This window comes from Chlamydotis macqueenii, chromosome 3 (assembly GCF_036417535.1).
Source record: "Chlamydotis macqueenii isolate bChlMac1 chromosome 3, bChlMac1.mat, whole genome shotgun sequence".
NCBI lineage: Eukaryota > Metazoa > Chordata > Aves > Otidiformes > Otididae > Chlamydotis > Chlamydotis macqueenii.
Genome location: NC_141558.1, coordinates 113,921,712 through 113,991,110, shown reverse-complemented (window position 1 = coordinate 113,991,110; position 69,399 = coordinate 113,921,712). Strand labels below are relative to the sequence as shown.

Sequence of the window (69,399 nt, the reverse complement as noted above, 5' to 3'; positions counted from 1 at the left end):
TGCCTATGTATGTATTGCAAAGGTTTTAAGGCTTAAATAATTAGCGAGCAAGCATAAGAGGGATTCCACCTTATCTTACATCACTATTGCAGCTCTACTGAAGCAAACAGGCCTATCAATTTTGCCCTTTTAGGAAGGGAATAGGAAAATAAAAATCTGGCTTCATGGCTGATTGCCTTTTAGTTCAGTATAGCTTTTCATCTGTACCTCTCTAATCCTATAACACCTTCAAAATAATCACTTACTTTCACAGTGGTATTACCTCCTCATCTACTGGCTACAAATAAGATTTAAGTACTTTAGCAGGTATCAAGAACTTCATAGATTGTAAAATCTACATACTACTATTTTTTCAAGGTTTAAGTAGTGACTTGAACTCTCCCAAGCAATATCCATTAGTCCAGTATTTGTTCTATCAAGGAAGATTTCTGTGCCACCTGTAAGAGTAGGTGTACATGCATCTGTACTGTAGGCAACAGCTTTATTCACCCTTGCAGCTCAGCACTTGAACTGCCTTTTCTATATGATGGCACTTCAGTGCCTTCCAGGGTTGGCAGGAATAATAACTGAGTTGTTCCAAGCTGCTCAGAGGTGAAATAATAAATTCCAACTCCCACTTCAGTAGATGGTTTTATAGTTCCGGGCTTTGTTCATGAACTGAGCTGCATCCAGACACATCACAAGGAAGTGGGAGGGGAAATTCTGTTTTCTATAACTCCATACAAGCATTTCCATTTTCAGTTCCCACTAAACACTACCTTTTTTTTTAAGATTAAAATTTTATATGAAGAACTAATTTAAGCCTAGATACCATATCTCAATTAGATTTATGTCGGTCAAATCCCAAATCAACGTGTTGTCAGTGTACAACATACCGTACACCTAATTAGTAAATTCTGAAAAGAAAAATCCACTTGTATTAAAGATATCATTTCTGACTCAGGAAGTAACTCACCTGCAGACTTCTGAAAGTCAGGAAAGTGTAGGAGAGGAAATATCACTGTGTGCTTTTCCTGTTCTTATATTCTTTCCTTGAACGTAGATTTTCAGCCACTCTAAACCAGTACATGGGACTAGATGGTCCTTCGATCTCACTGTCAGGCCAAATCTATGTTCTGCTGACAGTCCTGTAATTGACTTCAGCACCACATATCTTTTTATTAGGATATTTGGAAGAGACTTGATTATACAGCTTCAGAGAAATCCATACTTGCTTAAAGGAGTCTTGGAGGGAAATCTTACTTTTAAAACCAGTCAATAGTTTCACTGCCATCTCCCACCTCCTGCCTCCCCCTAATTTATTGCTGGCAATAAATGTCTGCAATATTTCCCTGCCTGCAGTTATTAGTCGCAAACACCCTTTAGAAGAATCATAAATATTACTCACAAGGATCCACACAGGCTTTTTGGCAGCGCCTTACAGCTGTAGTTCAGCTACCCCGAGTGCTGGGGAGTCTCTTCTGCTCAATCTTAACTAAAGAGATTTTATACAACTTTCCACAGATTAATAACAATATATTATTTTTAAAAATCACAGCAGTTAGATATGCTTTCTGTCTGTGAGCTGCAGCCTCCAATTGGCTAAAGCCTCCAAAAACAAGCACTTACGCAAGAGAAATGTGATTACTTAACAAGGGCCTTTTATAACAGCCAGAGCAACGCATGCTTCCAGCTTGCTGACAGACAAAAAGGTAATAACTGCGTGCTCTCAGGCTCCCTCCTGCTTCATCCTTTCTGATCTCTGCCACGAGAAGGGAAGCTGAGCACTCCAGCACAAAATATTGCAACTCAAAGTCATAGCTCCCACACTCCTGTGTGGGAGAGGGGACATTTGCAGGGATGGCTGCAGAAATGGCCTGGATTTGGGGTTTGGGAAAGCTGGATATGTTACCTAGGAAGGTCTGGATCCTGTGAACAGCTACAGATCTTCCTATAGCCCCAGAGGGAATTAAGAGCTGAGCTCCTCTCAGGACTTTGTAGTCAGTGGGCATCTCATGGCATTAAACATTGTGTAGATACAAGTAACTTCTCTTGCACAGCAAGCACATGTATAGTGATCCTGCACTTCACATCTATTCCTTGCAGTGCAACGCATACTCCATCAAAAATCCCCCAACATGGACTATAAGTAATGCCTGGAACTGATGGACTCTAGAAACACCAGGGAAAACCTTTCTGACATCAGAACCAGAAAGGAAGGACTGGTGAGAAGATACCCCCCAAACCTGAAGTGCCAAATGGACTCTTCCAATTTTTTTTTTTTTTTAAGAGATTGGTTTCAAGCATGTTGGACAAGTAAATTTTTGTTTGCAGTTATAGAAAAAGGCTATAGAGCAAGCCACATTAGCTGATCAGTCTTCACCTGCATCTCTGCCTGCTAGGACCAGAGTCTTACCACATCTGCTTCTTTCCCCTCAAATTTAAGCTATCATAGCCAATTTAAAATATGCTTCAGCATCAAAATATAAATTTCTTTGTGCAACTACAGTGCCTGCCAAGCAGGCTGTCTCACTGGGGATTTTCCATGTCAAATATAAAGGCAGTGAATAAACTAGCACCTGTCCTCACCCAGCCTATCATGGGGCTGGGAATTAACCCTGCTGGGGCTTCCCTGGCCTTTGGGACAGGGGCACAAAGCTGACATGGACATTGATTTGCCAGCTGTGTGGAAGGGCAGGGCATCCAGCCAGCACTGCTGTTGCCTACCTTATCAGCATTAATCTGAGCTCCACCCTTTGAAGGTATTCTGATGAGGAAACCAGTGGCTTAAGTATGACTATTTCCTATCAGCTAGATGATACATTATACTCTCCACAGTGATCACAAACAAGAACTGCTCAAACATAACCTGTTCCTGCAGGAAAACTAAGGCCTGGCATTAGCGTCTCTCTCCTTTTTCCACTTTGCGTATTCCCCTCAGACGCCTACACAGTGACTCTCCCCATATCCTAGAAACCACCTTCAAGTTTATAAGCACTGTTACAGCAAGTATGGGCTGAAATACAAGCAGAACTATTCTGTACATCATACGGCCCTCTCTTCCTAGTATATTAAAATACACAATGCACTTTTTCCACACTGGACCATGTCTTATTTATGGTCCACTTTATATAAATATGCATACATGTGTTTTCACTCATCAGATAGCCCAAATAACCTCAGCGTGATGTCAGACATTACACTTTCATCCAACAAATGGGCAGTCTGAATTTCTTTACTTAATACAGACAACTTTCTTACACACAGCTGTTAGGCAAAGCTGATCAGCCAGGTCCACAATGATCTAAATTCAGGGCAAGATCTGCATGCAGGGAACATTGGCCAAATGGGAGAAGCAATATACACTTTGCTGTCCCATGTTCTTGTGGATTATTTCATAATGCATCTGTCTTGTTGCAGACGAGTAGAAGCAGTACCACCACGGTGCTACTGACATCAAGAACAGCAGTGGCCTTGTCCTCTTGCCACAATAAGCCAGGCTTCTGCTTTAGGCCCACATTCTGGGTTTCAAAAGTTGTGGGGTTTTTTTCCAGACTAAATTGCAACCTAGACCTTGGATAAAATATTCAGAATTATTTTACCACACAACTCTACAGAAATACCCTAAAGTATGTTTGTAAAGTACAGATGAATGTACTTAGTGCTTATAGATGTGTTAAAACTGAACAGCTCTTGCTTCACTGGGCCTCACAGCACTGCCAAAAGTGGGAATGCTCAGTACAGCTACAACTCTAAGGTACCAGTGTTAAACTCAAACCAAGCGTTTATGGAAAGGCCCTACCTTTGTAGTGTATCTTCACTGAAAGACCTTTTAGACTTGTCTTCCACGTAGGTTTCAGTTGAATATCCTTGCTGGCCTGTTGAGGAAGAAAAGTTAAATTGTCAGATGAGTGACAAATGCAGTCACATGCATTTCAGACAAGAAATGGCTGTTAATATTTGTGTGTGCAAAGAGAGGCATGAACATGGATTGTATGCCTCAAAATCAAGATACTCAGCAACAATGCTGAATGAAGTCACTGGAACCAATTCCACAACACAGCTGCTGTTCAATACTTTTCAAGACAAGCTGCTTTGTCTTGAAAATACAAGATTGTATTTTCAAGACAAAAGTTTGTCTTCACCTGGGTCATGATAGAGGGAAGACAGTGTCCAGCTAACAGTTATTTTCCCATGATGGCAGTTTTCCACTGATAAGCAGAGGAATATACACACTCTTCCTGTATTATCAAAAGTCTTTAAGGAAGGGGCCTGTCTTTAGAGCCCTCATTTGTAACTTCCCAGAGGGGGGAAAAAAAGTAGCTTTTCAAGAAGGAGAGGCTATCTGCCATGCCTATCCCCCCATGCATGCTCCCTGCATCACCAGTCTGTTCCACCAGCACCAGTGCACCTCAGACACCCGTTCACATGCAATAGCAGGACTGGTTACAATGGGGCTACAGCTCTGTTGTCACTCCCCCATGCACTAGAAAGCAGTGTAAGCATTTACAAGGTGCTGAGCTAGCACAAGCAGACTTTGTCCTGGAATTAAAGCCCTGCTGACAAGAGGAAGATTTTTTTTTTAAAACATGAATCCTCCTGCTAGTAGCCAAAATAAGACTTTATGAGCACAGACAGTTGGAGTCCCAGCACAGAAAGCAGAAGCCAATTGCTTTCTACCTAGAGGTACCACTGTGGAGGCTCTGCCCTCAAAATAAACTCATTTTGCACTGTGCAGGAACTGAGACAAGTTCCTCTCTGGGCAGCCCACCCACTTAACGGCACACACTGTCATTAGCGGGGGAAACTCCAGAAAGCAAGGCACCAGAAAAGCCATTTATCAAGCACTTTTCCTCACCAAGGAAGAATCTAATGTCATCTAGGACAGAGGTGTTTCTCTCTTATCTGGAGACCAGCACAAATAGTTCAACAAAAACTAGTGTCAGGGTAGTGGTGATATTTGCTTCCAGCCAAAACAAACTCAAAACAAATACCCTACGAAAAGGAGAAGCTCTCAACATCAAAGGATGCGCACAGGCAAGGAAGAGCTGACCAGAAAATCAGCTCTGCATGATTCACAACTGCAGATGGTGAGAGATAACCAATACAACTCCTTTTCCCAGGTGCAGCCACCAGTAGGGAACCCCAGATCAAATCAGAAACTCTCCTTCCCCTGACCCACATGGAACTGCAAGGCAGCAGTCATAGCTACCCTGCGCAACTCCCCAGCAAGGCAGGAGCTCAGCAATTCTGGACCAGACCACGAAAGCCTTTTGTCTCCATCAGCAGTGATGAGGGGTTTAAATCCAAAATGCATTCTACACATTCAGAGCTCAAGTTTAATCTTTACAGCAACTAACTTTAACTCCAGCCTTTCCTAATGTGCCAAATTGGCACCCAAGAGCCAGCGACCTCATTGGAAATAATTTTCAGGCCAAGTTCGGTCAATGTTGAGAACCAAATATACTAATTGTCTAACAACAGCTCAAGCATCCTAATCCTGCAGGGGGGTTAATCTGGGAGCCTTCAGTGCTGGGGATTAGCCTTTCTGTGCTGCTAGAAGGGATGGGATTTGACCAGGCACACTAGGATGGGCACACAGTGAAGAGGATCTGTGTTAGCAATCCCCTTTGGGTATTTTAAGAAGGAAAATAATCTGCTTTTTGTTGTTGGAGAACAGAACAGATCCACCCTTTGGCAACAGGAAAATCTCTCTAGGTTTGAGGGCGCAAGAATAGTAACAGGAATCCACTACCAACTTATTTTTCAACCAGACTAAGGCAGCTGCCATGCTAAAATTCATTAACTGATCTCTACTAAATTTTTTCTTTGAATTCTAGATTTAAGGACATTGTTGTAAACATGTCCATGTAAGACATTTAAGTAACTCAAAACTATCCCCTAACCCACTCTTGAGAGAAAGAAGGAAAAAAGAGAATGCATTTCTGCCTTTAAGCTAAGCTTCATAAGAAAAACAGAAAATATTTCCCCCAGATGTTCTCACTTACTGGTTAAGCACTAGTAAGTTTGCCTTCTTCAAGGGCAGCCGAAGAATCCACAGAAGTGTCTGGCAGGCAGCATCCACTGCGTCAGACCAGGAGCAACAGCAGCAGGCAGTACTTTCTGGAGCTGGCAGGCAAAGTAGAAGGAGGAGAAACTAGAAACTCACCCCTGGGACCCACACCTTCAAACAGGCCAACTGTGAAGAGATGACAAAGACAGTAGAGTTAAGCAGGGATAGACAAGGACACATTTAGAAGATGAACATACCAGCTATAGAGGTTTTTTTAATTCATTCCATCACACAGAACTACTGCTGCTCACAGGACCCCTGCCACGTCCTCTTCTGGGTCACAACCAACAGCAGCCATTCAGTACTTTGTTTTGCTAGCATCACTTCTGTATCCTTGCTGATTTTAAGAATACAGACATATTAACCTCTTGGTTAACTTTTCTCTGCCCTCACCACTATCCCCTTGATATGCAAATGCTCCACAAGATTTTTTCTCCCCACAACTCCATGAGAAAGAGTAAGGGGCACCCAAGAAAGGTCCCTTGCACCGACAGCAGCACTGCAGATAGTGATATCTATACCCACTGAGGTCTTGTATAGCCCACATGGCCATGTAGCACAGTCAGGAGCAGAGAGGGACAGGATAGGAAGGGAGAAAAGGCACCTGGATTGCAGTCAGAGCACAAGTTTTTCTGACTTTTGGGAGAGCAGAGATCTGCCTTCATTTTATAGCTGCAGCATCCAGGTCAGCAAGAACTTCTCATGCAGAAAGCCTGCTTTGTAACTTGGGTGGCCCAATTTTCTTTATAGCATTTTTGTGGCACTTTATATGTTTGAATGTAGTAGTGTCACCTAGAAATCATTATAATATTCCTCACCAACTTGCACATGCTCAGTTTTTTCAGTTGAGGGTTGTCTGGTGGTTCAGGAAGTCAAAGTGCCCCTACCTCGAATCTGCTGGTTGAGCTTTCCTTCAAGTCTCTATATATGGTCTTGAGAACAGGTCACAGTGTTCCTTGATTTTCTTTATTTTCAAAGTCCTGGCTCAGGGCCTGTTTTACACTCCATCCTCAAGGCTTACCTTTGTTCTACCACCCCTCTTAATTACCCCAGATATACTAGACTAACTTTTAACAAAGAGAAGAATAAATTTTCCTGACAATCCTAAAACTATCCATTCCCTCTAAGGATTAATAGATTACGTATGAAGTCTAGCCTATGTGACTACAGTGACATAGGTAGCAAAAACTGCCTATTATTTCTGTCATTTTCAAAAAATCATACTGTTCTCCAATTATATTGCTGAATCATTCTATGTCATGTAACAGCATTCAATGCATCTCCCAAACAAGCAACATGCATCTCAAGCTAAGCATCTAGAAATTTATAAAAACACAGCAAACATTTTGATTGCAGTAGCTTTCCTACAAGAGGGCAGCATGAAGCTTAAACAGACAACTAACTTCATGCCAAAGTCAGGCACTCAACTGCTGCAAATTGAATACTCCTTTAAGATAGCAATTTTGCAATCTAGATTTTTTTTTTTTTAAATGCAACTGAAATTTATATAAAATGCCATCACATGGATATAGATTGCCTCCTACATGAATCATTAGCAGAACTGGAACATTTAGTTCCATCACTACGGGAAATTAGTGGAACAAAACTCTTTGTAAGACCTTACAGACAGGGAAGGCAATTTTTATTAATAAGAATCCAATACATTAATTCTACCCACTCCCACTCTCCCATCAACATACTCACACATGGAGCTGTACGCATTGATCTGGCCACGATCACCCGTGTGAAGCAAGGAGCACAGGGGATAACACCACCATGGCCTCACTGTATCTCCTGGGCTCCTCCTGACTGTTAACTACAAACTGATTTTTAGATGCGCCTTTTATACCCTTTAGCAGAGGGATACATTGATCTTGTGCCTCACTGTCTTGCCTCACCCTACAAGAGTTTCAAGTAAAATTGAGTCTTTTGTTATCCTTATCTGGGTATTTCAACAGCTCCAGTACTGCTGGTCATCATCTTATCCTCTTATCTCCAAGGCTTCTGTTTGTTTTTTTTGTCCTCTGGTTATCTGGTTATTTGCACCAAACATGTGGGGTGGCTCTGCAGCAATGAGTACATGACACTTTAATGCTTCATCTGCTGTTTTTCTGCATTCCTGTTTACACCAGTATTAGTATTTCTGTTAAGAACCTCTGCATCAGGCAGGTCTTAACCACATGAGATCCTGGCATAGCTAATACATGTTGAAGGCTGTTAACTTTCTGTGGACCAGGGCAGGGGACAACCTTGGCAACAAATTACACAGCTTTTGGTTGGCCATACAGATATCAGGAGATTGAAGATTTCTGTATATAGTGGCAAATTTTAGACAGCAGACCCTCTAACTGGTTCTGTTGTGTATATGTTACCATACAAGCTTCATCCATTCTCTTCCCCACATCCCTAATCCTTGCTTGTACATCTGCTTGGCTGTCTCAATTATCATTCCATATGATTGCCCCATCCCCTTCCTCTTAGAGGAAATACCTTTTCTAAAGTTTGTTTCTGCCAACCTCTATCCTCTCCTTTCCCACAACAAAGATGTGTATAAGGATTTTCACAGACCTATAACTGAACAAAGTTATTTGGTTTATTTTCAAAGGCAGAAAAGCACACCCTTTGCTCCAGGTTCATCTTCCAGTCAAATTTCCAGGTTGCCTTTCTGAACATGGAAGTGTTAAAATAATCAAACAGCTGCTTCCTTCAGAAATTTAAGACAACACATCAGTTCCCCCCAAACTTACTGAAAAACAGCAAGACCTTTTGTACTGTAACTTCTCAGAAAAAAAAGCTAAGCCTGAGGCAAGCAAGAAACAATGGAAAACTGCAGCAACAAGGGAAAACTGCAACCAAAAAGAAATTTCGGTGAAGTCAGAAGTGAAGAAATAGAGCTCTAACAGGAAGCATAAGTAATCCGTAACTGCAAACAATTTGTAATTTTTGTCTCCAGTAAATGCATTTATTAATGAAGAGACATACGCACACCCACACATCTAGATCCTCACAGTGCACTTTGCACGCTCTCCAGGGTCATGCAATAGACTAGTTTTTCCTCATTCAAGCTGGAGCACAGCCATGGAAAGCCAGCTGGAGACAGTGCCTTTACGTCTCAAGGAAGTGAAATGCAGCTTCTCACAGAAGCTTTTATTTCCAACCTACCAAGTTTCCCAGGCCTCACCACACACCACTTGAGACCTGCCTAGTTCTGCAGGTGTAGATAAGGACCTACTCCCAGGGTATCTGGTGATTTGAGGAAACCTCTGTTTTGGACTTGAGATGCCTTAGAAGAGGCTTGTTCCTTGGAAGGACTGGTGTTCCTTCCTCAGATAACATCAGAAGGTGTCTAAAGAACAGGGTCCAGAAAAGTCAGCAGAAAGATCAGCCACCTCTTTTGAAGACCAATATCAGCACACTGATGAGGATTAACCTCCCAGGGCATCAGAAAAAAAAACCCAAGAATTCCAGTACCGTGCACCCTGGAGAGGCAGTATCAAGCATGCAACATCAGCCTCTTGCATATGAAAATGTGCAAGACCACCAGAATATATGCACTGAAAGTCAGAATCTATGTCATCTTAGCCCAAATATCAGTGTTACTTTTTGCAACTTGATCTTCAAAGCAGTGCCTGCCCTTCCTCCTTTTCTTCCTTCCTGCTAATTACTTTTTAGTGAAACTTATTGTGTTAGCAGTTTTAATCTGGTTGCTCTGTTGAGGCTTGTCTATAGTCAAAATCCACAAAGCCTTAGTCGTGCAAGCTTGCTCTCCTGCCTGGCAAGCTAGGTGAACTGCCAGCTCTCTGTATAATATGGCAACATCCTTTTCTTCTTCATCACAGCTTCCAAATATCTGAAAGTGCCATCAGCACAGGGCTTTGGTAGTCTCAGTCTAAGGCACATTACTAGTATGTAACATGGACCATACATAACATCAGTGGTTGGCTGGCTAGTCAATCACCACAACAGCATTAGAAGCTCACACTGTCACACAAATTTATGCATATCATGACTTATTTTGTTTTAAAGCCTATGGAAATGACAGAGTCATGTCCTACAGCTCTATATTACATCATTCTCACCAAGCATTTTTATTTTACAGACACAGAAAGGTTATTACTGCAAACTAGATTATTTATAGGCTAGATAATCTGCCAGTCTACCACACAGCCCTACAGAGCTTCTGTGTATGAACACCAGCAGATATAAGACCCACTTTGAGCAACTACCTGTAAGCACCTAGGATTCACAGATAATTAGGGCTGCTATCAAATACCAAAATACATGCTCTGAGCTCATATACTTTCTCAGAGACCTCACCAACAATACAGGAACACCACATGAATTCCACCTTTAAAATTAGAAAATGCACACTGAAAAAGCACAAAGCCCAGCAGCAAGGTTTTTTTTTTTTTGCAATGTAAGATAGTCCACACCTGACATGCAAGATAGTTTGAACCACAACAGCTCCAGTGCTTCCTTCCAGCCTATTGCATTCATCCTTTGGGGCAAGTGTAGTTCAAATCTACCTGTTACAGTAATAAAACAAAGTAATAACAACCCAACCCATCATTCATTATGACGACAGGACTGCCAGTCACGGATGGATCACATCATATCAGAGTAAACTATAAATCTCCTCTGATTTTAGTCACCATAAAGAGTGCGCTTGCCCAACTGGAGAAAGCTATTGAGCCAGAGACGTGCAAGTGTTTTCCAGGAACACATCTCACTTGGCAGGATTCATCCTAAAGGAGAGCCCTAGGTGATATGGCACAGCAATGAAAGCCTTCTTTTGCTATATGCCATACAACAGAAAGTGGAAGTGTTTGAAGGAAGAGAATTTCAGTTTTGCTGGAGAAAGAGGCATCGTGATCACTTCCTAAAACTCTTAATATTAAAAGCCATTACACTATGGGTTCACACCCTACATATGCCATACTGAAGGAGCCCCACTTCCAAAGGCTACTCCACCTGCCAGATAGATCTTTTATAAGTCAACTTCTATAGCCAATCAACAGAAAAGGAAATTAGTATTTAAAATCATAGAATAGCTTGGGTTGGAAGGTACCTTTAAAGGTCATCTAGTCCAACCCCTCTGCAAGGAGCAGGGACATCTCCAACCAGATCAGGTTGCTCAGAGCCTCATCCAGCCTGGCCTTGAATGTTTCCAGGGATGGGGCATCCACCACCTCTCTGGGCAACCTGTGCCAGTGTTCCACCACCCTCAGTGTAAAAAATGTCTTCCCAATATCTAATCTGAATCTACCTCCCTCTATTCCAAAGCCATTACCCCTCATCCTATTGCAACAGGCCCTGCTGAAGAGTTTCTCCCTATCTGTCCTATAAGCTCCCTTGAGGTACTGGAAGGCCACTAAGGTTTCCCCAGAGCCTCCTCTTCTCCTGGCTAAACAGCCCCAACTCTCTCAGCCTGTCCTCACAGGAGAGGTGCTCCAGCCCTCTGATCATCTACAAGGCCCTCCTCTGGACTCACTCCAACTGGTTCATGTCCCTCTTATGTTGAGGGCTCCAGAGTTGGATGCAGTACTGCAGGTAGGGTCTCACAAGAGCAGAGTAGAGCGGCAGAATCACCTCTCTCGACCTGCTGGCCACACTTCTTTTGATACGTCCCAGGATGCAGTTGGCCTTCTGGGCTGCAAGCACAAACTGCTGGCTCATGTAAACAAACAAACAAAAATCCCTCAAAGTCCCAGCAGACTCTCTACCTACATCACCCTGACCATCAGCAGAAGGCTATCCAGAGATGTCAGCAGGATCCCTGCAGATACTGGTGGCTTACTCAGATCCTTCAGTATGCAGGCCCCTGGATGCACAGCACAGGAACACTACCACTACATTTCTGCTCTCCTCTCAGTGAAAGTCAGACTTCACCCAAAAGGTTACTGGTCTTAAAAAAAACTTGTAAAAGAGGTCAAACCATGCCAGAAGAATGGCATAGTGTGGTGGTGCAGTTTCTGCAGCACTCTTAAGTCACTCAGTGCTTGATGCATCCAACCTTGGATGAATCGGAAATGGATTGCAAAGGCAGTGTACCCAAGCAATGAGACATCCCCTTATCCTGACAACCTAGTACATCTTGACCTGGGTCAGAGCCCAAAGAGACTGATATCAGAATCTCAAAAAATCTAACAAACTCTGGGTCTGCGTAATTAGTGAAAAGCACCAGAATATTTCTTAATCCAAGCTGGACTGAAGTGGAAAAGTAGCTGACAAGAGTCAACCATCTTAGACACCGTAAATAGCAACCCTAAGCAAGGCCCATTGTGCTCTCCTGGATCACAGCAGGTGGTGACCAGCATCTCCCCTGAGCTGGGACCCTTTCCAGGCATAGCCTCCTTTTGTCTAAGAGGTTTAAGGATCATCTGTTGGCAAAGTTGACAAAGGGCCAGGGCAAAGTTCAACTTCTCAAGGCTCGATTATCACCTGTTAAGGCATGCCAATGCATTCAGAGTATTTACTCTAAACTTGAGAAAGAAGAGGAAACTTAACTATAGGCTAGTCTCCTCTATATGTATTTAATTGGATCCAAATATATTTTTTTACATATTTAGGTATATATAGATTTAGGACACCCTGTAGTAACTTAGTGTGAATCTTATCATTCTCAAATCTGTAATTAAGTCACAACTTTAATCACAACATATTCTACTGAATCACTTTCTTCATCTTTAAATTGATTAATGGCTAAGTGCTGCTAAACTCCACCTTTGATTTTTCTCACACCATTAATAAATCTTGAATTGCTGCTAAATCATAACTATGTAAAATATTTCATCCACAACATATGCTCCTAGTGCTAAGCTAAAGCCTTTCAGATGGACAATCTGGGGATCTTTGTACCTTGAATAAGAACAGAGCTTGTCGATCAAAACTACTCCAACAGCAGTCACAAACAGCAAGATTTCATCAATCAATACAGTTTGCATAGATGTTTCAGAGAAAATCTTATCCATAGCTCTCTCAAGACCATCTCTGAGAACAGAAGAGGAACACAGATGTAAAAAAATCAGTTGGCTTGAGTCTTCACCCAACTGAAAGCAAAAGACAGCTTGTGGGCAGTGACCTAACAGACACTGAGAAGGTGAACAGGCTCAGGAACCCCATGGTAGGCAACAGGGAGACTCAACAGGCCTTGGGCAGATGGCAGCATGATAGGCTTCATCTTCTACATAGGAGAAGATGAATCAGTTTATGATCTTGATGTGGTACATGATAACTCTAGACCTGTCCCTCAGAGGAAAATACTAGACAAGATGGCCTCTGAGAGAAATGTAAGCAGGAAAAAAAGAATATGCAGACATAACAGGAGGAACCTCTGTTGAAAAACCATAGAAGAGAGAGTTTCCTGAGGGAGAGAAAGTGGAAGAGTAGCAATAACATTTACCTACATCAGGGAGCACCATCACCCCACAAAGTGGGATAAGGAGACCCTCACCCAGGCAGAACCCTCACCCACAGACACAGTTCCACAATACCTGAGCAGAGCTGGGTGCTAGAAGCAAGGTCCATCAACAGCCCCACACACAGCAAAGGAGTACACCAAGTCCCTGGTTCACCCAGGGGCTACAGTCAGCAAAGAGGAGCTGAAGACAAGCTACAACATCTATCCAAAAGACCCATCCAAACAGCAAAACCAGAAACCAACCTACCTACAAGGTAACCCAAGGCTGAACTTAAATAGAGCTGCTGGGCAGAGGGTGTGGGTGGAGGCCCCAGCTGAGGCTGTTCAGAGCAATTAGGACCCAGGGGTGCACTAGGAGCTTGTTTGGTTTTGTTTTTGTTTTTTTCCTGAAATCCCACAGCTGCAGCAGGTCTCAGCCAGGAAGCTGGAGGAAGAGCAGGATCATGTTGATAGGATGAGAGGTAATGGTTTTAAAATAGAGGGGGGTAGATTTAGATTAGAAATTAGGAAAAAAATTTTTACGATGCGAGTTATAGAACACTGGAACAGGTTGCCCAGAAAGGTGGTGGAGGCCCCATCTCTGGAAACGTTCAAGGCCAGGCTGGATGAGGCTCTGAGCAACCTGATCTAGTCAGGGATGTCCCTGCTCCTTGCAGGAGGGTTGGACTAGATGACCTTTGAAGGTCCCTTCCAACCCTAACCATTCTATGATTCTCCAGGAAGAGCAATTACAGTTGGGAGGCTTCTTCCCATTGCATGCAGCAGCACCATGCAGAGGTCGAGCATGGCCCTTGCCTGCTGTGCAAATGAGGACCACAGACAACTATGGTCCTTTGTTCTTTCTCTTCTGTCTGTCGTGACTGTCAGGAGTTATAAGCATCAGCACCATGGTTTTTGGTGTTGGTGCCAAAAGGCAGAGTGGTCAGAAACTGCATCTCCTCTTCCTTTCTGATTCAAAATGCTGTATCCAAAAATGAGAAAGATCTTTTTTTTACCAATGCTACATAAACCTCAATGAAAAATGGAAAAATCATGGACTTAAACACGCTCTGTCTTGAAAGGCTATTTAAACTGTTTGATGGGTATAAAATGCCCCCTGCCCTAGAGCTGTGGTAGGGAAGACTTCAACTTTACTCCTCACCAGTGTCTGCAGACATTTTCTCCTCTCTTTTATTTTTTTCCTTGTTTATTTCACCTGCCCCCTTTCACAGTGCTTCTTTTGGCATCCCCTTTCCTGATCCCATCTAAAAATCCTTCCCTTACATAACAGAGCTTTTCACAAGGCCCCAGGGCAGCTCCCCTCTCTCAGAAAAACAAGTAGGACATTCATCGAAAAGGTCTAGGAAGGTCAAGTTTGTCTCTTTGCTTCCAGGCTTGGGACGCCACCGACACCCTGCACAACTGCTCGTCTTGAGAATAGTTGATAGGAAAAATGCCAGTAGGTGGTGTCCAAGAATAGCTTCTGGATTCAGCGATGCTGGTGAAATTTGTGGTACACCCAGCGCTTCTCTTACAGCTGTTGGCATCTGGACAGTGGAAGGGGATGCAGGGGGGCTGCGTTGGCATCTCTGCTTACAGCACCTTCAGATGACCGCTGCTGCATTCCTCTGGTCTTCAGACTGTTTTCCACAAATAAGCACCTTCACTGGACATTCCTCCTGAAGCTCGTCACTTTTGAGATTTCTGCTCTGGAGAAGGTAGCTGGGTGGCAGATCAGGCTACCACCAGAACAAGGAGCCAGGGTCTTCACATCTCTTTTAAAGAAATTGAGGCAAAAACCAGCACATGGGTATCTAAGTGCCACCTGAGCTGAAAGCCATGAATCTAAAGTGACACTGGAGAATCTTAAATAGGAGATAAATCTATCTATCTACATGTACATATACGTATGTAGCATCCAAAAATGTCAATGACCACTTCAACTCAACCTAGATAAGACAGCAAGTTTTCAAAGGTACATTTAAACCAGGAACAGAAGTGTCCACCACATGTATTTCTGTCCTGGAGAAATGTGACAGTGGCATAACCAGGCACAGCTCACAGCTTGTTGGCTGTAGAGACAGAACTGACTGTTGCTGCCTTGGGAAGCCAAGTCCACCCTTTCTTAATGCCAGAAGCCCTCCCTTGCCAGAGCCACACAGGGAAACCCCCCTGAGATGTCTGCAACATGTGCACCCAAGCATAGACCAATACTGGACCTGGGAACTGAAATTCAATTGTCAGGGCTGTCCCTGGCAGGTTTCTAGCTTGTGCAAATTAACCCTCATCCAGAAGGTTTCTGGGCATGGCTTGGGAACTAGCAAAAGCCAGGGAGAGCTCCCAGGAGGCCATGTGGAGTCAGCCACTATCTTTTGGCAGCTGAGAGAATTCAAGGATATGGACACAAGCTCTTCCCTGACAGTTGGCCTCAGAGCCAGAGAAAGGCCCTGGGTGTGATTAATTTATGAGAATAGTTGTGGCCTCCGAGAACTTCCTTTCTAAGCTGGGTCTCAGCTCCAGCCCTTCTCTGGCTTTTTTTCGAACTTGCTACAGATAGCCAATTCCCTTCTTTTCTATCATTTTGTGATTCCCTGCACAGAAGCACTTGCATATTTTCTGCCCTCGTGTTGTTGTGCTCCTGCTAGCTCCCTTGCCCCATCTCACATTTCTCCTGCAGAAGCCTTTGGGGCTGTGTTCCTTCTGCAGTACAGTGCCTGGACTCCCCAGGCTTGTTTTAGTGAGATAAAAATGACAACTACATTGTTCTGTAGTAAGCTGAGCAAACACTCTATAGGTCTTCTGCTTGTGGTTGAAGCAAAAATTATGATTTCTTTTTACAGGTTTCTCTTTGTCATCAGTGTCACCCCTTGCCATGGTTGTACCTGCTTCCACTCTCAGCAAAGGCAGGTATTGCCCAGAATGGCTGTGCCAAAGCATGGTATTCCAGCCTGGAGTAGAAATACCTTCCTGTGCTGAAAGCCCCACTGCTGCAATGTAATAAGTCATCAGTAAATGCTAGAAAAATCTCATCCTGGTCATTTAAACTCGATTTGCTTCCTGGAGCTAGCTAAATGGCTGCAGACACATGCTGCTGTGCTCAGGGAGCCGCAGGGAGAGGAGTCTGATCTATTGCAAAAGCTCAAGGTCACATGTTGACCCAAACCAGGAAAGGGATGTTGCTTGTGTAGTGATGAATTCTCCTCATTTGCTGAAGCAACTTCTGTCACAACTGCAGGGGAAAAAAAAAAAAAAGGTAAGTCAGATGGGTGGAGAGACCTCCAGAGAGCCTGTGGAGATGCTGTGAGCACCTTGACTTCTAGAGCTGTGATAACAGTTGGTGGTGCATAAGGAGGACACAGATCAGCGTAGCTCTGCGCCCAGGTTGTGTAGGCATTGAGGAAACAGAGAGTTTGAATATACCTGGCCTGGAGTCAGCAAGAGGGGTGAAAGTGGGATCCCTTCCTCTGCTTTGGCACTGTTTATTCAGAACAGAACATTTTAAGGCTATCCTTCTCGGCCTTTTGGAAGAACAATGGCTAAATGCTGCCTTTGAGGAACTTGTGCCTCTCTTACCTCATCTCTGCACCTCTTAGTAAAGCCTTTTCTTTCAGCCACGTGGCTCGGCTTTTGGGAACTTTTTGGGAGTCACCCAGCGCAGGTCTCTGTGGCTGCAGGTCCTGGCTGAGCCTGCATGGATGGTGAGGGCAGGTCAGAAAAATAGAGATGCAGGTTGGAAAGCAAGAAGCCTAAGTGGATGGAGTAGGATGTGTATCACTGTGGCTTCATCCTAGACCACTGACTTTCCCAAGCGGGATAAAGCCCGGTGTCCCAGGTTAGCACAGCTGCAGGGGCAGAGAGGCAGAGAGCAGCTGGGTGGGCAATGCCGCAGCAGGAACTCTCTCCTGCAAGCAAAGTTTAGGATTCATACAAGGACAAAACTATGAGGAACAAACTGGTCTCTCACACATACAAGGTACAGGTTCCTGATGCTGGTCTGCGTTCACTAAATGCCAGACCATAGGCAGTAGGTGCATCCCAGTGCCACTTCAGCTGTCTGCAGGGCTGTCTGGGGACTCCTTGGGCCACCCTCTGCTTTGCTCCTTGGGACTTTTTGTCTTCTTTATCCCATTGCAGTTGCTACCTGACAGAGATGGCACCAAGCTCCAGTGACTAGGGCATGAATGGGAGTCAGAAAAACTAGTTTCTGTTCCCATCTCTGCTACTGATTTGCTGTATACCATGAGTAGTTAATTAAGCCTCAGCTTTCCCCACTTTAGAACTGTGATAATTACATTTATCTCTCTTTGTGAAGAGCAAGGGCTTGGAGACATTTGAATAACAGCCCTCAAAGATCCAAGTGTTGTTATAGTTAGTTATAATAATCTTGGCCCTCCCTGAATTTATAAAAGTTGTCCTGTTCCAGCAACTCTGTTTCATAGACAAGACAGAAGAACCAGGACCATAATTACAGAGTGATGCCATTTTCTGCTGCGGGCTCCTTAGGTTGCATTTATTCGGCTAAACCCAGCTCACCTCCAGCCTGCTAGTTACCATGCACAGGTCTCAAGGGATCTGGCAGTATTGCAATGATTCGACCAGCACTGAAACCAGCTAGGTTTCTTGTCATGCTGTGGTGGTTACAAAGCATCATAATAGCTTTTAACTTCTGAAATAACAGTGCAAAGTACTAACCTACATGGATTCTGGCATTGCATAAATGACCTTTTTTCAGAACAAGGGATAAAAATAAGATACCGCTCTTCATAGGTGTTTAGCACCTTGGTTTCTCTTTAGGTGCCTAAATTTCAATGAAACTGTGCGCTCTACAGAGCAAATAGGTCAAGTATTACTGATGTTTACAGTGATGAGCCACTCTGAGCCTCATGAGAGACTTCGTGTACGGGGCCAGTGGGGAAATCTTACCCCTTACGCTCCGTGTGAGCTTGCTTTGTGGACTGCAAGCTCCAGGCTTAATTTTCTACCTAAGTAATACTCCCGAGGGCTTACAAAGTCTGAGGCAGAACTCACTGCTTTTGCTGCTAATAGATACTAAAATGTGAGCGAGCTATAACCTCTATATCAACAACAATATTTAATACATTAATCAACACTGGAGAACAATCCTGGGCGCTGGGAGCAGATCTGGGCTATTTAATCCCTTAGAAACCTGCCTGGTTTGACCCAGAAGTCTCCCCAGACAACTGCAGGGGTTAGCACAGAGCACAGACCTTTCTTGCAGTGCGGTTTGCGTGTGCCTGCTCTGCACTGGAAGCTTAGTGGGGTTTGTGGTATGGACAAAAATCTATAGGATGGGTCCCACAAACCTCAAAAGCTCTGTCGTGCTTTTGGATGCAAATAAAGGAGATACCTAGCAGAAACGATTAATTGCACAGGTCAGATGTGCTGCTCCAGAACTTAAAAGCTCCGAAAGAAGAGGGAAGTGTCTGCATTTGCAAATGTGGGTGAGTTTGTGTGGGTGTGAGTGTAAACAGGGGGAAAAACCTTCCAAGAAAATCACGGAATATCCACCACCAGAATACAAGGAAAAGAGATGCCAAGATCTTTGAATTAATTATTCTCAGTGAATCACTCTTACAGTTAAAAGCCATACCAGCATTTCCAGAAAAACTTTCAGTTCGGTATATATAAACAAATGTAAAGAAAACAAACTAAGAGCAAAGAAAATTTGAAGATAAAAGGCTTGAGATAATAAGATTAAAGATGTGAACTGGAGACTGTGCTTCTACAACCCTTGACGTTCGTGGCTAAGTTTCTACAAAATACTCCTGCTCTGACCTGCTGGCCTCAGTCAGCGTAAGCCTATAGACCAGAAATCTCCTTGCTGCAACCCCCCTCACTGTACAGGCGCAGAGCCAGGAGTTTTACGTTTGTGCAGGTATTTAACTGCTTCAGGTCTGGGTTTAAAGAGATAATTACAGGCAAGGAGCTAAGTGCTTTGAACTTGGGTGGTGATCCCCAAACCACGCACGCCCTGCCCCCCCCCCAGCTTACTACTCTCCAGCTCACTTCATTCCTTACCAAGGATCCCAAGATGTTGCCTTTCCCACCCCTGCTTCTTATCAGGACCTCGGTCTCCTCCATGTGCATATCATACTTGCTTCTCATGCGTAGTCCATGATTTTAAAGTCTTGAGCTAATAAGCGTTCCAAAATAGATTAAAAATCTAAAGAACATGTGGGAAGAAACAGGGCAGAAGTTTTATGAAGTGTTTATTTTGCTTTACACCCTAGATTTACAGCTGATGAACTCAGAAGTAGTCATCTGTTATCCTTACTCTGGTTGAACAAACAGTTTTATCTGAAAAGGGAACGGATGGATTAACGCACTTGACCTTAATTATCCCACAGTTTTAAGTGTTATTCAGGTGGTGATAGAAAATGCCTATCAGTTTTAAGCCTCTGTTTTCTAGGAAACCACAAGGTGAGCGTGTCTACAAGAACAGCACACTCATAGGACAGGCAATGAACACATCAGGGGTTGGTGGGCATGTTGTTGTGATTCTTCCCACTAAAAACAGTCACAGTTTGCATGCATCACACTTTTGTAAGTGTATTGCTGCACTATTGCTGTTGCGTCTGCGAGAGGTTGTGTCAGCCAGAGTAATAAACCAAGAAACAAACTAAGTCTTTCATAGAATCATAGAATGGTTAGGGTTGGAAGGGACCTTCAAAGGTCATCTAGTCCAACACCCCCTGCAAGAAGCAGGGACATCCTCGACTAGATCAGGTTGCTCAGAGCCTCATCCAGCCTGGCCTTGAACGTTTCCAGGGATGGGGCTTCCACCACCTCTCGGGGCAACCTGTTCCAGTGTTCCATCACCCTCAGTGTAAAAAATTTCTTCCTAATATCTAATCTAAATCTACCTCCCTCTATCTTAAAACCATTATCCCTAGTCCCATCACAACAGGCCCTACTGAACAGCCTCTCCCCATCTTTCTTGTAGGCCCCCTTGAGGTACTGGAAGACCACTATCAGGTCTCCCCAGAGCCTCCTCTTCTCCAGGCTGAACAGCCCCAACTCTCTCAGCCTGTCCTCATAAGAGAGGTGCTCCAGCCCTTTTATCATCTTCGTGGCCCTCCTCTGGACCTTCTCCAGCTGGTCCATGTCCTTCTTATGTTGGGGGCTCCAGAACTGGACACAGTACTCCAGGTGGGGTCTCACCAGGGCAGAGTAGAGGGGGAGAATCACCTCCCTCGACCTGCTGGCCACGCTTCTTTTGGTGCAGCCCAGGATGCGGCTGGCCTTCTGGGCCGCAAGGGCACATTGCCTGCTCATGTTGAGCTTCTCATCCACCATTAAGTTTTTCCCTAAGAAGTGTTTACTCAGGCCCACTCCAAATGTTGAAAAAGATTAGAGATTCTCTGAAGAGTTCACACCTTCTGATATAGCCAAAACAGACAGGGGGAAAAGGAAAAGCTTGTGTAATAATAGTGATGGGCTAACGCACTGCAACAAAAACATTTCAGCCTGAGAGGACTCTGCTGCAATCATGGGCTGCCGGCGGGGCAACGTGCCAAAATGCTTCTGAAACGTGACTGCTGGTGCAGATGAGCAATAAGAAAATGTCTTGCATGCCAGTGCAAACCTCTGCTATCCCAACACAAAACAAAGAGGGAATGCAAACGAAAGCTTTTCATAGTTAGCTTGAAGATGAGCCTTCATTTTCTGATACGCATGCCACCCAGCAAAGTGTGAGACAGAAGGCAACAGAGGTACGCTCATTCTCCAGCTTATAAATAGCGAAAAGCCCTGCGTATGTAGTTCTTCTGAAACTGTTGCTCTGAAAATGAAAATCTGGCCTGGTTACGTAAGGCTTCTGCTGTGTCAGAGCAATTCTGCTTCAGATGAAGCAGGACATGACCGTGCCCCTGGCTGGAATGCCAGGGGTTTAATTACTGCCTCGGCTGCTGACATCCCCGCCAACCTCGTACAAGTCATGACATCAGCTGGCGAAATCTGTTTCGAGTCTGTAAAATTAAGCCGAGTACGTGCTGGCCCCTACCCCTTCTCCTGCCTGTGTGGATGCCACGCCTTCCTGGACAGAGCTGCTCTCCTGCATGGTGTACAGCGCTAAGCATAAAGGGAGAGGAGCGGGCTGAGATAAAATTCCCCACTGGCAAATACAAATTGGTTGGGTCTTTTTCCCTCCCTTGGTTTCACGTTTTTCCCTTGCAGGCTTTCCACATTGCCTTAGCCTTGAAGACTTCTTCTGTAACTGGAGCCCACATCAGCCAGCAGCAATGCTACATCTGAAGAGAAAAGAATCACAGACCTTCCAAGGCAGAGATTTTCTGGTATATTTTCTGCTTGCTATCTGTTTACAGGGAAACATCCTTAGGGCAGGAGCCTTCTGTGTTCTGGGTTATATTCTGTCGGTACCTATCAGATAATAAAGCTGGTTTTAATTAAGACAGGCTGAGCAGGGTCTGGTGCCGTATACCTGCAGTGGGCACAGTGCCCGGGCGAGTGGGAGGTGAAACTAGCATCCTGGAGATCTATTGAGGATCTCAGGGGTCAAACACAGGATTTATCTAGCCGATACTGGATGTTTACACTCTAAGTAGCAGATCTGTGCTCCTTTATAACCCAGCAAGTAGAAACAGGTTATTCTAGACCACGGTTCATCCCATCCTAAAATCCTTTATACAGCAAGTCTCCAGTATAAAGTTGTTGGTGCTGGAGCTGGACAGGCTAGGGTGGTGAGAATGAGTCTGGCTCCAACTCACTTGACACCCATAGATGCCCTTGTCAATATGGTGATGGTGAGGATATGTTTTGATTGAGTGGTCTGTGAATGAAAAATAGCACCAGGCTTATTTTGTTTAGAGTTATACTGAATTACAGTACCGACTTTCCCAACATATAAACAAAACCCATGTTCTTGCTAGCATAATTTATACCGATTCCCAGAACCATGCAAACACAGGCATTTTTATGCTGGAACAACCACATGTACCTCTTCTACGCAAAGACTTTAACATTTGAACTGCATAAAACTGTCATTAGAAATTACTCTTTCCCCAAATGAGGCTTTCCCACAAAAAGCATTTCTAAAGGAGCTGTACCCTCAGCAAAGAGAACCAGATACATATCCCTGTCAGAACACGTGGAAGAAACAAGCACCAATATCTCACTGACACTTTCGTGCTGTAAAGCCTGCCAGGTTAGGAAGTGGATTTACACATAAAAAAAAGCTACCCAGCTATTCTCTGGCACAAATCCATGTGATAGAGCAGCTCTGATGGAATAAAAACTTTGTACAGCACCACTGTTATTGTATATTGATCCAGAGTGTCCGCAGGGTCTGTCCATTTAACTAGTGTGCTACTTTCAAAATGGGTTTTGGTGTGTGCCATCATGCTGCGTTTCTGCTTTTAGAAACACCCGATGGGTTGTTTGAATTGTTTTTTTGTAAGGATGCTGAAATCTTTGCAGCTACTGAAAGAGGTGGCAGGAAACATGGGCACCGCAGGACCAGCCACCCTTGCAGGACACTAACTTGCTGTTCAGGTCACAGGTTCTGGGAAAATACGGCAACCTTGGCTTTGAAGGGCAAATGGAAAGATCAGCTCTTCTGCAGATGGTTTGGTCAGTAAATGCCCTTGCCCTCCAGCACTGCTCGTTTAAAAGGCATAGTGCTTCTTTAGGAATAGGAGTGGCTGGTGACCTCAATATTTAACTAACAATTAAATACAATCTTTGTAACACAAGGCAGAAACGTCACTATTTGACACAGGTGATTTCAAGAAGAGGGTTGTACAGGCAACAGTTTGGGATGTTCAGGTTGCCCTTGGAAAGCCCTCTTCAGTTGGGAAAGCCATACCACCCTGGGAGCTGCCCACCAGACTTGCAATGGCAGGAGGAAGCTACAGAGAAAAGATGGGGGGAGATTAAGAAAAGGGAGTGATGTGGGCAAGTTGGAAGGAGCTGGGAAAGACTTGGAGGAGGGAACAGCTGGAAAATCTGCTTTAATTATTCAGTGGACAAACAAGGGAGCTCCTCCGTCAATAACAATTACTCACCTTGGGTGCTCTGGCCCCAGACTGACAAAGCGTTTAGGTGCCATGACAGCAACTCCCACATCTCCCTTCCAGGTGCCTGGCTTCAGCAGTCAAATGCCCAAACCCCAACTACTAAACTACACCTCCAATATGAGATGCCGTAATTGCTGGATAATTGCAATTAATACCTATGATGGCCAGTAAGGACAGCTAAGGAAATGGGTTCCCTGCCTCCTTGAAGTTAATTTGGAATCCCACCAGTACATGGGCACAAAAGAGGGTTGTTCCTTGCTTTAACTCTCACATTGTCATGCCAAGGTTCGATGCATCAACCAAGGGGACCAGGGGACTCACCGAAGGCAAGTTAGACATGGAATTGCCATCTTCAGTTTAACAGAGATCAAGCCAGCATCTCCTTTCAAAGTTCCCACTTTGGCTGGAGGGAGGGAAATATTTCTTGACTTGTCTTGACATCAGACCACTGGGCAGTGAGGAATGTTAGGTTCATGAAACAGAAAAGGTGGAGGACCATGACCATCTAGCCCAGTAAGAAGGATATTTTCCTGGTAAGGTGTGAAGAAGAGAGGTCTTCAGGTATCCCTTTTCCTTCACCATTTGTGTATCTTCTCCAGATAACTTTTTGAATAACAGCCTGCAAAGCCTTGCTAGTCTGAGGAACATATTGGTAACCAGTGAAAAGGCTTGGTATTAAGAGAAGAATATTAGTGAAGCCCCTGAGAGTGTAAAACATTCCATATCCAACCAGTAGAATAGGAGCCATTGCTAATGGGTGAGGGCTTTCCCCAGATAAATCAGATAAATCATCTCACCAAATGTAACCAGACACACTAGGATCCCATCCGCTGCAGCTCCCACTGGAAGTGTCCCTCACAGCATGCGGAGGGAGAAAAAATTCTGTTTAGCAAACTTAATTTCACTTGCCAACTCTATGTGGAGATCCTGTAATTTGTAGTCTTCAGCACTTTTGAAAGCACAATTTCTCTTGGAGAGAAAGCAAGTGAGAGGTAGCAGACCTGGTTTTTAAACCACTGGCTCAGAGTTTTTGCTTGGAAAATGGACCTCAGTTTTCCTATCTGGAAAACTGAAGTATGACTAGATCTTTGAGGTCTGCCCATAAACAATGCCTCTGGGACCTGCAGCAATAAAAGTATGAAGAGATGCTCTAATCACAGAGATGCTAAACAGTATTATCATAGGTTGCATGATACAATGCACTATAATATTTAAAACATAAAGAGTAAAAGTTTGTTCAGTTGATGTATTAAATCTGAGATTAGTAATCTGAGCAGCAAATGTATTCAGATCTGCTAGCAGACATCACAGAAGAGACACACAAGGCAAAGAACCTGCAGGCTTTCTAGCAACATTAATCTGTGTTTATACAGCACATTTCATTTGATGATCTAGAAGAGCTTATTATTAAAACTCTCACAACTCTCCTGTGGGCTAAGAACAATGCTGTGTCTTTTTAATTGATGAGTAACATGGACTTCAACAAGAAAAAAAGAGTTGAAGGTCAAAGAGGGTGAGTGTCAAAGCTAGACAACTTACCCCTACTATCCACCTTTTGTAAATCTCGTCTGAAGAAGCAGAAAGCAGACAGGGATGCACTGCTAATCAGAAGATTACGCTGCAAGCCATTTCAAAGCAGTTACCATGAAGAGTAACTACCACTTGTGTACCACAGCTTGTGACAGAGGTGGGCAGTCTGTTGCCTGAGCCCAGATCTGACCTCTCGAGGACAGCACATCCAGCAGCACCCTGCACACACACAGGCGCGAGGGGCGAGCCCAGACAGACGTCTTTGTGCAGAGCATGGATGCTCTTACAGACAGAGGGATCTTGGGTCCTGGCTCCCATTGATTTTGCTGCTTCCAACAATACGAGTAGAGAAGGGAGAATCCCCCAAATTGTGCCTACCTTTCAGAGGCAAATCCCGTCACAAAACCACTCTAAGATCTTCAATTAGCTCACAGCCACATCATGCTGTGAAACCGTATAGACTCATGGAGCAGCTGTCTTCTAGTCCTCAGAGGGAAAGATGCTCTTCCCTGAGCCATGAGAAGCAATCCTGAAATACCAGGGTGTTCTTTAGAGCAATTGTTTTCAACTTTCACTAGCAGACCTGTGGCATCCATGGCCTACCTTTAATGGGTCCATTAAAGCTAAGAAAACCAACCTTTCATCAGTAGGTTTCAATTTACCATCATGGAGGCTGAACAGCCAAAGTATTTTCAGAGTTCACAAATCAAGAAAGCTTGTAAACCATTACTTCAGAATTTCACTCCAAATTTCCCATTCAATCTCTCCTTCTCTCGGTAATGAGATATGATGGGACCGTGACCCAAGGCAGCGTGACTGCAAGCGTAAAAAAGTCTTCTCACTCAAGTTCAAGTTCATCAAATGAATAACCTGAATGAGTCTCACTTCGTAGTGAGTCTCCCAGGGCTCAAAGAAGATGCAGCTACAGAGTTGGAAGTCCAATTTTTTGTCCCCCCTTGGGAAGCATTTTTCTGTAACATTAAACAGTAGTGGCTACGGAATCAACATTGTGAACATCCTTGCTGTACCACCCTTTATTCACTTTCAAAACTCTGTTACAGAGAAAAAAAAGTTCAAAACCACAGATCTACAATATTAAAATGTTGACTGATTGCATAGTTCCATAGGATAAGGTACCCCCTATATTGCAAAGCCAAGGCAGACGTCTCTGTACATGCATGCATGTGTGTGTACATGTAAGGACGTGTTCATTGTGACTCTGCTGGCTCACAGTGATCACACCTGACAGAAAAGCTCAAAAGTTCTGAAGTACCCAAAAGTTTTTGGAAAACAGACAACAAAGCTAAGGAGCCAGTCTCCACCAGTGCCTTTAGTGAGGGAAAGGCCACAGTGGCACCCTGTGATTGCACCATCAAAGGCCAACTTCAGACAAGCCCCGGACTATCCTTTAGACACAAAACCAGAGGAAACCAGGCTTCACTGGCTCCACACCTTGTGGCATGATTTGCTGCTCTTCCTACAGTGTTGCTGTGCCTTCATCGCGCTTGGGACCTGGGCTGTCCTGACCAGGTAAGGACGGGTTTGCTCTCTGTTCCCTCATCTCTACCTGAAGTACAGACTCGGGAGACTCCTGCCCTGCTTTGCCACTGACTTGCTAAGCTACTTTCCCTCTCAGCACCTCTGTTACCTCATCTTTGAATCTTTGAAATGAGAATTATGACCTCTGTGAGACACTTCGATGTCCACAGATGAAGTGTGCTGTGGCACATATGCACATTCTCTCTATTTTAAATGCTAGGTAATATATTGCCATGTTTGTTTTTTTTTTCCTTTTGTCTATTCACCTGATTATTAAAATGGAAATCAATGAACCACTCCAGGGGTAAAAAAAAAAAAGGAAAACACTTTGAATCAGCCTTCTCTTTTGAAGATAATTGTGGGGGAGAAAGCAGTTTTGAAACAATGGATGGCAAAGTGCAATGCTTAGAAACTATAGGGCAGAAGGTATTTATACACCTCATAGATCACTGTTGCAATATTCCTGTTCTCTTCCATTTTCTAAGTTGTGTACAAAACATGTTTCCAAAATAAATTATTTACTTCTGAACTGCTGCACTGCACAGCAGGATGGCTGTCAGAGCAAAGTGTCACTAATGGAGGATACCTCATATGATCCAGACGGGAAGACCCGTTCAGATTGCAACAAGTCCTGCGTGAGAATACAGCACGTGAAACCAATGTGGACAGGCAGCGAAACCCTGGCTCAATCAGCCACCCAGAGCAGTTTCCATCTCTCCTTTTCATCTCAGGAATGACCTTGTTCCCTGCCTGGGTAGATGTGCCAATTAGACTGGGGTCTTCTGAAGAGGAAGGATGGAGGGCAGTTGTCAGTCTTATGCTGTACCTGAAGATGTTTGGGACTCAGTCGGATGCTGACTCTGCTCCTAACTCACCAAAAGCAGCACAACACTTTGGACCAACCAGTGATACCCAGCAAACCCACGGTAGCACTGCAATGCACGCATATGATTGAGTGCAGAATTTGTTCTGCTTGTAGCTTTAACTGCTGGGGCTGGCAATTAAAACGTAAAGGTGTGATTCCCATGTTCCAGGTTTCATTTGCAGGAAGCGCTGTCAAAACAGAAATATTAAGGCAGGTTTTTTAACTTATAGATGAAGAATATTTTCTGTGGAGCTTCTTTAAATAATAAACAGCCTCCACCCTGTCCTAGAGACCATGCAAAGCAACAAAAAGCCTCTTCCGGGCTGAGCAGAGTCATGCTCAGTTTTGATCTCTCACATCTACAGGAAAATGTACTCTATAAAATCAGCTATATTTAATGAGCTCATTAGGAAAATAAACAAAGAAAATCCACAAATATAGGCTGAATACATATTGTATAGAGTAGTCTGCAACGTGAATTCTTTCATTCACCACTTATTTCATTTGGTTTTGAACTCACAAGTTCTCTAAATCATAACTGGAAATCTGTAACTCATAACCTGTGACTTGTGCTGATCTGGTGTTTGCTTCCTCGCAGTCTTCAGCCACATCTCCCTTCTGCAGTGGCCTCGCAAGGTCCTCTGCCAGCTCCTGCAGCACTTCAGGGTGCACCTCAGCGCGCATCTCCACTTGGCTCAAGGCCTCTCTCATCTCATCCCCTGCCACCTCATCCTACCTCCTCCTCTTGCACTAAGGGAACCTCTTCTTTGCTCCAGCCTTTCCCCCAGCTCTCCAGGGCCTGCCACCTCTCAAGGCTGCTCTTGCTGGAAGCATCGTGCCCCAGGACGATTGCCACAACCCGCATCAGCCTGAAGTGCTGCTGTAGGCTAGGGAGGGTCAGGAGAGTTTTCAGACAGAGCAACCATCATCCCCAGATGTGACCATGGGATGGGACCTTACTGGTGTAGTTTAGCCCCACTCAGGACCAACCTACACAGCTCACTCCCTCCACCCTCCATGGAATAGGGAGAGATAATAAAAAAAAACCACCAAACCTAGAGGTTTGAGATAAGGACAGGAAGAGATCATTGAAGTTACCATTACAAGCAAAACAGACTCCACTTGGGGAAAACTGTTTATTTATCATTAAAAACAAAGTAGGATAATGAAGAAGTAAATAAAAACAACTTCCTCCCATCCCTACTTCTTCTCAGGTTTAACTTTATGTTCAATTATCTCCACCTCCTTCCCCCTTGACCAGCACAGGGGGAAATAGGGAACGGGGGTTATGGTCAGTTCAGCACACATCGCTTCACGCTGCTCCTTTCTCCTCGGGGGAAGAACTCCTCACATTTCTCCCCTGCTCCAGCATGGGGTCCCTCCCATGGGCTGCAGTCCTTCATGAACTGCTCCGGCATGGGTCATTTTTCCACAGGGGTGCAGTCCCCCCAGAACAGCTGCCCCAGCGGGCCCTCCACAGGCCACAGTCTCCTTCAGGCTTCGGCCTGGCCCAGCGTGGGGTCCTCCACGGGCTGCAGGTGGATCTCTGCTCCTCCGTGGGCCTCCCAGCCATTCTTCTCACAAGAAATTCTTCACAATCAGCTCAGGCAGACACCTCTCGGGTTCTGTTCACATCTCCTCTCCACTTCTTGCAGCCGGGCTGGGATAAGTCGGGCCCAGACGACTGCCCAGCAGAAGGCCAGAGGGTGAGGGCTGCAGGGCCCACAAGGCTCACGCCTCCCCCTCTCTGCCCCCGCTTCTGTTTCTTCAAATCTTCTCCTTTTTTTAAAAACTATTTCTCCTGTTCTTAAAAAATGTTACCAAAGAGGGAACATTCCATCACCAAGTGGCTTGGCCCTGACCAGCAGTGGGTCTGCCCTAGGCCCGGCCGAGTCCAGCAGACAAAGGGGAAACTTCTAGCAGGTTCTTGCAGAAGCTGCCAGCGTAGCCCCCCCCTTACTAAACAAAGCCAACACACTTGTTTGGGGCTATGGTTTGCATCCATGCTGAAAACAGCCTTGATACCCCAGGGAATTGTTAGTTCTTGCTGAGCAGTGCTTGCACAGCGCCAAGGGCTGTTCTGCTCCTCAGCCTGCGCCATCAGCGAGCAGGCTGGAGGTGCACAAGACATTGGGAGGGGACACAGTGGGGACATCTGACCCCAACTGACCAAAGGGAAATCCCACACCATATGACACCATGCTCAGCAATGAAACTGGGGGAGGAAGGTTTGGTGGAGGCTGCCCTTGCTCAGGGAGCGGCTTGGCAGCAGTCAGTTGCTGGTCAGCAATTGCTTTCTTTTGCATCACTTGGTTTTGTCCTTGGCCTTTTTTTTTCCCCTTTCTTTTCTATTTTGTGGCTTTTCCTTTTCACATCTCTGTTTTAAAATTATAAAACACTCCTGGGCAACCTGCTCTAGGTGAGCCTGCTTGAGCAGATGTTGGACCAGATGATCTCCACAGGTCCCTTACCACCTCCACCCTCCTGGGTGACTCTGTGCTTGGCTTTCACCTCAAGCACGGGAACTCAGCCCTGATGCCCGCTGCAAAGGATGCTGGGACAAGGGACCATCCCTACCTCCTCCCTGAGAACTCATCACAACACCACAGCTCCCCACTCCCAAATACCCACGGGCAGAAGCAGTCAGAAGAGACAAAAGATCATTTTATTGTGGATGTCAACAGTGGGGGCCCAGGAGTCACAACTGATCAGCTGGTGAAAATGAATCAGCACCTGCAACAAGAATCAGAATGCTCTCCTAAAGGCAGGAAGAGGCAGGATTTTGTTCCCCTTTCTTTAGGGAACACCCTTGACGAGGAATTTATCGTGCCCAGAAGAGAGGGTGCTATTGCTGGCGTTGCCTATGGGACGGCTCTGGCTCCGCATCCCCATTGGTGATGCCCTTAGAGACCCGCGCGTGTGCAGAGATGCACAGTGCCCCCATGCCACGCAGCGGGGCTCGACGGGCAGCCCCTGCGGAGCTGCCGTGGTCTTCTTTGCAAACCCTGTGCACCACCATCCCTTGCCGTCCCTGGCCAGCGAGTTGGGCTTCCTTAGAGCGGTGGAGAGAACTGGGAAAGATGGGCAACAGAGCCTGGTACACACCTGGGTTTCCTGACCTTCAGCACCTTCCTGCGCCTTTTCAGGCCTCTGCGCCTAACACCTTTCTCTCTCTTCTTCCACTTCTTTTCTATGTCGCGTCTCCTCTCCTCTCCCCATGCCTGTCTTCTCTTTCCCTTTCTTCTCTTTTCCTTCTCCCAGGGAAAGCCTGCAAACCTTTCCAACCCACAGTGCTGACAGTTAGGGAAAGCCACCATGCGCTGCACTCACTGCTGGTTTTCACCAAAGCCAGCTCATTTTACCTTCGCTCTTTTGAAAGGCTGGCCATTTCTTCTGGGCACCCCAGGGAGTCTGCTGTGCTCTCGGGGGTGGCTTGAGGCAAAGGTGGAGGTACCTACAGCAGAAAGGTTGGAGATTGCAGGTGGAAAGAGACAAGCTGGAGCAGTGAGCCACTCTTGGGCAAATGGCTACCTCAGCTCTCCAGAGCTCCACGACAATCCCTTTGGCTGCTTTGCATCGGCCACAATGCACTCAGTCCCCCCACCTCCCCAGAATAGACTTGAGGATGCTCTGACAAAGCAGGACCTGAGCAAAACCCCTCTCAAGTTGACAGCTACTCCTCTCTGTCTTTCTGCAGGAATTTGGCGGACATTAGATTTGATGAAGCATATGCCCAGTGCATTTGAGACACAGCCCTGGCAGTTTACCTTCCTGTGTATCATCCTGGGGGCTGGAGGAGTAACCTAAACTCACCCCAGCTCTACTGCCAGGCAGAGCCACAGCAGCAACTTGGCTTCAGCAGAAACTGCCCTCTTACAGCAGACCTGTGGCCACAGTGTTTGGGGACCTGACATACCTCTCCCCTTTCAGACGCCACCACCGCATCTCCCCCAGCTTCTGTGGGGACACCCAGACTAGAGGGGAGTGCGTGCTGCAAGGCTTCTGCCCGCTGCTCGGTGTCTGCTGGGACTGCAGGGACGATGCTTTGCTCTTCCAAAGGCAGATGGAGAAAGAAAAAGCATGTGCAGCAAAGTGACTTGGTGGAAGTGAGAAACTGCTCCAGCAAAACCCACCCAAAGCCCTCTACCATGCTGGTGTTTCAGCCCGGTCTGCAGGCTTCAGCTCATCTTGCAGAGCAAACCCATGATGCTCTCAGAGGCAGCAGCCAAGCAGAGGCCACGGGACAAGCGGGGCCCAGAGGACAACACTGCATGCCCAGCCCCGCTACAGAACCACACTGAGGTTTCTGGCGTCCCAAGCCCCAGCCTGGGACAACCCTCAGGCCCTCCACTTACCTTGGCATTTCTCCGTGGGGGCTGGTGGCTCCTCGGCTGCTGCACAGGGAAGGTCCGTTGTCTCCTCCCCAAAGATTGCCCTGCAGTTCTCAATCAGAAACTCCACCAGCACCTTCACCTGCACACATCAAACCCTGGGTCTCAACCCAGCTGCCTGAAAATGGACCAAGCAGCCTCTTCCACTCCTGAGCCTTGCTTCTGCACAGAAGGCTGTGGGGGCTGCACTTCTGAGCAGCCACCCCACCACCACTTGCCCAAGGGAGGAGGCATCCAGAGACCTCAGAGCAGCCAAGTTCTGAGGGGCCGCGAAGGCTGCAGCCGGCTGCTCCATCCAGCGTACCTTCTCTGTCACCTGCAGCAGAGTCTCCAGAGGGAGCAGGTCCTCGTTGCCTGGGCTCAGCAGGTTTGGCCCAATGCAGACGGCCAGGTTGCTGCAGCTCATCTTGCTGCTGGCTGCATTGTGGCCAATGTGCTGCAGGAGGGACAGCAGCCGCTCCAGAAGGAGGACATTGGCTGCAGGCAACTTCTTGCCCACCCTGAGGGAACGGGAACACAGCGGTAACAAAGCAGATGTTGCCCACCGCCGCCCCCGGGGCTTGTCCAAGCTTTCCAGCTGCTCTCAGCCAGCGCGCTGGGTTCCTGCTCAACAGGCAGGCTGCTGCCCACACTTACGCTTTCAGCTCTTGCACCTTCTCCTCCCTGCTGCTCTTCTGCATGGCTGCCATCCAGTCCTCGTAGAGGTCAACAACCAGCAGCTTGCCGGGGATGTTGCGCAGGAAGTCCTGCAAGGTCAAGGGCTCCAGCTGAGCCTTGGAACACTGCAGGCCAGCCACGAGCTCCTCCAGCTGCAGGGCAGAAGCCCTCACCTTCAAGATGACAGCCAGCAGCAGCGCAGGCTGGCTTTGCAGGTTGACATCCGCACCGTGGTCCAGGGCCTCCCGCAGCTCCCGATGTGCTGTTCCGCTGGCAGCTCTGCGGAATACGCCCTCCGTCGAGGGCCCTTCCTGCTGCAGGACAGCCAGCAGCTCCTGCAGGAGAGGCAGCAGGACAGGTGCTGGGCTGAGAGCTGCTTTCTGACAGCGCTGGTGAGAGCACTGCCCCACATCCAGCTCCTTGCCTCAGCAAAGGTGCTGGGACCAGAAGCACGCTGTGGGGCTGAGGAGCCCAGGCGCCCGTCCCTGGAGCTCCGGTGGACAGCCATTGCCTGTCCAGAGCAGGCCTAGGGAGGGCTGGGGAACCCCGCGTCCAGGCTGGCTTACCTGGATGGGCTGGGGCAGCATGCCATCCTCCCCGCAGAGGGCTGCCAGGGGCTGCCCAAAGAGCACCCTGCTGCAGCCAGAGCCCGCCTGCCCTGGCGCCGGGGCAGTGGCCGGGCTCCGCCGCAGAGCAAAGGCCCAGGGCAGCCCCTTCCTCCTCCTGCTGCTCCCTCCTACTACAAAGAAAACAGAGCAAGAGCGCGTCAACGGAGACCACCAGGACAGCGCTCCCGCAACCTGGCCTGCCAGCAGCGCTGGCATGCCAGCGGGAGAGCCTGGCCCTGCTTTCGCCCTGCCTTCCTCCAAGCTGGAGGCAGCAGCAGAGGCTCCGTGTCCCCGCAGAAGCACGTCCACCGGCCGCTGCCCAGCGCTTGTCCTTGCTCCTCCAGGTCACATCCTCCTTTGGGCTGCCCAACCTGCATGGCGACACTCAAGGGACAAGTGAGCACCACTCCACTGCTGGCAGGACCTCTCCTTTCTTTCCAAAACTCACCTGTTGAGCAGCAAAGGTCCCCTGCGTTGCCAGACGGGACTGTCGCAGCTCCTTGCTTGGGATCAGCCTGCAAGAACCAGGCTGCACTTAGAGAGCAGTCCCGCAGCAGAAAGGGCCACCGGCCAGCTGCCCCCGGCACCAGCAGCCTGAGCGTGGGCAGAGCTGGGACCCTCTGCCCTCCCAGCCTCTCTGCCTCACACAGCGGCTTTCCTCCCAGTGCCTCCAGCCAGGATGTGCCAGCGTTCCTGGTGTCTTCCCAACCCTCTCTGCTCCCCAGGTGGCACCAAGGGACCCTACCTCCCTCTCTCCTGCACAAGCTCACGCCACTCCCCGCACATGCCGGCTCAGCCAGAGGCGGGTGAAAGGCAGCCATTCTCACCTTTGCCTGGCCCTCCAGCAGCTTCTCCAGGTTCCCAGTGTTCAATGACCTCCACTGGGCAAGAGAGAAGGAGTGGGAGAAGGTGAGCAGCCATGTCCCTGCTGCTCAGCTGGAAGACCAGTGCTGGCAGGCAGGGCCCGGGCCACACAGACACTCACGGCATGGCGGTGGCTCAGCTTCTCCAGGAGCGTGAGCGAGAAGAGGCGGGTCACTTGGGCTCTTTTGGCTCCTTCTGGTGTCCTGTGTGCCGGGAAGGGACAGGGAGAGAGCAGGCTGAGCCCCGAGCCACCTCTTCTCTCTTGGGCCCGCTGCTGCCCAACCGTGCCCGCGTGTTCCCGAGGCGCCAGGAGAGCCTACCTGGAAGCGCAGCAGCAGTTGGCCTGGCCCATCCCGCCCGAGACAGGAGGACGCTCGCCGTGGACACAGGAGGTGTCCCAGCCAGTGACAGTGAGGACGCGAAGCCGGGTGCTGGTGTGGGTGCTCGGGCAGAGCTGCCTCTCGCTGCCAGCGCAGCTCTGTCCTGCAGTCTCTGAGGGCTGCTGGCTCCAACTGCCCAACATTCCGAGCCCAACGGAAAGTGGGCGGGGCCCTGGGGGCACCTGCCCCAGTGTGGCCATGGCTGGCCTGCAGCGGGGAGCCCAGAGCAGGGCACAGCAGAGGGGAAGGACCACCTCCCTCCACCTGCTGCCACTGCCCCTTGCCTTGGCATTCACCGCTCCTCCTCTTGCACTAAGGGAACCTCTTCTTTGCTCCAGCCTTTCCCCCAGCTCTCCAGGGCCTGCCACCTCTCAAGGCTGCTCTTGCGGGAAGCATCGTGCCCCAGGACGATTGCCACAACCCACATCAGCCTGAAGTGCTGCTGTAGGCTAGGGAGGGTCAGGAGAGTTTTCAGACAGAGCAACCATCATCCCCAGATGTGTCCGTGGGATGGGACCTTACTGGTGTAGTTTAGCCCCACTCAGGACCAACCTACACAGCTCACTCCCTCCACCCTCCATGGAATAGGGAGAGATAATAAAAAAAAACCACCAAACCTAGAGGTTTGAGATAAGGACAGGAAGAGATCATTGAAGTTACCATTACAAGCAAAACAGACTCCACTTGGGGAAAACTGTTTATTTATCATTAAAAACAAAGTAGGATAATGAGGAAGTAAATAAAAACAACTTCCTCCCATCCCTACTTCTTCTCAGGTTTAACTTTATGTTCAATTATCTCCACCTCCTTCCCCCTTGACCAGCACAGGGGGAAATAGGGAACGGGGGTTACGGTCAGTTCAGCACACATCGCTTCACGCTGCTCCTTTCTCCTCGGGGGAAGAACTCCTCACATTTCTCCCCTGCTCCAGCATGGGGTCCCTCCCATGGGCTGCAGTCCTTCATGAACTGCTCCGGCATGGGTCATTTTTCCACAGGGGTGCAGTCCCCCCAGAACAGCTGCCCCAGCGGGCCCTCCACAGGCCACAGTCTCCTTCAGGCTTCGGCCTGCCCCAGCGTGGGGTCCTCCACGGGCTGCAGGTGGATCTCTGCTCCTCCGTGGGCCTCCCAGCCATTCTTCTCACAAGAAATTCTTCACAATCAGCTCAGGCAGACACCTCTCGGGTTCTGTTCACATCTCCTCTCCACTTCTTGCAGCCGGGCTGGGATAAGTCGGGCCCAGACGACTGCCCAGCAGAAGGCCAGAGGGTGAGGGCTGCAGGGCCCACAAGGCTCACGCCTCCCCCTCTCTGCCCCCGCTTCTGTTTCTTCAAATCTTCTCCTTTTTTTAAAAACTATTTCTCCTGTTCTTAAAAAATGTTACCAAAGAGGGAACATTCCATCACCAAGTGGCTTGGCCCTGACCAGCAGTGGGTCTGCCCTAGGCCCGGCCGAGTCCAGCAGACAAAGGGGAAACTTCTAGCAGGTTCTTGCAGAAGCTGCCAGCGTAGCCCCCCCCTTACTAAACAAAGCCAACACACTTGTTTGGGGCTATGGTTTGCATCCATGCTGAAAACAGCCTTGATACCCCAGGGAATTGTTAGTTCTTGCTGAGCAGTGCTTGCACAGCGCCAAGGGCTATTCTGCTCCTCAGCCTGCGCCATCAGCGAGCAGGCTGGAGGTGCACAAGACATTGGGAGGGGACACAGTGGGGACATCTGACCCCAACTGACCAAAGGGAAATCCCACACCATATGACACCATGCTCAGCAATGAAACTGGGGGAGGAAGGTTTGGTGGAGGCTGCCCTTGCTCAGGGAGCGGCTTGGCAGCAGTCAGTTGCTGGTCAGCAATTGCTTTCTTTTGCATCACTTGGTTTTGTCCTTGGCCTTTTTTTTCCCCCTTTCTTTTCTATTTTGTGGCTTTTCCTTTTCACATCTCTGTTTTAAAATTATAAAACACTCCTGGGCAACCTGCTCTAGGTGAGCCTGCTTGAGCAGATGTTGGACCAGATGATCTCCACAGGTCCCTTACCACCTCCACCCTCCTGGGTGACTCTGTGCTTGGCTTTCACCTCAAGCACGGGAACTCAGCCCTGATGCCCGCTGCAAAGGATGCTGGGACAAGGGACCATCCCTACCTCCTCCCTGAGAACTCATCACAACACCACAGCTCCCCACTCCCAAATACCCACGGGCAGAAGCAGTCAGAAGAGACAAAAGATCATTTTATTGTGGATGTCAACAGTGGGGGCCCAGGAGTCACAACTGATCAGCTGGTGAAAATGAATCAGCACCTGCAACAAGAATCAGAATGCTCTCCTAAAGGCAGGAAGAGGCAGGATTTTGTTCCCCTTTCTTTAGGGAACACCCTTGACGAGGAATTTATCGTGCCCAGAAGAGAGGGTGCTATTGCTGGCGTTGCCTATGGGACGGCTCTGGCTCCGCATCCCCATTGGTGATGCCCTTAGAGACCCGCGCGTGTGCAGAGATGCACAGTGCCCCCATGCCACGCAGCGGGGCTCGACGGGCAGCCCCTGCGGAGCTGCCGTGGTCTTCTTTGCAAACCCTGTGCACCACCATCCCTTGCCGTCCCTGGCCAGCGAGTTGGGCTTCCTTAGAGCGGTGGAGAGAACTGGGAAAGATGGGCAACAGAGCCTGGTACACACCTGGGTTTCCCGACCTTCAGCACCTTCCTGCGCCTTTTCAGGCCTCTGCGCCTAACACCTTTCTCTCTCTTCTTCCACTTCTTTTCTATGTCGCGTCTCCTCTCCTCTCCCCATGCCTGTCTTCTCTTTCCCTTTCTTCTCTTTTCCTTCTCCCAGGGAAAGCCTGCAAACCTTTCCAACCCACAGTGCTGACAGTTAGGGAAAGCCACCATGCGCTGCACTCACTGCTGGTTTTCACCAAAGCCAGCTCATTTTACCTTCGCTCTTTTGAAAGGCTGGCCATTTCTTCTGGGCACCCCAGGGAGTCTGCTGTGCTCTCGGGGGTGGCTTGAGGCAAAGGTGGAGGTACCTACAGCAGAAAGGTTGGAGATTGCAGGTGGAAAGAGACAAGCTGGAGCAGTGAGCCACTCTTGGGCAAATGGCTACCTCAGCTCTCCAGAGCTCCACGACAATCCCTTTGGCTGCTTTGCATCGGCCACAATGCACTCAGTCCCCCCACCTCCCCAGAATAGACTTGAGGATGCTCTGACAAAGCAGGACCTGAGCAAAACCCCTCTCAAGTTGACAGCTACTCCTCTCTGTCTTTCTGCAGGAATTTGGCGGACATTAGATTTGATGAAGCATATGCCCAGTGCATTTGAGACACAGCCCTGGCAGTTTACCTTCCTGTGTATCATCCTGGGGGCTGGAGGAGTAACCTAAACTCACCCCAGCTCTACTGCCAGGCAGAGCCACAGCAGCAACTTGGCTTCAGCAGAAACTGCCCTCTTACAGCAGACCTGTGGCCACAGTGTTTGGGGACCTGACATACCTCTCCCCTTTCAGACGCCACCACCGCATCTCCCCCAGCTTCTGTGGGGACACCCAGACTAGAGGGGAGTGCGTGCTGCAAGGCTTCTGCCCGCTGCTCGGTGTCTGCTGGGACTGCAGGGACGATGCTTTGCTCTTCCAAAGGCAGATGGAGAAAGAAAAAGCATGTGCAGCAAAGTGACTTGGTGGAAGTGAGAAACTGCTCCAGCAAAACCCACCCAAAGCCCTCTACCATGCTGGTGTTTCAGCCCGGTCTGCAGGCTTCAGCTCATCTTGCAGAGCAAACCCATGATGCTCTCAGAGGCAGCAGCCAAGCAGAGGCCACGGGACAAGCGGGGCCCAGAGGACAACACTGCATGCCCAGCCCCGCTACAGAACCACACTGAGGTTTCTGGCGTCCCAAGCCCCAGCCTGGGACAACCCTCAGGCCCTCCACTTACCTTGGCATTTCTCTGTGGGGGCTGGTGGCTCCTCGGCTGCTGCACAGGGAAGGTCCGTTGTCTCCTCCCCAAAGATTGCCCTGCAGTTCTCAATCAGAAACTCCACCAGCACCTTCACCTGCACACATCAAACCCTGGGTCTCAACCCAGCTGCCTGAAAATGGACCAAGCAGCCTCTTCCACTCCTGAGCCTTGCTTCTGCACAGAAGGCTGTGGGGGCTGCACTTCCGAGCAGCCACCCCACCACCACTTGCCCAAGGGAGGAGGCATCCAGAGACCTCAGAGCAGCCAAGTTCTGAGGGGCCGCGAAGGCTGCAGCCGGCTGCTCCATCCAGCGTACCTTCTCTGTCACCTGCAGCAGAGTCTCCAGAGGGAGCAGGTCCTCGTTGCCTGGGCTCAGCAGGTTTGGCCCAATGCAGACGGCCAGGTTGCTGCAGCTCATCTTGCTGCTGGCTGCATTGTGGCCAATGTGCTGCAGGAGGGACAGCAGCCGCTCCAGAAGGAGGACATTGGCTGCAGGCAACTTCTTGCCCACCCTGAGGGAACGGGAACACAGCGGTAACAAAGCAGATGTTGCCCACCGCCGCCCCCGGGGCTTGTCCAAGCTTTCCAGCTGCTCTCAGCCAGCGCGCTGGGTTCCTGCTCAACAGGCAGGCTGCTGCCCACACTTACGCTTTCAGCTCTTGCACCTTCTCCTCCCTGCTGCTCTTCTGCATGGCTGCCATCCAGTCCTCGTAGAGGTCAACAACCAGCAGCTTGCCGGGGATGTTGCGCAGGAAGTCCTGCAAGGTCAAGGGCTCCAGCTGAGCCTTGGAACACTGCAGGCCAGCCACGAGCTCCTCCAGCTGCAGGGCAGAAGCCCTCACCTTCAAGATGACAGCCAGCAGCAGCGCAGGCTGGCTTTGCAGGTTGACATCCGCACCGTGGTCCAGGGCCTCCCGCAGCTCCCGATGTGCTGTTCCGCTGGCAGCTCTGCGGAATACGCCCTCCGTCGAGGGCCCTTCCTGCTGCAGGACAGCCAGCAGCTCCTGCAGGAGAGGCAGCAGGACAGGTGCTGGGCTGAGAGCTGCTTTCTGACAGCGCTGGTGAGAGCACTGCCCCACATCCAGCTCCTTGCCTCAGCAAAGGTGCTGGGACCAGAAGCACGCTGTGGGGCTGAGGAGCCCAGGCGCCCGTCCCTGGAGCTCCGGTGGACAGCCATTGCCTGTCCAGAGCAGGCCTAGGGAGGGCTGGGGAACCCCGCGTCCAGGCTGGCTTACCTGGATGGGCTGGGGCAGCATGCCATCCTCCCCGCAGAGGGCTGCCAGGGGCTGCCCAAAGAGCACCCTGCTGCAGCCAGAGCCCGCCTGCCCTGGCGCCGGGGCAGTGGCCGGGCTCCGCCGCAGAGCAAAGGCCCAGGGCAGCCCCTTCCTCCTCCTGCTGCTCCCTCCTACTACAAAGAAAACAGAGCAAGAGCGCGTCAACGGAGACCACCAGGACAGCGCTCCCGCAACCTGGCCTGCCAGCAGCGCTGGCATGCCAGCGGGAGAGCCTGGCCCTGCTTTCGCCCTGCCTTCCTCCAAGCTGGAGGCAGCAGCAGAGGCTCCGTGTCCCCGCAGAAGCACGTCCACCGGCCGCTGCCCAGCGCTTGTCCTTGCTCCTCCAGGTCACATCCTCCTTTGGGCTGCCCAACCTGCATGGCGACACTCAAGGGACAAGTGAGCACCACTCCACTGCTGGCAGGACCTCTCCTTTCTTTCCAAAACTCACCTGTTGAGCAGCAAAGGTCCCCTGCGTTGCCAGACGGGACTGTCGCAGCTCCTTGCTTGGGATCAGCCTGCAAGAACCAGGCTGCACTTAGAGAGCAGTCCCGCAGCAGAAAGGGCCACCGGCCAGCTGCCCCCGGCACCAGCAGCCTGAGCGTGGGCAGAGCTGGGACCCTCTGCCCTCCCAGCCTCTCTGCCTCACGCAGCGGCTTTCCTCCCAGTGCCTCCAGCCAGGATGTGCCAGCGTTCCTGGTGTCTTCCCAACCCTCTCTGCTCCCCAGGTGGCACCAAGGGACCCTACCTCCCTCTCTCCTGCACAAGCTCACGCCACTCCCCGCACATGCCGGCTCAGCCAGAGGCGGGTGAAAGGCAGCCATTCTCACCTTTGCCTGGCCCTCCAGCAGCTTCTCCAGGTTCCCGGTGTTCAATGACCTCCACTGGGCAAGAGAGAAGGAGTGGGAGAAGGTGAGCAGCCATGTCCCTGCTGCTCAGCTGGAAGACCAGTGCTGGCAGGCAGGGCCCAGGCCACACAGACACTCACGGCATGGCGGTGGCTCAGCTTCTCCAGGAGCGTGAGCGAGAAGAGGCGGGTCACTTGGGCTCTTTTGGCTCCTTCTGGTGTCCTGTGTGCCGGGAAGGGACAGGGAGAGAGCAGGCTGAGCCCCGAGCCACCTCTTCTCTCTTGGGCCCGCTGCTGCCCAACCGTGCCCGCGTGTTCCCGAGGCGCCAGGAGAGCCTACCTGGAAGCGCAGCAGCAGTTGGCCTGGCCCATCCCGCCCGAGACAGGAGGACGCTCGCCGTGGACACAGGAGGTGTCCCAGCCAGTGACAGTGAGGACGCGAAGCCGGGTGCTGGTGTGGGTGCTCGGGCAGAGCTGCCTCTCGCTGCCAGCGCAGCTCTGTCCTGCAGTCTCTGAGGGCTGCTGGCTCCAACTGCCCAACATTCCGAGCCCAACGGAAAGTGGGCGGGGCCCTGGGGGCACCTGCCCCAGTGTGGCCATGGCTGGCCTGCAGCGGGGAGCCCAGAGCAGGGCACAGCAGAGGGGAAGGACCACCTCCCTCCACCTGCTGCCACTGCCCCTTGCCTTGGCATTCACCGCTCCTCCTCTTGCACTAAGGGAACCTCTTCTTTGCTCCAGCCTTTCCCCCAGCTCTCCAGGGCCTGTCACCTCTCAAGGCTGCTCTTGCTCGGAGCGTCATGCTCCAGGACGACTGCCACAACCTAGACCAGCCTCAAGTGCTGCCATGGCTTAGGGAAGGTCAGGAGAATTTTACGAAGGGGTAAAATAAATCCCCAAAAATGTTTCTGTAATGTAAGTTCTTGTGGCCATGGAGAACTTGGCATTGCAACTATTTGCATTGCCTTGTCCTGCTCTTGGTCCTGCCTTACAATGCTCTCAGCTGTAATGTTCACTTCTCTGCCCAGAGAAGTGGTGAATGCCTCATCCCAGAAACATTCAAGGCCAGGTTGGATGGGGCTCTGAGCAACCTCATCTGGTTGGAGATGTCCCTGCTCCTTGCACGGGGGTTGGACTAGATGACCTTTAAAGGTCCCTTCCCACCCAAACCATTCTGTGATTCTATGATTTTAGGGGGGAAGCTGCGACTGAGGTTTCCAATCAGCAGCTATGCAGCGTTGCCTCCTTCTTAGCAAGGAGGTCCCTAAGCCATTGTGGTCGGTCAGGGCTGTGTGTGGCTTTCTCTGGATTCCCTGTGCCCATGCATGGGGCATCCACAGTCAGTCCCATCCTCTGTGGGCAGGTCTCCCTAGGCCACTGCAATAAGGATTACAAGTGCATCTTTTCTCTTTCAAAAATGGGAAGGCCACCTCTTGTTAGGGAGAAAGCGGATGGACAGCAGTCACTAATAATTTAAAATGTACATAGAAAGACCTTCTCACGTGCTGATACTTAAGGATAAAAGCCTTTTTGCAGTTGTCTTCTACATCCTCTAGCAGATGTATATAGGCATGATGCATCATGGGCACGAATGCTCACATTTAAATTCATGAGGTTTGCCTGCAAATCACAATATTTTAAAAATAAATATATATAAAAAGTAGTCCTTTTTACTTGCCACTAGATTTCAGTTCTTAGGAAAGTAGACACATTTTCAAATTGCTAGAATTTGCCTATTTAAAAAAATGCTAGACATTGCCTCTTTAGGAAAAATAAATGTGTGAAAAAAATAAAGCCAGGTACTTGGGAAAGGACAAGTACCTCCAAACTGAAACTGAAAGAAAAAAGACCCACATCATGAGATCCATGATAAAATTGTTGAGCTATGTTAATACTAAAGAAGCCTCAAACAAGACACACCAGGAAAGATCAGCCTCTGAGTCATAAAAATAGTCTGTCCGCTGGGGATGCCTGCAGCTCCCGCCACGACTCTGCAGGTATTACCTCTGCCCACCCCATGACTTTGGACATCACTTCTCCGTAGAAGGGACTGGAACAGCTGAAAGATCATGAACATGCAACAGCCTTCAACCAGCAACTAACGACTTATCTGACCTGCCTTTATGTACACTTTTGGTTCCTGGTGCAGACTACAGTAAACAACCTGCAAGACAAATATTCCTGATACGCATGTGTCCTGCACCAGATGTGCAGCACTTCTGTGTGAGAACAAATGACTCACTCACCAGGACCATCTCCTTAAACACCACTTTACACAATCTCTGTTACTGAGAGCCCCAGAAAACTAACTTCACTGGATTCATGCACAGCCAGAGCTTGAACCCCTAAGGGCAAGACTCAGACCAGAACAATTCAAGGGGCAACACGAAGCAAGGAAGCCACATGAAATAAATGTCAGGGGTGGGGGGTGGTGCTGGATTGCCTCCTCCATCCATGAAGATGCGACAGCGCTAGCCCATGAAAGCACACAGGCGTGCTAAACACCCTCCCCACACTGTCCGTACCGATAACTGTCATTTGCCTTTCCCACGGGTGAGCGTGGGAGGGCAGGCTTGTGAACATTTCCACAGGTACGTAGCACCCCACACTTTAGACTCTGTGTGCAGTGCCAGGGGAATCTGTCCTCGGGACACTGTGAAGCCACGTGGCAAGAGGGAAAGTACAACATCTCCCACTCAGCGTACAACATCTCCACTCTGCTCTCCAGCGCCTTGCAACACACCATCAGCACTGTCCTCTGCCAAGCCGTGCCTTGGGCACTTGCCCAGGGCAAATTCACACAAGGTTGGGTTTGGTCTCCCAGACTTCTGCCTGTGGATTTGCAGTGGCAAAGCTGCAAAGGTCAAAAAACCTCACCCAACCCAAATAATTGTTTATCAGCACCGCAATTCTACTGCAGTAATTCTGAAAAGGAGGAAATTATCTGAACTATTACACACTTGGCTTCAAACACTGAATCAAACTTATTCCCAGACTTTCTCCTCTATCGTATTACTCAGCTTTTTCCAACTCTTACAAAAAACAGGACTTCACTGCCTTGCCACCCAGAAACCAAAGGAAGCTTCCATGAAACCAGCAAACACCTCCCATCTTCTCACCAGTGTCATTAAAAAAGCAAAACAAACCAGAGAGGTTGTACAAGTCAGCCTATAAACCCAGGCGTGAGGAGAGCAATGTCAGTGGTAATGGGGCAAGAAAGGCAGGGCAATTATACCACACCAAAATTGCGATCATGCTGCATTCCTTTCCAGTGAAGGCCAGCTAAGAATTAGGTACACCTTTTTAAATCATCAAAGGGAGTGGCTGGAAGATACAAGGTGCTGGGATTAAGATGAAGTTCTGGGTTTGCCAGTTCTCGGCAATGGCTTTGGTGGCTGGGCTGGGCGTGTCATTAACTGTTCCCAAACGATGTTCACACCATGTCACTTCTTTCTAATCTTTATACAACTCTCAGTATTTCGAGAGTCCCTGGCTCCCACTAAGCAAAGGGCTGTACAAACCCAGAAGCAGAAGACAATACCTATCCACAAGGTTTTTTGTACTTGGTCAATCAGTCAAATTCAGTAACTTTTACTTCAGCACTACTTCAGTGGAGCACAAACATTTACCATGTTGCTCCAGCTACTACCACGAGGTCTGCAAGCTCAGGTCCTCAAGCATGAAACCTCAAGAGCTTGCCTGTGAGAAGGCTGGTACAAATACTGAACGGGGCCCATTTCCTGCAGACAATTTAAGAAGGACTGCATGGGTGAGGGAACCCATTTGGTTCAGACCACTCCCTTTTTCAGAAGAACAAGTGTAGGAGCTTAGAAGGCAGCACTCACCCTGCAGCCCTTTGCAGAGGGGAACCTGCTGGGAAGCTGGGTTTTGAGAAGGCTCCTCCATGGGTGGGAAGCAGAGTACTGCCCAGAAGCACAACCCTACTGCACAGACTGCTGGGCAGTCCAGAGGCAGGTAGTCCTTTTCTGCTGGAGAACACCTCCCTAGGAGAAACCACAGGAGCTGCCATCACACCGGCAGGACAGCGGCACACAGAGGCAGAGCTCCTTCTCTGCCTGCCTCACCTTGTTTCTGGTGCAAACAGGATTTTCAATGTTCTCCTGGGCTGTTATGGGGTGAGAGAACACGGCATAGAAACAGAAAGGCACAGACTACCAGCGCCTTAAAAACACGGGAACGTCCTCCTCCATCGTAACTTCATACTGCAGGTTGTTCCAGTCAATCTTTCCATGGCCAACAAAACAAACGTTGCATTTGTGCTAGTTTTCAGAAAACATGCCAAAAAAGACAAACACAAGGCAAAGCAGCTAGCCAAATGGCCAAGTCTTGCTATTTAATTATTTCAAAATGAAAAAGTTCCATTTCAACCAGCCACAAAACAAAGACATAATGACAACCTCTCTCCTCACAAGAATTCATGCTTTGGCACAGACAACTGGCTGGCCTGATTTTGTGTCCAATAAATTTAATCTTATCTAATAAAGTGGCTCCCTGTACAGCAGAGGAAAAGATGAGGTGTTCTGAAAAGAGCTCTTTGGACATCGTTTAACAGTGTACCACTAAATAAAAATAAAAAGCTTTGGGAGACTTCTGTTCTCTCTTAGGCCAACAGAAGAAAAAAGCGTAATGCAGCTGGCATCAGCACCGGTGAGGTGAGCAGTACACGGGAGCTGACAAAACCATCCAGCTAACTCTGGTTCCTCTTTGTGGTGAATTTGTGAACACGCTCAACTCACCACTCCAAAGCCAACTGTTTGTCATGTGCGATGGTTTCATGTTACTGTGCTGTTTACGAATTCAGTCTCCTGGCAGTGTTTGAGGAAGGTGCTTTTCCATGTGGTGACGGCTGACACACAGTGTTTTGGCATGAAGAAAACAGTGCAGTGGTTTTCCCATGCCGAGACCTGGGCTACAGGGATGCCCGCTGCCTTTGTGTCCAGCTGTGCTGCTACAACTGAAGAAGCCATGACTTCTGTACATGACTTCCAGCAGAGCTCTATGCACAAACATAAGCTTTTATGAGCCATCTCCAGCCAGGCATTGCGAGATGAAAACATCCCCAAATTAGCGGGGACTACTGAAAAAGTAACCAAGCGTCTAAACACTTGCACAATCTGTACTTGTTCTCAGTAGCTCTTGATTTCTCAAATGGCATCACCTACTGATTGCGAGCGTTTCCCAATGGACACACACTGTCCTACTGAAACCCTAAATATTGCAGTGACTTAGCATCTTCTACTCCACTTCACTCAAGGTGAGTAATTAAACCTCACAGCGCCTCAGAGGAGGAAGGACAGTGACATTCACCAACCCAGCCCAATGTGCGGGTAAGAGGCACGAAAAGCCAAGCGACCCGTGCGAGGTCCAGCAGAAAGCAGGCCAAGCCCAATCACTGTGTCATGTCACAAAAGAGATATTCATGCCACCAAATCCCGGTGGCGAGGAAGTGAGAAGAAAGCCTTCCTCGACCCTCCCTCGTCAGGACCCTAAACTCGTCAACAGGATCATTACAGCATGCTTGCTGGGACAAGTCATTTCTGCCGTGGTAAAGGCGAGGGATTCCTGGCATTGCACGGTGGCCGCGAGCAGGGCTGGTGGCCTTGGTTGGAGCAGGGGACACCCACAAACACCGCCACGTTGCATAACTAGGGACACGGCATGTAAATAGGAGCTCCCGCTCTGCGAGGAGCCACATCGACAGCCAGGCGACTTATGCAATTACCCTGTCTCGTTAGGAGGCTGGCGGGGAGGATTTCAAGGGAGCTGCTGCCTGACTTGGCCAAGAGCCTGCAATTCGCCCAGCAGCTCGCCCAGCAGCCGCCACGGGCCATGCCACCCTCCTCTGGCGGGAGATGTCTCCCACCAAAAGCAGCCGCTCAACCCACCCGAGGGTCCAGGCTGCAGGGCAGGGCACGGAGGGGAGCGGGGTGACAGTTCATTATTTTGGGAGGGGGACTGAGACGTCTCTCCACCTCCGGAGAAGGGGAGTTACCCAAGACGCCCGGCTTAGACTCTTCGCTGGGGTATCCATGCTCAGAAACCAAGGTGGTCCCTGAAATAAAAGGAGCGGAGCTCTTGCGGCCCCTCTCCAAGCACCCATCACCTGCAGGCCCCACGCGAGGGGGCCCCGCCATCACGGAGGCCGCCAAGGGCCTAGCCCAGGCCCCCCCACCGCACCCCCCCGCCCTGCTCCAGCCGCCTCCCCCTCAGCGGGGCCGCGGCCGGGCCCGGGTCTCCCCGCTCAGAGCCAGGCCCTACGCCCCCTCCAGCCGGGTCCCGCCGCGGGGCAAAGCTGCGGAGCGGAAGAAGCGGCAACAGCCCCCGCCCTGCCCGGCTCCCCCCCAGGCCAGGGGCTGGGCTCCCCACCGGGCGAGGCAGAGCCGGCCACCTCCCCTCCTCTTCCTCCTCCTCCTCCTCCTCGCTTTCCTACTTCTGCACCGGCTCCGCGCCCGCTCCGGCTCCGCCGCTGCCCCTCAACCGCCGGGGCTGCCACACAGTCCCCCTCCCTCCATCCCCCCCTCCCTCTCCCCCGCCCCCGCCGGTTCCCCCCCCGCTCCGCCCCGTCCCCAGCGCCGCCGCTGCTGCTTCCACAAGATGGCGGGGACCGTGGCCGAGCGGGACGCGCTGGTGAGTGCCGCTTTGCTCCCTCCCCGGGGCTCCGGGACGGGGACCGGGACAGGGACAGGGGTGGGGGGCAACGGGCATCGCAGGGCAGGGCCCCCACGGCGGGCACCTGCGGAGCGGAGCGGGGGGGTGGCTGGGAGGGGCTCTGCCCGCCCCTGTCTCAGCGCTCTCCTTTTACCTGCAGAAAATAGAGGACGGGCATTTAAACAACTCCCTGGGATCCCCGGTGCAAGCTGATGTGTACTTCCCGCGCCTGGTAAATCACCTTTATTTGGGTTTTTTTTTTTTGGCGGGGGGGATTTTTTTTTTTTTTTTTTAATCCCTTTACCTCTCCTCCCCCGGCCGCACCACGGCGGCCGCTGCTGATGCCGAGTTGACCCTCGCCACCCTCCCCGCTGTCCTTTCCAGATCGTCCCCTTCTGTGGGCACATCAAAGGAGGAATGAGGCCGGGCAAGAAGATTTTAGTTATGGGCATAGTGGACCTCAACCCCGAGAGGTAACACCCGGGCAGGGCTGCCCGCCCCGGGGGGCGCAGGGCCTGGGGAAGGGGCGAGTGGGGGGGGGAGGAGGCCACACGCATACACACAAACACACGGATCCCTCCTTTCTGGAAAAAGGGATTATTTTTATCACTTTAAATATAGCGTGCTGATTTCTCCTTTGACCCATAGAGGGGGCATTTCTTTAAGGGATCCTGTTTCCCATCGTTTCCCATGGGAGTAAATGAGCATATAGAGCATATATATATACATACACACACACATATATGCACGACACACATGTATGCACATATATATATATATATATATGTATATACTATGTCCATGTTCTTGTCCCTGCTGAGCTTTTGGCACATTCCCTGAATGAGCTGAGCCGTCATCCTTCCCATGCCGCTATACCGTCAGTGGCTTTAATAAGCTGAGAAATGAGACCGGTGGCATTTGGGGCTTATTTGCTTGTTGTTTCTGGCTGATTGAAAGCCGTTCTGTTTGTGTTGCAGCTTTGGCATCAGTCTGACTTGCGGGGAGTCAGAAGATCCTCCCGCGGATGTAGCTATTGAACTGAAAGCTGTGTTTACAGACAGACAGTTTATCAGAAACTCTTGTGTAGCCGGAGAATGGGGGGAAGAGCAATCGTCTATTCCTTATTTTCCGTTTATACCGGACCAGCCTTTTCGGGTGAGTACCAGGATGACACCAGCATGCTCTCTATCTGACAAATTGTAATATGTTGCAGCAGAACCCAGCTTGCCTCTCGTGAAATCACAGCATAGCCCGCACTTCTCCGGTTGAGACACCAGTTGCTGGATTGTTTGTATCAATCAGAAGTTGCACAGAGATTGCAACTGCAGGCAGTTCAGTTGGGGCTACGAACACCTCACCGGGGTGCTATGACAACTCAGAGGTTGTAATACTGTGTGATGAAGCGCACTTCCTCAGCTTAATTTTATAGCTATAAATTAAAAAGTACCTCTATGTTATTAGTGCATTACAAGTTATTACTGGAGAATGTAAACACTCTGTGAGACTGCTGTATGTTTTGATGTTTTTTTTAATGGATGTAGTGTTCGCAGTTTAGTGCAGCTAATAAGGATCTTGTTCATCCGTTGTCTCTAGGGATGTTACGCTGAGGTTGACCGTAGCCCTTCGTGTTAGCAGATTAAACAGTTCAGCAATAGTGGTATTCTTTTCTGAACCCTGTCACATTTAAGTCTGTAGTCACTTGAAAATGGTGTACGTGGAAATGCTCTGGTGCAAAGGATGGACTGAATTGACCTAGAAGCAGATTCCCATCTGTAGTGTTTATGGTTATGTGAAGATGTCTTTGCAAATCAGGACTAACAAAGTATGCAGCTGCAGAGGGCTGCTTCTCTCTCAGCAGCTTCACTACATTGAGGAAAAAAGGCTGCCTGCCTTTCTCCATGTGGCTGACCCAGAAAAACCCTCCTCCTCCTTCCCACCCCTCTTATGAAACCTCACTGGCCCCTCTGCTAAATGCCAATGCTCTGACCAGCTGCCAAACTCTCTTAATCCTTCTTGTCCCCAAGATAATCTCCCCCAACCCCAAAAGCTCACCATCTCCCCAGATGCTTGGGCTTTGAGAGGGTGTTTATGACCGGTTTTGCTGCAAATTGATTGCGCTCTACTTGCTTCCACAAGCTCTCCCATCAGAACTGGCAACACCCTTTGGTGCATGTGGGAAATGCACTTGAAAGGGCTTGGAGGCTCGGTCCGGCTCTGGTTGGGAGGGTTGTACTGCCTGCTGCAGTGGGTGGAGGCTGCGCCCTCAGACAAGCCAGACAAATTACCCAGAGCATGTTTTGTGAGTGTCCCACCAGCGACAGCTGATATCAGAGGACAACAATATTGCACGTTTGGCATGAGATACTATAGAAAGGGAGTTGTTGTTCTTTTTCTTCTTTTTTTTTTTTTCCTCTATCTTTTTTTTTTTTCCCCCCAAGTACACAAATGGAATTTAGGCTCCCAGTTGACTTAGTACCTTTGATGGTCTTCCTCTTGGTGAATAAATTAGACTATTAAGTGTTCTCGCCAATTACTTGTGATCCAGTCCAATTACTGTTCTGGCATGGCCCAGGGTGATCCGAAAGAATGGATCGTCAGCAGTGTTGAGGCTAACCATATCTTTTACATAACAAGGCCTAAGGCTGGATGCACCTGCCGCAGTGACACAGGAGCGGAGCGGCAGCACAGGCGCTTCCCTTTTACGTGGTGCGCTACCAGGTCCCTGGGAGCCTAAGCTCTCCTGGACTGTCTGCCGCCACTTCTCCCGCTGCAACGTGCCCCAAGTCAGTTGGGTTTTGGCTCGCTCAGTTTGTCACTGGCCCCATTCCCATTTTTATGTCCTGTAATAGCAGCAGTCAAGTGCCTGGAAGCAGCACTTCACTCCAGACTACCAGCCTCTTGAAATGACCCAGGATTTACATGTGGCTTCCCTGCAGATTTTCTTCTTAGCCTGTCTGGACCTGGAGGTCTCCGACAGCCTGTACAAGGAGCGCACGTTCTGTGCCTTCATATCCCTGCCTCCTGACAGGGCAGCTTCAGCGAAGCTGAACTAAGGGGCACACTCTCAAGCCACCCCTAACTTCAGCAATCTCCCAACCTGTCCAAGCCTGTTCAGCTCCAGGCTTTGTTGCTTTTCCAGATTATTTCTGCAGGGCTGTACGAGGGATGAGCTGTGTCCCTCCCTGATCGTGCCTCGCGCGAGCTATCTATCTGAATTCAAGCCATCCTGCACTGCCTTTCCCTTGCTGCGGCCTCAGTATGGAGTCTAATCCAACAGGGAGTCCTGGGCTGTCTGCAGCCACAATAGTGAAGGCTTTTTAGTGTTGCAGCAGCTCTGAGTATGTGCGGGAGGGGAGGGCAAACCTATCCCCTCCTGTCGTGTTTGCTCCCTTCCAGTAAATTAACGGAAGAGTGTAAAGCATTGCAGAGGGAACTGCTCCCTCATTCTGCAGCAAAAAAAAAAAGTCTGCAGCAAGGAATGCAATATTTGGGATGGAGATACAATTTCTTCCCCCTATAATTAGCAGTTTGAGTCTGTTTCTGGCATTATTCCAAGAGGCAAAACCTCCCTGATGCCAGTGGGACTGGGTTACAGAGTCCTTCCCGCCACAGCAGTGTGAGATTGCATTAACGTCCCTGTGAAATAGGAGCAGATCCATCGTAATGTAACTGGTGTCATCGGAGCAAACTGGTCTCAGCCCCGGCTGTTACGTGGCACATAAGTAGCAAAACGTGTAACTGCACCTTAAAGTGCTCTTTGTATTCTGTGGAACAACTTCCTAGTTACGCTGTGAACAACATGCTTCATAATTTTATTTTTTACAGGTTGAGATACTTTGCGAGCATCCCCGTTTTAGAATATTTGTGGATGGACATCAGCTCTTTGATTTTTACCACCGTATTGAAACACTGTCAGCAATTGACACGATAAAGATAAATGGAGATCTTCAGCTTACAAAACTTGGCTGAGCTTGTTAGGACTGTAGATTCCAAACCGGCTCAGGTGCCATCGTCCGTTTGGAGAAGTGACAGCCGGCTCTGGACACAGCTATGGTAGGAAGACTGCCCCGTTCCCTTTCCACATGCAGTTCTTCACTCCTGTGCTGATGAACCGGGCTGTTGTTTATCCTAATGAAGAACGTTGTTGGTTAATAGACATTGAGCCATTTTTCTTGGATCAAAATAGCCCACCTGTGCTGGATAATCAAATTGGAATGGATTCAGAAAGACTTGCAGTCTTGTTTCAAATCTCACAGAAAGGCAATTTCTGAAATGCAGCGCTAAAACTGGTTACTGAACAGCAGTGACAACAACAACAACAACAACAAAAAAGTTTTTCTTTGGCAAATATTGTTTCTGCACTGAAGTGGAGTAGTGTAGCACAACATAGGGCCACGCGCTGACGTCCTTACCCGGGGCCTGAGCCTGGTTCCATGGAAATCAATGGCAAAACTCCCACTCACTTTAACGGGGTACAATCAAACTGTCTAGTCCTTAGTCAAGCACAGTTCCCACTGATTTCTATGTGTTTTTTGCACACGCCTGGGGGCCAGCTCTTCTGCTGGTGTAAATCAGCATTACCTGCATTTTGCTGATTGCTCCCAGCTGCTGATTTGGCCCAAGGACTGTGCAAAAACTGAATGAGGGTATGAGGACACAGCCTGTAAATTTTAGTCAGGGTATTTGCATAGAATGTAGATTGTTACAAGTTTTTGCACATTGTATTGTTAATACAATTTTTAAAGCTTATCTGTAGTTTATTTATTTATACTCATTGTATGTATTATTAGTGAAAATGAACAATCTTACGGATGGTTAAGAACAGCAAAGTGTAAACATTTTGAATGTACAAAATGTCTTAGGTTCTTTGGGTAAACTTTACATATAATCCTTGAAAAATGATATTTCCTATCGAACGTGTAGTTACATTTGAATGGAGCCCTCTAGGCCCTGAGAAAATGTGGGCATGGTAGTTGGTGGGGGTGGGGGGAACTCTGCGTAGTCACTAGAAACTGGTTTTCAGGGCTTTACTAACTTTGCTGCACAGGATACGTTTGGGTTAAAGTCGATCCACTTTGAAAACTTAAACAGCAAATTTGTAGGTTTTAACTGTACTTTTATAACCTGAGAAAAAGTTAAATTGGGCAGTCTCTTAGTTCAGAAAGAGAACCAGCCTCTTTCCAGGGGAGATGGGAGATTTTTTTGCACTTGTTTGACAACATATTCGGCCTTTGATATGACAATTAAAACTTGTCTAGACAGCCAAGTTATTAATGCTTGAAAATCAGCTACTGCACATGAATAATAACTTTTCAAGTAGCTTTTTAAATAGTAAGTATAGCTGTATAAACACAGTCATTGAGCTACACTATAAATGAACACAGACACTTTTCTTCACTGCTTTAGGACTAAATACACTTTTTTTTTCCTTGGCTGCTCACAATAGACTATAGCAGGTCTTTCTGAGTAGTTATAGTCATGATATAAACATATATTTAGGCAATTTTGAAAACATGTAATATAGGGACTTTCTAAGACACAGAATACAAAAACATCCTTTGTAGCACAGTATTAAAAAAAAAAAAAAAGAGAAGAATCTCACAAACAGAACTATGTTAAACCTGCAATAAAGCTGTGGTTTAAAGCAACCAGAACTGGAATATCCAAACTTAAGGGTAGAATGCCAGTTTGAAAGCCTCATTTTGTGCTAATTTGGCCTACAGTTAAGAAGCCTTAGGCTGCAAGCTGAAATTCCAACTGTGGCTCTAGTCCAAAGCCTGTTGAGGTCAATCAGAGTCCTCTGAGCACAGAAGCCTGATTCTTATTTCATGCAAGTGCAAATCTCTTTGTAAAGCCAGGGAGGTGCTGCTGCTGCTGCAGACAAGTTAAGAATCGGGCTGCCACATATAAAATACAAGTTAAAAATGGACTTTTTAGCCTGAACATTGACATTCCCTGACTTTTCCTCCTTTTTCCAAATTAAGAGAGAACTTGTTGTTTCCCAGATGATCTTTTTATCTGGTGTGTGGCTTTTAAGTTGTACATCAGATTCTATTTGTACTCCAGATTGAATCTTGATATGACATGTTCCTGTCTTGCTCTGTTTTTACTCTTCCACATGATACATGATGACTGTGTCATTTTCCATTGTATAAAGAATGCTGACAGTTGTTTCGGTACAAAATATATTCTTTAAAATGATGATGATGATAATAAAAATCCAAGGGAAAGGTGCTTCTTCATGAGGTGTTTGGATTTTTCTCCAGCTTGGAAATGCTCTGTGGTTCCAAAGCAGATGCAGGCAGAAGATTAATTCTGTTTGGAGAGATATTTAGCACCCTCCTTGCCTCGTGCTTTCTCTCACTAAATATGTATAGCCAGGGTTGCTGATGCAGTGCCGTTGCCTGAGGCTGTCCTGCTAGTGCAGCAGCCCAGAAGTAGGAGGCTGGAGAGATTAAGTAGCACCATGACCCTACAGTAGCACAAAACCAAAACGGATCTCCCTGACAGCACAAGGCCGGTAGAGATTTCCCCTCTATGCCTTTACTGTAGCCCGGAAGAAGCAATTTGTCTGACCTGAACTTTCAGCTGCTTGGGATTCCTTGGGTAGGTTAGCACAGGCTGCAGACTTTTGTTATCCTGCACGGGCTCGGCACAGCACAGTGCCTACACCAGGGATGCCGAGATGAACTCGATGCAGCACCCTGTCAGTGGCATCTCTGTCAGAGGCAAGGGCCCAGTGATACCACCTTGCCTCTGCTCCCACATACTGCACTGGGCACCCCATTTGTTCCTGCTCCAGTAGTTTTCTGTCTTGGGGAAAATGCTTTTTTGAGCCTGATTCGGGTTTCAGCTTTGTGTAACTCCCCTGACTGTGGTGCCTACCACCTGATTCTTCTGCCCTGTTGTGGTTTCTGAGCCAGGCTTTGAGGCAAGAAGGGCTGTGAACCCACTTCCGACAGGTTGTGGTTTGGCTGAGAGCTCAGGAAGGGCGGAAAATCACAGTTACGGCTTCCCCATCTATCTGTCTGTCTGTCTAACACCAGTTTGGAAGCCTTTTTATTTTTCTTTTTCTCTTGGGCAGTACCAGGCTATGGCAGGCAAAAGAAGGATGATGTCTATGTAACCAAGGGCTATTCCACGTGTGCTTGGCTTACGTTGGCTGATGGTGTTCAGAAGCAACTGCTGAACACTTCCACGTGCAGTGTAAGTCAGAGAAAGCTGAGGCCTTAAATGTTTCTGTTCAGTTGGACTTTGAGCCAAAACCAAATGTTTAAAATGGGAGACTGTGCTGCAAAATCTATATCTGAATTCTTTGGTCTCCACAATTTAGGGATTATCCAGATCTTAATTTTGGATGTAAGCCCTACCAGACCTGAAATAAGACTCTTTCCAAACTGGGCCAGGTTTTCAGAATGTTTTTCAGTAGGGACTGTCAGCTTCTTGGAAGCTGCAGTTCTTCAGGACTAAGTGAGTGTGTGAACCAACTTTTGAATTTATTAGTTGAATATTTCCATGGTTTCCTCTGAATGAGGAAGTTAATTCTGAATTGAAAGAAGCCTTGAATGGGTAAAACCCATGTGGAGTGGAATCCCTCAACTTAGCATAGCTTTATTTTTTCCAAAGAGGAAAAAGCAAAATACCAACCAAAAAGCCACAACCAAATTATTTAGTTATGTTTGGAATGGGCTGTGATAAAGCTGATTTAATTTTTTTTAAAAAAAAAAAAAAAGAGGTTATTGTCTACTCAGAAAGAGCCTTGAAATACTTCAGTATCATGTGAGGTAGTCTGTGTCTAAAGATATTTCACATAAACGCTTTTTTCACAGCCAAGTTGTTAAAAATGTTACAAAATACCTTCTTTTTGTGTCACAATTAGAAATGTTTGCCCCACCTCGAAAGAACATTTTGTACTAAATATTCATATGTTGTCTCTGTGAACTTGCACTAACATATATTACATTCTCCCTCCCCTCCTTGACTAGCTTGAGAAGAAATAGGCGTAATATTGCTAAACCGGTTGAATGTGACATCTGCTTGAGGCATAGCATCTTTCTCAAGGGCTGTTTTGAGTAAACAGGCTGAAAACCAAAGGGAGAGCCTGATTCACCATTCTGCTGTGCCAGCTTTCCACCCCTGTCACTCTTCTGCTGAGACTGAAGCCCTGCGATTTTAATGTCAGGGAGCAGCACTGAGATTTTTATCTTCTGGGATTTAAAACTATTCACTGTGGAGGAAACAAGAACGGAATAGCTGCAGCGCTCTCGAAGTTGGTAGTAGGGTTGGGGTAGCATGATGTGCCGTAGTCCTAACGGAGCGCGAGTTCACAGGGAGGTAGTGGGCATTTCAGAGCCAGCCAACAGCACAGGCTGCAGAGCTGCGTGACGGTTTCCCTGGATAGACATTAGCTGCCACCTTCTGCAACCCCATACCAGGACACGCAGCAAAAAAACCAGCGTTGCTTACAAGTTTGGAAGGCATGACTGGGTTCATGTTCCTACTCGCCTTTTTGAAAAGAGGCTCTCAAATAAATACTAGGAAAATTTAGCAGTAGCCATGCCACAGAGGTATTTTTTTCCCCACAGACATTCAAGCAGTGTATCTGATGTGGGGCTCATCTTGCCTCCCACACACAAAAAGTGCTCCTCACAGAAATCTACAGCACTGCTTTCTGCACTGAGGCTGGTTACAGTGACCTCTCCATGCAGAAAACTGCAGAACTGCAACTCCGGCTGAGCCAGTTAGCTGGCGGCTCTACCCAAACTCCCAGCACCCCTGGAATTGATAAGACAGTCTGAGGAACAAGAATCAGGCTGAGGGCAGCCCTAAATGCTCACTGTGATAAGCACAGAAGTTAAGAAGAAAAGCTAGGAACAGTTTAGTGACCTGGTGAGATTTTTTGTAATCATAGGTACTGTTCTGATTTTCTCATGTGGATCAGAACGTGTACAGGTAAAAGTCACTTTGCAATGAATGGTGTTTGGGGTTAGAACCAAGGCCAACCCAAACAGGGAGAAAAAATGAGCTGCAGACGCTTTATCTGGCTTTGATACGCCCTCCCAGCTCCTCCCAGCAATCACTGCTGTTATGAACATACACAATTACTACAACAAGGAGATTCAGCAGCATGTAAAAGATCAAAATAATAAACTCATACTTTGCCACAGGTCCTCCCTAGCTTCTGTTGCTAAGCCTCTCCACCTGTCTGTCAACAAATAACTATATCCTGCTGCTTTTAAAATCTGTGGCAAAATTCCCTTTGACTTACATGGAAATAGGTCCATCAGAAAAGGGGCATTTCTAGCTCTCCCTCTCCAGCTATTTTCAGCTGGGGCATACTCTAAAAATCTGTTCTTTCATTCTCCTGAGTTTATTTTTAAGTATGAATAGAGGACTATTTCTATCTGCATTATCCATTTGAGCAGAGTCAACCAAAAGCATAGCCCCTCTCTGCTGCAGGAACGCTGGCTTTGCAGTTAGCCGATGAAATGTCTTACATTTGTTACCTTCTGCTTTTAAAAGTGAGGGTGTGCACAAAATGACCGGGCAATAATAGTAGTATGTATCATTCACCACAGATCTATTTTTATGTGTTGTGCCAATTTCATAAAGAACTTTTAATAACAATAAAATGTGAAATCTTCACTAAGTGTTTCTGTCTTTTATCTGAATTATTAATGCTCATTACACACCCTCTTGAGTCTTTTAACATCTGGTTTCTTTTATTTTCTGACTTTTTGTCAGATGTAGCTAATTCTTTCCCTCATAAAACTGTAGTGTGAAATTTTGGAATGGGATGTGCGGCTTTGGTAGCAGCTTCTGTAAAACTCCTTTACAGCTTAAACACACAGTACAGAACAATCAAATAACTTCATTAGAGGAAAGAATAGCTTGCTTACTCATGCAAAACTCCCGCTGACATCACCGGGCAGTGTAAGCCTCAGGAGCTAACAGGCACAACTCAGACCTTACGGCCAGGCCATGAGACACAGACAGCTGATCACTTTTGCACAGGACCAAACAGCCCGTCAGCAGCGTAACTCACAGGGGCGCTCAAGTTCACTCTGGTGGGACTGGGTTCACGGGTGAGGGTTACACGGTGAGTAGAACCACCAGATCACCTCTAGCCACATGTTATTATGAGATTCAGTGCTTCACTTGTTGGCATGATCCTAACTAAAGTCCATATTGACCTGAGGAAGCTTCAAGATCTCAGCTTCTTCCAGTTAAAGCTACTGGAACAATTCTGCATGACACAAATGGGAAAGGATTACGCCTTACATCCAGTTGTGACTGTAAAAAGTGAGTGAGGTTTCTGAGGGAAACCTCAACCTCTGAACAGCGCAGAAGCAGCAGATGAATGGGATTTGAACACAGCTGGTTCTGTGGGTTTTCTCCTGATAAAATTATTATGAATCAGATGCTTCCCATACAGTTCATTCCAGCTCTAACCCATGAGCATGGATCTGTGGCCATCCCTGCTCAAAGGCAGACTGAAACTGGCCCTTTGTTTACTCTACACAATTGTAAAAGGGGGTATGTTAAGACATTTAGAAATTTCTAGTTAAAACACAGTGTTAGGTAACCTAGATGCAAACCATAAATAAGGAGGAGGGCAGAGGTAAACACACACAACAGTCAGAAATGGCTGTAAATCGTGTAAAGGCAGCATCTATTACCCAGCAGAACAACAGCAGTAGCGTAAGTACTTGGGGGGAATTTTCAAAAGGAGGAATATATACATCCAATTTCATAGAATCATGGAATCATAGAATGGTTTGGGTTGGAAGGGACCTCTAAAGGCCATCTAGTCCAACCCCCCTGCAAGGAGCAGGGACATCTCCAACCAGATCAGGTGGCTCAGATCCCCCTCCAACCTGGCCTTGAATGTCTCCACCGCTTGCATTTCACCACTTGCATCTGTAAACTCCTGCAGAGGCCCTTGAAAAGCTCTTGTCTGACCTGTAATATTGAGTAAACTACAGGCTTAATTTTTGGGGGGAAGGAAGGGAAGTGGTCGCCTACCCACTGAGAGCACCTGATGTGCAAGTGCCATCTGTACTTCTCCCCCATTCAGATCAGTACTAGGGACACCTCACAGCTGGGCCATGTTTCAGCAGAGTGTTTCTGAGCTTGAAGTCAAGCCAACTCATGTTGATGTATTTACCCACGGGAATACCATGAATATGACCCTTTGCTAGCACTGGAGCTTATTTTTAAATTATGACTTTCACCACTCTTCTAAGAATAGAGGTTGGCTCTGAAACATCATGTGGGCTCCAGCATTCTCCAAAGGTTACACATTTCTCATCCTATTCAGGTTTTGAGGCTTCAGTTTCCACACTGGTGCCTTGCTGGACCAGGGCTGTGATGCTGGGGGGGGGGTCATTCTGTGAAAGACCCTGAGAAGGAGGTGTCTTTCAGCAGCTCTCTTCCCAGCTGGCAGAAGGAGACCTGCAAGCCTCCCTCAGCAGTCAGAAGTGACAGCAGAACAGAGCTACGCTGACTCCTGGTTTGTGGAACTGGGCTTCCGTGCGACTCTGAAAGGTAGGAACAAAAGCCTGGTTAAAAACTTCCCTGAAGCTGAACAGTAAATCTCAGCAGCAGAGAAAAGAGGAGGATTTCAGTACTAGGCAATCTGATAATAACAGCAAAGAGCCTTGCTGACCAGAGGCCATGGGCGGGCATAGCTTCAATTGAGCAGTGAGGCAGAGCTCCATGCCACGGAGCAGCCTGTCGCCAAACACTGATGGAGATGCTGGAGGTTTCCGAGAGTGCTCAGCGGCTCTGCCTGGCTCCAAAAACCCTTGTGATGGGAGAAAAGCCAGAGCTGACAGTATTGCAATGCATGACAAGCTACAGTAGCAGCTCCAGCACTGCATGCCCAAAGAGGCAGAGCGCATTCTTTCCTGGCTGCTCTCTAAGAAATTTTCTGTTCAATGGGAAAGATAATCACTGTCTAGAAGAGGTTCAGACCAGAACTGAGGACAGAATATGGCTTGTCATGGTTTAACCCCAGCTGGCAACTAAGCACCACACAGCCACTCACTCCCTCCTCCCGTGGTGGGATCGGGGAGAGAATCGGAAGATAAACTGAGAAAACTTGTGGGTTGAGGTAAAGACAGTTTAATAGCTAAAGCAAAAGCCACGCATGCAAGCAAAGCAAAATAAGGAATCCGTTCACTATTTCTCATCGGCTGGCAGGTGTTCAGCCAGCTCCAGGAAAGCAGGGCTCCATCACACGTAATGGTTACTTGGGCAGACAAATGCCGTAACTCCAAACATCCCCTGCCTCCTTCTTTCCCCAGCTTTATATGTTGAGCATGACATAATATGGTCTGGAATATGCCCTCTGGTCAGTTGCAGTCAGCTGTCCCAGCTCTGTCTCCTCCGAGCTTCTTCTGCACCCCCAGCCTACTCGTTGGCAGGGTGGTGTGAGAAGCAGAGAAGGCCTTGACCCTGTGTAAACACTGCTCAGCAATAACAAAAACATTTCTGTATTGTCAACACTGCTTTCAGCACAAATCCAAAACATAGCCTCACACTAGCTACTATGAAGAAAATTAACTCTACCCCAGCCAAAACCAGCAGACAGCTCTACGAAGCAGAAACATTCTTGGGAAAGCAACAGATTCACTACAATTTCCAGGGGAAAATGAAATATTAAAATTAAAAAGTACAAAGACCGCAACGAGAACAATGAGGTTCTTTTTACACCTCAGCTTTGGAAGAAAGATACAATGAGCTGCAATGGCTACAAAACAGACTCTGAGGGACACGGCTGGGAGCAGCTCTGGATTATTGCAAGGGTGCGGAACGCAGCTTCCACATCCATCCCCCTCCATTTCCACGGCCCTTTTTCAGGGGTGGCACGTCCTCTCCAGAAGAGAGAACTGTTGCTGGCAACCCCACAGCCAGAGGACTTCTCCCGTTGCTTCAGAGCTTTATGTGTCCTCTACAGACAGCGACCACTTTATTTAGTGCCACTCACTGAAGAACTTCAAAGCACTAACAAACTTTACAATTCCAGTTAATCCATGAATGCCCCTTCCCATTCCTGGTATTACTGCTGTTACTCTACAGGCAGGGAGAGGGAAGAACATAACAACAGCTTCTCAGCAATCGGTGCTGTCATTTGGAATATCCTGATTTGCACATACCTAATGTCTCATCACTGTGACTTTTGCCTACAATATTGAAGTTCAGACCCCCAGGCCTCCCCCTTCACCCACCAGACAGACACATTACTTCAGACCAGAATATCCAACAGTAAGATTGAATACTGCCATACACTGCGAGTAGCTCCTCTGGGATCAGAGGGGCTATTTGTAATGCAAAATACTTCCAAAATCTGATTTTTTAAATAGTAACATCGAATGGCATTCCGTCAATTTTTTTTGCAGGCTCCACTGCCTCACAGTGCTTCCACCTGCAATGTAAATAATGCAGAAGAGAAGCCAGAACACAGAAGATTGGGTTTCTCAGCAGGGAGTCGTTTGCTGCACCTTGAATCCAAAAGATGGTGTGCGCAGACATTTTCCTAGACAAAATACAGCAAACTCATCCTGAGCGATGCAAACAGGTAGATCTCTCTTGATTTCGGTGGAAGTACACTGATTGACAGCAACTGGGCACCTGCCAGAGTGTGAAGTGGTTTAGGGTTCCTGTAATAAACTGAACCTCTTCCAGCTATTCCAAAGATGCTCTCGGGCAAAGTAACGGGATTCTATTTAGCAAAGGGAAGCACGCGATTGTTTTAATGCATTGTACAGCTGAGGCTGTGATAACGTAGGCTAGAAGATGATGTTTTTAAGTGAAAGGGAAATCAGTTGTAATTACAATCATTGTCGTCTTTATGTATTACCAGCTGTATTGATTACCTTCATCCTGTGTGTCACTGGCAACTAGGGAACACGATACATTATCTCACGCTAGTGTTGGAGAGCAGCAGAGATTGCTGTATTTTTAGACACAAGATTCCCACAGTGTAATTGTAGCAATTGGACGTTCATACACACGCATATTAAAATGCCAACAGATGAATTCCTGGACAGTGCCAGCAAACACTTCACTGTCTGGGGTAGGAAGAAAGGGCAGGAATGAACAGCTCAGAAGTTCAACAACTGACAAGCACAGCGTTTTTACCTCCAAGAGTGCCCTCTGAGAGCTGTGTGGCTCACCTTGGCCAGTACAAAAGGGAAGCTGGTAAAAAGCAGAATCTCACTTCCCAGGATGAAGAGATGATGCATTTGCAGGTCAGAGTGTCTGTATCTCTCCTACCTTACCTGGTCCCATAACACATGAAATTACATCTCTGTACCAGTAAAGAGAACTGATGGCCATCTATCGACATCCTTCAAGGGCTCAGTCCAGGGTCTCAGCTGCCAGCAGGCAGTGTCTGGGCGCCCTGTCTTGCACATGGCAGAGGTCCCTGGCTCACTATTTTGCATCAGGATTGCAGCGTGCAAGGCTTATTGCTGGTCACAAAACTGTACAGATGTGGGCACGCAGCTGGTAGGGTCAAGTTGCCTGTAAGCAAAGTTGGTTGGGAGGTAACCAGGAGCTGCCTGTGCAGAGCAGATGTGCAGCAGCATCTGTTGGGAACTCGTATGTCCTGGAAAGCATTTATATGTCCCATAAAGCAGAAGATGCTGTTTCAGACTCTCTGGGAATATCAGCAAGGTTAACAGTCCTGCCATTGGGCTGGTTTAGACAGGAGTTGTACAAGACCGATCAAGATCTGAACCTTGCCACTGAGAGCCACCCCAAGTGTCTCTAAGTAGAGCACAATATGGGTTCACGCGTAGAAGAAATAACTAATGTACACTTGAAGCATTCAGCAGCCGTGCAGGCAGGTGTCAGAATGCCAGGTATCTTCCAGCAGACTGTTGCTGTATGCAATATAAATAAACTGATGACCACAGACCATCACAGGAGCATGGTGACTATTACACTTGATAAAACTGGCTGTCCAAATAGTTCACAGTCTTTGGCTGTGCTAACTGGAACGTGTTTTGGCGGACAGCACAAGGGATGCCGTGGCAGACAGCTACAGCATAGCTTGCCCCAGATAGATTTTTCTTTCAATTCTCTTTAAGTAGAATTGGCCTGAAACCTATTCAATAGTCTTGAATTTTACGTATTTATCACTGCAGTAGGACATGTTGGTGTTGGAGGCTATGAAATGCCTCATCTTTCTCAGAATCCTGTTATGTTTATGCATGCTGATATTGCTAATGAATGGCAATATACTCCATGCAAAGAAAATTCCTCTCTGGCTGCCTTCAGTGTACCACTCTTCTGACTCATTATAGCCCTTTTATCCTTTAATAGGTGGATGAATAAAGAGAGGACCTTAAACTACCTTCTCAGTGCCATTTAGCTTTCTATACACTTTCATCAAGTTTATCATCACCTACTTCAAGGTACACAGTCCTTTTCAACCTAATGACCAAATACCAGACTGGAAACTTTTCTAAAACGTTTTAGCACCTGGCTTCAGTCCACACTGTAAGAATTAAGTCACCACAGTCAGAGTAAATTGCAGGCGGTGGTATACTGCCTAACATCTCGATGTAAATGTAAGATGAAGGCCTGCTCCAGGGGGTGTAGTGCAACGTGAAATCCAAGTGTACAGGCTTTGCATATTGAGTTATATCTTCATTTCAGAAAAGCCTTTAATTATGCTGAAATGTGTGCTTTCAAGCTTTCCTACACCTGGCCTCCAGTAACCCCCCGGGTTAACTGCAGGCAAAGACTTCCTCCATGTCATTCTTTCCCCACAAGGAATTTTAGACACTGAATCTACATAGTTACAGCACCAGACCAAACGGACCTCCATCTCCTCATCCTGTTCCAACCTGCCTCTGGCCAGCCTCCAAATAATTTTTATGGCTTCTTTATGTTCAAACCATCTTTTTTTTTACCTGCAGTGCTAGAAGGGAGTCGCCAGATTCGGCCTCTCAGAACATAGCACTGCACGGGGAACATCTTGTTCTGGAGAGGGCATAGCAGGAAGAAACATCCTTCATGGCATTCGGGGTAATGTGAGCCAGGCTTCAAACAGGAGGCCACAATTTTCACTACCAGAGACTGCCACCCATCTTGAGCACGCAGCAGCTCCACTTGCCCTTTTCTGAGCTGCTTAGTTTAGACTTCAAACAGATCCAAAGGGAAGTTCTGGATACCTTCACAGGTGAACTTCCATATACGGCCAGGAAGCCACGGGCTGTGACGGCTGGCATGCAGATACATATCAGCATGCCAAAACTTCCACAGCAACGTGTAACTAGTACACACAAATATAATTACACATGCATTTATTGGGAGAAGGTGGTAGAGTGACTCCAACATGTGTCAACAGCTTCCCAGGGTGAGGATTTAAAAGAGTTATTTGGTGCAATAAAGACTGATGCTTAATACACTATTTTCTGCAAAGACGGCTTTTTTTGCTTAGGCCAGCTGAGTGGCTACATTAATGGGAAAACCAGAAGCCTTTTAGTGGGTGAGTAGTAGCTGAAACTGCAGGGGTATTCATGTTGCCTTCTGCAGCGTCTAATTTCAGCTGTGGTAATTCAGTCTGGTCTCTGTGGGTTTCCTATATAGGCAGTGGAAAGAGACACACTTCTCCAGAGGATGATTTAGCAGAGACAATTTTGATGCCCTGAATGGTCTTTCATAGAATCATAGAATGGTTTGGGTTGGAAGGGACCTTCAAAGGTCATCTAGTCCAACCCCCCTGCAAGAAGCAGGGATATCTCCAACCCCATCAGGTTGCTCAGAGCCTCATCCAACCTGGCCTTGAACGTTACAAGGTATGGGGCATTCACCACCTCTCTGGTCAACCTGTTCCAGCGCTCTACAACTCTTATTGTAAAAAATTTCTTCCTAATATCTAATCTAAATCTAGCTCCCTCTGTTTTGAAACCACCACCCCTAGTCCTGTCACAACAGGCCCTACTGAACAGTCTCTCCCCATCTTTCCTGTAGGACCCTTTTAGGTACTGGAAGACCACTGTAAGGTCTCCCCGGAGCCTTCTCTTCTCCAGGCTGAACAGCCCCAGCTCTCAGCCTGTCCTCATAGGAGAGGTGCTCCAGCCCTCTGATCATCAAGACCTTAGCTTTCAGAGGCCTTAGCTCCAATGTTTATATAGGAACCATGAGGGCACTCATCTTCCACGAAACACCCAAATGTAGATGCCTGATCTGCTCATCACACACATACACATCCTGTGTTTAAAGTTAAAAAAAAAAAAAGAAGAGAGCTAGAAGCAAAAGGCCACAGATAGGTGACTCTAGATCTTTCCTTAGGCATCTTCTAATAGGAAGGAAACTACCACCATAAGAAAGTGAAGAACAGCAAAGGCTTTCAGCGCTGAAGGCAGAGGGTTATGCATCACACACACAACAAAGACACTTGCAATTCTGCTTCCACAGGGGTTCACCTGTCCTGCCAGGCTTGGAAAGAGATCTGAATAAAAAGACCTGGAAGGAGCCGAGGCACTTAGGGCAGCACCTGCACAACCCTCTTCAGCATCCGACAGGTGATGCAAAGCATCTTCCACACGTAGGAATAAGAAACACAATACACTATCAACTAGAAACACTAAATTATGTGAAAAGGGCTCTATAAACATGTGACTTTATTTTTTTTTTAATTACTTTCCATATTGCTGAGAACAGAGTTTCCTACCAGCCATATCCAAAGTAATTCTTGGTTATGGGAACTTTCAGTGGCTTTCAAGCAGGTTCTGCATTGCCAGAAACAGGTGGCAACAGGAAAACACAGTGTGCCTCGCCTTCCACCAAAAGTAAAACCAGAAAAAGTAGAACTGCATTTCAAGAGAGCAGATTTATAATTTTCCTTGGATGAATAGGGTAATTTTTTAATCCCTGTCCTTTTTGAACTGTTCAGCACCAGCATATAAAGGAAGATACAGAACAGCGCCTTCTCAGAACCCAAGCTACCAAACAGCTCTGGGCTGGGGGGTTTCCTTGCAACCTGCGCTGTTTCAGATCGCCAGTTTTGTGCATAGCTTACGTTTTATCACTCCAAGATGGCTGAACGCCAGAGATGGGTGAATGATCACTGGCTACACAAAGTCTGAGTCAGCTTGACAGGTGTTTCAGAGTGCTTTACGAAAAGGTATAAATACCAGGTATTAATTATTAAGTGACCACCTCTGGGGGAATAGGTCAGAAACAATTTGTTGAGCTCACTCTCAGCTAGCACCAACACTATGATGTATGTTAACGTGCTCACCCTCCCATAACGCTGCAGCCTCTACGAAGGAGAGGGAATGGGCAGAGCGCCTGAAAACAGAAAGGGAACAGGGCACAGAGATAACAGGCCTCCAGCTGCTTATTTAGCCGCAGCCAGAATGCATCCCGTTTTGTCAATCTGCCAGCATGCAGGAAAAAAAAACAGGGCATGAAACCCCTTGCTCAGCAGATGCAGGACACAGGCTTTTCATTTTCTAAGACAATATTATTGTTATATGCAGTCTTAGCTAAACTCAGGAGTCCCAGTGTGTTGTAACTCACTTCAAATCCCTTGTCTCCTTTGTCCAGCTACAGACTGAGCAAAGATTTGGGGCTAAGGACTCTGATGAACTGCAGAAACAGAGGGGCAATGATATGTTCATCTACTTTGTTAAACTTGAAGACTTCAGAGATACAAGACTTTGCATTTACCGGCATTTTTTATTGCCAGTGGCGTTCAGGATGTTGAGGGTCTTTGGAGCTTAGAGATTCAGAGCCTAAATCTTACTTTTTTTTTTTTTTTTTACTTCTGCCTAGTTTATACTCCTCATATCAAAATAATCCATTTTAATACACCCCAAGGAAATAAGGTGAAAACCCTCAGATTCCTAACTAGGTTAGGGCTATACTAAACCTTCTGTGGGCAAAGACCTAGGCAAGGGTGGTCCTACTTGGACAGAGTGACAGCACTAAGGATAGTCAAAGAAGGAGATGTCAAAGAAGGACGGGGACACAGTTTTTTGTGTGTGTTTTAGCTGCTTTAACTCCAGTTGGCTCCTCTGGAGCATCCTCTGAAGGAATTTTACACAGGAGCAGCCCATGAGCTGTAAAAGACCATGCACAAAAGCATCAGAGAAAACAATCTTCAAGCAGACAAACAATATTAATCCCCAAAAAAAGCAGGTATCACTTTCTTTTCTTTTTGTCCTTTGCAAAAAATGTGTAAAGACATACAGTCACACATAGTTTTATTCCTGACCTTCAAAACATTTTTAATTCTAATGAGTCCGAAGTGTACATACGTGTGTGAGGTAGATAGCACTGCAGCTTGTTGCATTCTACCAAAGGAGCAACTTACAATCTATAATCCCTTGGGAGACCCCTCTTTTCCAGCAACCATTGCCTTGGTAAAGCACTAGTTCTGTTTTGTCATAGCTGAGAAATACCAGTGCAATGGGAAATGCAAACAGCACTTTCGTGCCCCGAAGAAGGTCCTGTGGTGGTGATGTTTGCTTCTTGGGATGTGAAATGGTTGAATTCCACACCAAGGTATAAGATCAGCCAAAAAGATTCATGGGAATAAAACCAGTACTCAAAAGCTCGCAAAAATGCTATGTATTTTCCAGACTCTAGCACTAGCTGCCACAACGGCAGAGGTTATTTTCTGTTCTTCATCAGACTCACTCATTCGCCATCATATTTACTCTAACCAAACTATGACTCCCAGGGGAAACCTGGAGACTGCCGTGGAGCCTCACCCAGGGCCAGTGTTAGACTGGTGTCCAACACAGCTCTGACCAACTGCTGTCTGCTCCCTCATACCAGTTCCAGTGCAGAAAAAGAAACAGTCTCCTTTCAGCTCAGGATGTAACAGTCCAGCCTATCCCTCAGAAAACCAGGCTTGACACTTGTCGCACATTAAGCTTTCCCACAGACAAAACGAAGCCTCGAGAAGCTGTAGAGGTAAGTTTATAATGCAGCGGTGACTCCTTCTACACAATCAAGAGAGAAAACACCACGGACACTTAGTGCGGCAGGCCCAGGGGCATGCTTGTAGCTGTGCAATGTTACTGGTATACACATTAACAAACAGAGCAATAGCAAGGTAGTAATTGCAAAGGGGGAAGAAGCCTATCTGATCCACTCTTAAAGCGAATTAAAGGCACCACAGTAGCTTGCATGTAACAGAATCTGACTCAAGAGAAACTGGTCCAGCTCTGTAAACGCAAACCAGCCCCAAGGCAAACCTGAGCACGCAGTGACTCTTTGTCACGCTTTGTAGGGGGTTATCATGCTGGGGTTTTTTAGGTAGCACAGAGTTGTAGCTACGTCTGCCTGCATCTCTGTCAGACTGGGAAAGGGGGGACTCTCCAGAGAAGTGGCCTAGCTAGTAACTGCGTATAAATTGTCAGCCAGAACCAGAGATGTGTGAGTAACTCGGGCCTCTCTGAAGGCACAGCCTGTAGGGTAATTTAAGCACGTCTTGATGGTGTAGAACTGCAGAGAGGAAAAATCTTCTCAGTGTAACCTGCTGTGAAACTGCATCTGAAGACATTTATACATGAAAAAAGATCAGAAGCCTTGTGGCTCTGCAGCCATGAGGCGGGTGCACCATCCATCCCTGTCTGGTTGGCTACAAGCAAGAGATGAATAGGTCAGGTTGCAACAGTTTCCGCAGCAGGTTCAGTTTAGATCATCCTCATGCCTGAAGCAACCCTGCAATGGGCCATCTGATGGCAGCCGAGCTCCCTCAGCACAATTCAGATAAAATGGTCCCAGGCAGTACAAGAGGACATACTTGAGGGGAGCAGTCACGTGCTAAAATGCCTACGTTATTTTTGAACGAAAGCTGGTTCACATCCCACCATCTCTTTGAATAAGCAGAACAAGCATCTGACTGGTGAGAGATCTCTGCAGCGCTCCTGAAACTCCCTCCTGCTCCACCATGTGATGATACGCACAGGAGTATTTTCCTTGAAAAATCCAGGCTACTGCCAACAGGTTTTGTATCAAGAATTAGTTGCTGCTCAGAAAACTGTGAATGATCTCATCAGCTGCAACATTTCCTAAGTGAGACAGGCTGCCGAGGAGATAGAGGTTTGATTTTGGGAGAGAGCTGTATCAGTAGCAAAGGTCATGCATCTTGGCTCCTCCACAGAGAAGGATTTGTTAGAAACTCAACGCAGTATGGGGGAAACAGTGAGTTACTGAGAATATGCTCTCTGCCCAGGGGATTTCTTGCTGAAGAAGACAAGCCCTTTTGCAGCAAAATATGGATAAATATGGATAAAATATGGATTGTGGCCAAATTTGGAAATAATTATATCTGCTCTGCTCTCATAACATTCCACAACTGGGCAGTTGGACCAATGCCATTTCCATGCAAGCCGATTGTAAGTCCCCATCAGCCTTTCATTTAAATCCACTGAACTGCTGACTTGCATCGGAGGGAGCAGACAGCAAATAACCCTGTGCCCTACATTATAAACAATTCCATAAATGCAGGAAAATCAAGACAAAGTTGCTCCTTAGAGACCTCTGGCAATCAGCTTGTGTTGGGAAGATGCGTCCTGGCGCTTTTGGTGCTGTTTTTGGAGCAGTGTTTCCAACTCACGAGCACTGCATACGTGGAAGACCGGGGGTATAAGAATTCCTCAACATCTAGATTTGATCTCAGATCTCTCTTTGGCCAGATGAGCATACAGAGCCCAAGCTGGTGCTCTGAAAATAACCCTCTCTCAGCTATGGTGGGGATCGAGGCTCCTTGCTACAAGCTCTAGACTCTGTAAATTGATGTTTATTGCGCTTATTACACTTTTTTTTTCAGTTCAGTGGTTAAAAACTGAAAACCATGAGCCAAATTCACTGCTAATACACATCCCTTGAGTTCAATAAGGTTAGCGATGAGGTGGCTGCAGCTCACTGCTAAGATGCAGAGTATCTCCCTTGAAATGACACAGGTTGCACGTAGACTGTACAGCTGGTGGAGAGATGCAGGGAATGGCAAGGGGAAGCCTTCCTTGGCAAGGGCCCCTGCAGAGCACATCGGTGACATTACGTAAGCGTGCTTACTAGAAGCAAGGAGCTGGCTCAGAGACAGCATCCTTTTCCTAGCACTGAAACCCAGCTAGCCATGATTTAGAGAGAGGGTTCCTACTTAGAGCCTGGTGAATTTAAACAGATTGCTCAGGTATCTGGATTTACCTAATCTCATCTTTCCTAGCCCTCCATGTGGCAACAGGGCTGGTTCGGCTGCTCTCAGGAGATCTCTGACTGATCCTGGATATTGAAGGGGTGGGGGATGGATCTCATCTCCTCATCTGCCCTGCTTACCTTTGTCATCCTGCTGT

The 69,399-nt window shown here is 47.8% G+C and overlaps 4 protein-coding genes and 1 long non-coding RNA gene across 6 annotated transcripts in view; 1 reads left to right on the top strand and 4 right to left on the bottom strand.

Moving 5' to 3' along the window:
* Positions 1-1,509, bottom strand: part of LOC147601439 (uncharacterized) — a 9,113-nt gene extending 7,604 nt beyond the window's left edge. The window contains exon 1 of the mRNA XM_086745500.1: positions 1,388-1,509. The gene's annotated coding sequence lies outside the window, so the exon portion shown is untranslated. The remainder of the gene's footprint in view (positions 1-1,387) is intronic.
* Positions 1,510-30,088: 28,579 nt separating this feature from the next.
* LOC147601438 (T-cell activation Rho GTPase-activating protein-like) lies at positions 30,089-34,727 on the bottom strand. 2 transcript variants are annotated; one of them, XM_086745012.1, is made up of 13 exons: positions 34,637-34,727; positions 34,281-34,604; positions 34,082-34,163; positions 33,924-33,977; positions 33,055-33,611; positions 32,662-32,823; positions 32,468-32,577; positions 32,136-32,331; positions 31,796-31,913; positions 31,357-31,490; positions 30,803-30,894; positions 30,546-30,716; positions 30,089-30,173 (listed from the first exon to the last, which is right to left on the bottom strand). In XM_086745012.1, the coding sequence occupies exons 5-13, from the start codon at positions 33,310-33,312 to the stop codon at positions 30,167-30,169; spliced, it is 1,248 nt and encodes a 415-aa protein (XP_086601138.1). In that variant the 5' UTR covers positions 33,313-33,611; positions 33,924-33,977; positions 34,082-34,163; positions 34,281-34,604; positions 34,637-34,727; the 3' UTR covers positions 30,089-30,166. The 2 variants fall into 2 exon arrangements, 1 of the variants encoding a protein (XP_086601138.1); XR_015258160.1 differs by lacking the exon at positions 31,357-31,490.
* LOC104479996 (uncharacterized) lies at positions 33,442-40,416 on the bottom strand. Its single transcript, XM_086744667.1, has 14 exons — positions 40,386-40,416; positions 39,517-40,073; positions 39,124-39,285; positions 38,930-39,039; positions 38,598-38,793; positions 38,258-38,375; positions 37,819-37,952; positions 37,265-37,356; positions 37,008-37,178; positions 34,281-34,472; positions 34,082-34,163; positions 33,924-33,977; positions 33,545-33,611; positions 33,442-33,467 (listed from the first exon to the last, which is right to left on the bottom strand). The coding sequence occupies exons 2-14, from the start codon at positions 39,772-39,774 to the stop codon at positions 33,442-33,444; spliced, it is 1,662 nt and encodes a 553-aa protein (XP_086600793.1). The 5' UTR covers positions 39,775-40,073; positions 40,386-40,416.
* Positions 40,417-40,538: 122 nt separating this feature from the next.
* Positions 40,539-44,397, bottom strand: LOC147601437 (uncharacterized). Its single transcript, XR_015257975.1, has 4 exons — positions 44,245-44,397; positions 41,099-42,019; positions 40,743-41,066; positions 40,539-40,625 (listed from the first exon to the last, which is right to left on the bottom strand). It is a non-coding gene; the product is annotated as an uncharacterized LOC147601437 (long non-coding RNA).
* A 2,359-nt stretch (positions 44,398-46,756) lies between these two features.
* On the top strand, positions 46,757-56,713 carry LGALSL (galectin like). Its single transcript, XM_086743284.1, has 5 exons — positions 46,757-47,047; positions 47,229-47,300; positions 47,453-47,541; positions 48,046-48,223; positions 50,894-56,713. The coding sequence occupies exons 1-5, from the start codon at positions 47,015-47,017 to the stop codon at positions 51,035-51,037; spliced, it is 516 nt and encodes a 171-aa protein (XP_086599410.1). The 5' UTR covers positions 46,757-47,014; the 3' UTR covers positions 51,038-56,713.
* The last annotated feature ends 12,686 nt before the right edge of the window (positions 56,714-69,399 follow it).

What these genes read in the sequence shown, in the direction of transcription:
- LOC147601438 (XM_086745012.1), bottom strand. Translation starts at nt 33,312, where the DNA reads ATGCCAGCGCTGCTGGCAGGCCAGGTTGCGGGAGCGCTGTCCTGGTGG. An exon ending in AAGGTGCAAGAGCTGAAAGC is followed by an intron (nt 32,332 to 32,467) that starts GTAAGTGTGGGC and finishes CCGTTCCCTCAG; the next exon opens with GGTGGGCAAGAAGTTGCCTG. An exon ending in CCCCACGGAGAAATGCCAAG is followed by an intron (nt 31,491 to 31,795) that starts GTAAGTGGAGGG and finishes TGCCTTTGGAAG; the next exon opens with AGCAAAGCATCGTCCCTGCA.
- LOC104479996 (XM_086744667.1), bottom strand. Translation starts at nt 39,774, where the DNA reads ATGCCAGCGCTGCTGGCAGGCCAGGTTGCGGGAGCGCTGTCCTGGTGG. An exon ending in AACTGCTGCTGCGCTTCCAG is followed by an intron (nt 34,164 to 34,280) that starts GTAGGCTCTCCT and finishes CCCGGCACACAG; the next exon opens with GACACCAGAAGGAGCCAAAA. An exon ending in TGCTGGAGGGCCAGGCAAAG is followed by an intron (nt 33,612 to 33,923) that starts GTGAGAATGGCT and finishes TGGTTCTTGCAG; the next exon opens with GCTGATCCCAAGCAAGGAGC.
- LGALSL (XM_086743284.1), top strand. Translation starts at nt 47,015, where the DNA reads ATGGCGGGGACCGTGGCCGAGCGGGACGCGCTG. An exon ending in TGGCCGAGCGGGACGCGCTG is followed by an intron (nt 47,048 to 47,228) that starts GTGAGTGCCGCT and finishes TTTTACCTGCAG; the next exon opens with AAAATAGAGGACGGGCATTT. An exon ending in GTGGACCTCAACCCCGAGAG is followed by an intron (nt 47,542 to 48,045) that starts GTAACACCCGGG and finishes TTTGTGTTGCAG; the next exon opens with CTTTGGCATCAGTCTGACTT.